Source organism: Anomalospiza imberbis, chromosome 13 (assembly GCF_031753505.1).
Source record: "Anomalospiza imberbis isolate Cuckoo-Finch-1a 21T00152 chromosome 13, ASM3175350v1, whole genome shotgun sequence".
NCBI lineage: Eukaryota > Metazoa > Chordata > Aves > Passeriformes > Viduidae > Anomalospiza > Anomalospiza imberbis.
In genome coordinates, this window is record NC_089693.1 from 8,868,168 (window position 1) to 8,940,256 (window position 72,089).

Consider the following 72,089-nt stretch of genomic DNA (forward strand, 5'->3'; position numbering starts at 1 on the left):
AAAGGATATTGACCCAGTTGATTTGTAATTAATTGCAGGCTTTTTTCCCCATTAGCTTATCGATTGAGGAGCCTGCAGTGCATTCCTGACTGCATTATAAATTACAGCTGTGCTTCCAGGGTACATTTGGTTGCAGTTAATTCCAATTGTCTACATTTTTCACGTTTTAAGAGTTACCTGCTCTACATCTTGCCAAAACATATCCCTTACAGTAGAGAACTACGGGTCCTTTGTTTTTGTAGATCTGCTTCTATTAGTAATAAATCCAATTTTCTGCTTATTCAGATTTGAGAATGCAACAGTGAAAACCAAAAATGCCTTCATTCTCGTGCTCTCAAAAAAGGCCTCAGCCAAAGCTCGTGAAACCTTCTGGAGGTTTTCCATTGATTTCAGACATCTTTGAATCAGTCTGATTCAAACCCAGCTGAGTAGGTTGTTGCAAAAGTAGGCTTGAAGACCATACTTTAAAAAAAGCCCCACACCTTCAAATCATTATTTTAAAAAAAAATCCTTTACTGGAAGCTCAATAAACCTAGCAACAGTATAAAAATTAAAACCTTAGATAAAATGAAAGCAAAACATCTAGGAAAGGGGTAAATTCCAATTGTGTTCAAAAAGATGTAGGCATTAGAAAACAGCATTTATATAAGCTTGTTTCTCAGTAAAGGTAGTTTCTCTTAAAACCCCAACTAAACAAAACTTGTGCTTAATAGCACTTACCTGAATTCACAGTAGTGGAGTTCAGTAATATGCATTACATCTCACGTAATCCACAACCTGGACCATCTTTAGTGCCTATACAAAAGAGAATCTAAACCAAAAGAGCAGAACCAGTATAAAATGAAAAGTAATTTAGTCTAGATTATGTCTAGGTTGTGGCAGGAAAAAACATTAGCACACCCTAAATTTTGTTTGACAATTGACCCCAGAACAGCTCTCATTGGAAAAAGTAGAGCCATTTCTTTTTCTGTTCCAGGAGGTGAAGTTCTGCATGTTGGTTGTAGGCACAGATGTGTGTCCTGAGCAGCACCTCTGTCAAGCTCATTCTCAGCAGTCCATAATTCCATTTTAGTCATTTAGAAATAAGCTGCTTCCCCCAAAATGCATCTTCTTGGCACTACAAACTCAACATCCTGACAATGACAGGAATTCTTAAGTGCCTAAATTAGTGACATGTTCAAGTCATTACCAAGAGGAAACATCTCTTGGAACACTGGAATTATGATCCATTCTGTCAAACACTGAAGCACTGCATTTCCACCAAAAATGGGAAGGCTTCTGAGGCCAGTCACATTTTGGAGGTCCATCTTCTCTCTCTTGATCTTCACAGCAGGATTTCTACTAAAAACCCAGCTATGGGGGAGAAACTGATATCTTGCTTTTAGAGAAAGGTTTTCCAACAAATGAGATAGAATTAAACTGGAGAGGATAAACCCATTCCAGCTGAAAAAAGCCTGCCTCAGAGAGGGTTTCTGTGCCAGCACAGGCTAAACCAGTTCCTAAAACAGAACACAGTTCAACACCAGAGAGTTGTTTTACATTTCTTTCAGAATTTTGCCAACAGAGCAGTATCAATTTAAAGGCTCAACTGCTTTGCTTCCTGAGCAGCACAGCTACATCCAGGAACACTGCTCAGCCTGGGCACTACTGCATGAGCAGGGACACGGTCCCCCATGTGCAAGTTCCTTTTGAACTGACAGAGTTGCCCTTGCACCATGAGCACAGTCAGGCCCATTCACTGCTGACTCCTGCCAAGCAAACACATGCAGCACAACCAGAAAAATTGCATCTGCTCACACAAATCTGCCGGACAGGGATCAAACTCCCCATCAAACCTGGTTTGACACAGTCCTGCCAGCAAACATCTGTAGCAGAGACATGGCCTAAAAGTCACTGCTTTAAAGGGAAAGGCCACCAGCTGAGCCTTGCTTTCTCTTTGATCTTTTTGAATGCTTATATCAAAGCAATCCAAAGGGCCTCAGCTGAAGGGGTTGTTGCTGCACTGAAAAGGCAAAAACAGAAACACAAGAGGAGGTGAGAGATGAAGTACACACACACAGAGCACCCCAAGCCCCCCAGAAATAAAAGGGGGTTTGGCAGTTTTAACTTTATTTGTGGGTGCCTGTCACTGGCTATTTAAAGACCCACCATGCTGCTTATATAAGACCCAAAATGTCTGAATGCATCTGGCCAGGGATTTCATGTCCATATGTGCAACCAAATCATTAATTAAATAACTTATTTTTTCTTCTACCTCTCATGAAATTTATTTCAGAATGGTATCAGTTAAAATGTTTGCACAGATAGCAGCTTCCAACAGCAAAGACTGAATACCACATACTGCAGACACACAATGTAAAACTACCGTGACACTGCGTTATTTCAATCTATGCACCTAATTGTTTCAAGCCCTTCAAAAATGTTACTGATCAAACCATAATTTATGAATGGTCTCAGAGTAATCTGTGGCTGCAGCCAGCACAAAGTCATTGATCAGGCTGGATCCATTCACCCTCTTTGGACAGAGGCTAACAAGCTGTGTGATGGGCTGCTGTGGACAGAGGCTAACAAGCTGTGTGATGGGCTGCTGTGCATGTTCTCTGTTCCCAAGTGGAAATTCCAGCAGCTCACATCTGCCCCTTTTCCAATGCACCAGCTGACATCAGACAAAGATATGCTGAGACATGTTCTCACACTGCCTAAAGCAACCTGAAATAAGGATTCTGGATATCTGTGAATGTACACTCATTATCACACAGCAACTTCTGTTTACCTAGAGACTCTTGTCCCTTTCTCCAAGGCAAGCCAGCCAGCCCCTACAAGGAATGGTGACCTTGACACACATTAATTTGACAGAGCTACCATGCCTGCTGTTATTCCCTGGAGGAAACAGATAGTACTGACCAGAGTTCCTCAGGGGATGGGCTGTGTCTCACAGTGTCCTTGGAAAGCAAAACATTACCACCACCACCAAAATAGTGAAAAAAGGGTGTTTTGGAAAATCAATGACCAGGCCTACTGGATGTTTTCCATTCCACAATGTGAAGAAGGATGAGACACACTCCAACTCTCTCCCAAGAGGGGTAGAAACTCATTATCCTTTAAAGCAAATACTTAGAAAACAGAAATCCCCAAAGGAGTTCTCTTATACACATTTATTAGCAAAACTAATCTTGGCTTCTTAACTCCCTAATTATGCTTTCGAGGAATAAGGAAGAGGGTTTTAGTTTTCTTGGCAGTCCCACTGAAAACTGCCAAGATGAAGAACAAGTAAGAAAGGTCAGTTCAATATCTAAGCAAATGGCAGAAGCAGACTACCAAAAAATAAGACAGACATGATCTAAAATGAAATGTGCTGGACAGAATTAATTCCACCCAGCAAACTAAAAAAGAAGGCTGGTCCATATCCAGCTCACAATCTTTTTGCTTCTGTTGCATCCCATGTTGCCTTCCATCTTTGCTCCTCAGCAGTCTCATATTGTCCCTGCCCCTGCTCTTGGCCATTCCCATTTAGTCATGCCTGCCTCTGAAGCACAGATACACACATTGACATCACCCACAAACACCTCTCAGAACACAGAGCTGAAGGTCTCCTCTGCACTGCCAGTCACTCACCTTGCTCTGATCTATTGCCTCATGTTTGCCTCCAAAACCACTTTCTTCAAAGTGACTTTGTGATGTGGACTCTTCATTACAGAAACTAAACCAGGCTTATGGAGTCCTACACACCTGAGCTTTGATAAATTCCTAGAGGCTAACTTAACTCATGCCTGAGACTGAAATATCCTTAGATAGCTCATAACTGGTCATTTTGTAATGAACTTTTTTATTTACAACATCCCTCCTGAAATCCTTGATGTTACACTCCTGTGCACAAACAGCAAATATTTTTTTTTCATTCACAGTTTTGGACAGACAAGCTGACTACCAGTTAGCAGCATTAAGCCAGGCTTCTCAGCTCTGTAACATGTATTAAGATGAAATCACAGTGGCATGGGTTTTGGTTTACAAATATCCTTCTCTGAGTGAGGGGAAGGACAAATTAGGCTTAGTCTCAACTGACATCAATTGCAAGGATTGCAAACATAGTATGTTAGGTCAAATATACAATTACTCACTAGAAAGTGCTTTTTGTGTGCTTGAAAAATCAGTCTAATGGACTGTCTCAGTGGCAATGGCCTTATTTGTGCATGCAGAGCATGACAAAGGATACAGGGAAACTGCCTGGTTTTGATGAAAGAGAACCTCAAAAAAGGCTGGAGGTGCAGACAGTTTACAGATGGATTACAGCAACATAGCTTGTGCTGGTCAATCACAAAAGCATAAACTGTATTAATTCACTTTAATGTAGTAACTGCACGATCCATCCTAAAATATTTATCAGCTGGTTTTCCCTCATCCACAAGAACAAACATTTAAGTAGATTGCATTGGTTTAACTGAACGGATTTTATGCAATATTTTAGTGAAATTCATGCTTCTGGACAAGATGCTTCTGTTTGTAACTGTGACCCAAAGACAGTACAATTCAGCATTCCCATATAAAGTTAATTAATTGGCTTTCATTCTAATTTGTCATGTTATCAGAGACAGACAAATAAAACCACAGGGTGGAAAGAAAGAAAACACAAAGGAGGGGCAAAAAAGGAAACCTCTTCCAGAGAGCAAAGCATAATTTATGTTTTGGTTTTTATTAACCAAATGTGATTAAGCTATGTCCAGCAGAGCTGGAAAGTCAATATACAGCATTCCTATCCCCAGTGACACATGCCTCACTTCTCCAAAGGATGATTAAATGGGTGTAAAAGTCTACTGGGATATTTCCAGTGTGACATTTCTGCCATTACTTTATCCAAAACACAGAGTATCAGCTCTCAGGAAACATGCCACTTCCTAACTCAAAGGCTTCAGAAAGACTCAGTGGCAGCCCAGATAGAGCAGGAATTTCAGTGGTAGTTTGACCATGTACCTTGCTCCGTGGGGTTTTCATTCCCTAGAACGTATCACAAGAGAACAGTGTCAAAGTTGCACAGGCTATAAATGCAAGAGCAGGTTTGCAAACACAGACTGCTTTGGGCCTTCCCTTGCACCTCCCTGCACTGCTGACCAAGGAAATTTTCAGTGAGAGGAAAATGCAAGTGGCTGAATCAAGTCAGATCCTTCTCACTGCAGAGGAAGGGGGAAATAGTATTACCAAGGCCAAGGCAGCTGAAGCAGGGGGATTTCAGCTCATTATACTTGTATAATAGTATTCTTAAATAATTCCCAGAGAAGTGGAAAATCAGGGGAAATTGTGACAGAGAGCCTGGCTGCTGGTCAGAAATCCAAGAGCCAGTTTAACCACATCTGACCTATCTGGCATGTTTTTTGTGGCAACTGGTATCAATAAGTCACCTTCATGTCAAGAGTGCGTATTTTTTTCAGGAGCAGTCAGGATCTGAGTTTTTGAATCAGATGATGCTTCCATTAATGAAACCTACAGTCCATAAGATGATTAATTAATGTGACTAATATCAACAAGCTTGAGAGCCTATGTGTCAAAGGCAAACCAATCATTCCTTCCTTTGCTTTTTAATGTATTTATGGTATTGTGCAGGGGAGGAAAACAGTCAATAAAGGAGAAAGCTATAAAGAGTAATGAGCAAGCAACTATAGCAATTTATTTTTGCTATGGTGAAATAAGGGTTGAAGCAATTAATACTGGAATTAGCCCATATGTTAAGAAAAACCCAACAAACCAAGCAGGGAGAAATGAAAAAAAAATTTAAAAAAAAAAAAAAAAAAAAAAAAGGCTTCTCAATCCCTACTTTATCATGAACAACCTGAACTTTGGGGAAAAAAGCCTGGGTCTCTTGGAATGGGACCAGCCTGGATTTCTATCAAAGCACTGGCAGTGGTGTTTTTGTGGGAAGCCTTTGGGATTAAAAAACCAAAGCAAAATTATATTCTCATTTCTTAATGTCAGGCCTCTGCAGAGCTCCTGTAAGAACACAGAACATGGTTGGTTGTGTAGCAGCAGCACATTAGTGGTGCGAGGCTCTTTTCACAATCCCTGTCTCATCACTTTATACATCCCTAAAAAAAAATTAACCAGCACAAGAATTTGGAAGCCTAGAGGACAAAACACCCAGCAAAACATTCAGGCAATTTAGTCAGGAAGAGTTCAGGACATTTGAATTAGAAGCATGTTGACAGAGTGGTGTCTGCAGCTGGAAACCTTACCCAAAACTCAGCACAGGAGTGCTTAGTGCACTACCCAGGGCTAAAAATTCATAATGGCATCCATCTCCAGAGCAGAATTTTTCCACAAAAATATCTGAAAATACTCCCCCAGAAGAGGCTCTAATCTGAGCCCTGACATGACAGAAATCTCACCACTACTCTAAGACAATTTGTAGTTGGCAGGACAATGCCTTTACAAGAAGCTATTAAAATAGATGCTGCTGTACTGGGTTTTGCTACAAAAGCAAGTGAACTTGATGACCAATTTAAAAGTGTATTCACAATTGCTACTTGATATTTACAGAGAACCTTTAACCAATTCAAAACAAATTAATCCTACACAGAACAAAGAGCTCCTATATAGGCTTCACAGAGGCATATGACATGTTCTCATCATGCACATGAACAAACAGGAAAGAACAGATTTATTGTGAACTGGGGTTTTTTGCTATAAATTAAAAGGCTGTTCCCTTTTATATGTCATGTGTATTTAATTTCACTCCATAGGGTAATCCACTGAGAATTCAGAGAGTGCCAAGATCTACTTTCCCCATTCCTTTTATTTCCTTAGGCAAATATCTAGAATTAGAGACAGAGAAAAGATGAAAAAAAAGGAAAGGCCAAGGGAAATACAGAGGTCCAAGAAAGAAAGTAAGACCAGTCTAAACAAGGATTTTTCCTGGTCTATGCAAGCAGCACTGATTATTTATAACAGGCAAAGGCATCTGTCTTTGATTACAATTTCATGTATACTGAGGATGGTGGTGAGCTTAGTGTGTGCCAGAAAAGACTGTCATCCTGCAGTTTGAAATTCTAGTGAGAAAAATGAATCTCTCTCTCAGGGAGAGCCTTCCACCTTTGACTAACTGAAGGACAAACGGAAAGAGCTCTTGTGCCAGGAAAAACAAAACTGCAAGCTATTACAGAATGTAAGGAAATCAGATTCAATTTGCAAGCAAAGATAGAGTCAGAGCACACAAATTTTACAGAAATATCCTTTGAAGTGTAACTGTTCAAAGGTATTTCAACCAGTTTAAGTTTAAAACTGAGGAATCCATATGATAGAAAGGATCAGATTTCCTTTCTACAAACCTTTATTTGGTAGGCTACAAACAGCCTTTGGTTTTGTGTTATTTGAGAAGCACATGCACAGTGGCCTTAGGGAATAAAAGCAGCCCAAAAAGGCACTAGGTAAGTACAGCATGAGGATACCCGGTGGATACACACAAATCTGAGAGGCACTCTCCCATCTCTCAACTCATGACAAGATGTTCCAGTCTAACAATCTATTAAACTGGCATGTAAAACATTAAACTTGCTGAATCTGTGTACTATGGTCCCTTTCAATGAAAACAGAACCAGCTGGACCTCTCCAGCCCAGCCAATCCACAAGAGGAGGGATAATAGCAGCCAGAAGCACCTTGCAAGCAGAGGCTTTTCTCAGACAGGGAAATGGGGGCTGTTTCAGTGCTGTCCCTCTTGAAAGGGTGGAAATTACACACTGCAGTGACAGCTGTAAAACCAACAAGACATGTGACACTTGGCAGCCTGAACAAGTGCTCCGAGCATTTGTTTCATTTTCTAGAGCTGAGAGAAGCAGCTTCCAATTAGTCATTCTTGTCCTTCAGGACACCCCATCCCTACCTGAGATCAGATGAGCGAAATGCCAAAGACTTCAGAGCTTCCTTCTTCCCACTGCCAGGTACATCAGCAATAAGCATCACTTGTTCCTCTCTCCTCATTTACAACTAGATCTTAGGCCTCAGTTACAATCAGAAACTCTTTCTTGCCTTTTAAAAAAGCCACCAGGCACCCTAACTGTGCTACCAATAGTGCCAAAAAGGACATCTGCTGATTTGATGGACAAGCTACGGTTAAGAGTCATCTGAAATCTGTACAGCTTGTCAAGAGGAAGGAGCTGACAGCATTTTGTTGACACATTTCCTCAAAGTAATGTGCAGTCTTGGAGGTTTGATTTTGAAATACTCTGCATTTGAAAGTTGCCAAGTGATCAAGTGATAAGATGTCATTTGCACTGAAACTCCATCTTATCAGTTTCTCATCAGCTTGAACAAACTAGAAGGAAGGAGTCTAGATAATTTTTAATTATGGTGGCAGGGTAATTATGGAAGTTTAGCCACTGGAGTAGAATGCTCTGAAACAAAAGCTGTTTTATTGATTGATTTGCTACATCTGGTAACATATATAAAAACTATAAAATCACATTAAATTATTTTTCTTTTAGTAGCTAGTCTTTTAATGCTTCTCACTTAACACACTCCATTAAAAAACAGAACATAAATCCCAGATAAAATAACAGAACTCCAGTCAGTAATCACCATTGGATTTCTTCAAATAACAGAGCTTCGGGCCTGAGCCTAGACTGTAGATGTGACTGGGATTTTTGCCATTTCAGTGCCACTGGAATGGGATCAGACTTGAGGTTGGTGAGTTACACTAATAATGATAATGAATGATAATTTCTATCAGGCAGCCTGGGTTAGCAGGGAAAGCTGTCACCTTCTTTTATGTACCTGACATTGTGCTGAGAAATTGCTATCACTGAACAAGCTGACTGAGGGCAAGTGCGATAAAAGAAAATGTCAAACTGAATCCAAACTATTTTCTTATTCTCCCACTTCACCTCCCTCTTTTAGAGCATGCTTAACCCCTTGGATTTTGTTTCCAGACCACAGCATTTCCTAGTCCAAACACCCCTGCCATTTCTCAAACCACTCCCATACTTTCTTTCAGCTCTGAAAATGGAGGAGGAAACTGCTTAGAAGATTCCCAAGGGACAGGGTGTAAATACTGAAGGCAGTATTTTTTTATTTATTCATTTATTGTCAGTGGTTTTAGTGATGGATGCAACATACCCAGTAACCCAAATGTATCAGGAAAGGCTATTCAGCATTTTAAGATTGTTGGGTGTCTCTGAGTGCCCCGAATAGGGCATTTTAAGAATAAGGCCACAAAATCCCTAAAGGCATTAAAGTATTTTAGAGAATGCCCAGTGGCAGTATGCATTGAGTTTGCTTTGCACATTTTCAAAACTTGACTTCATATTAATTTCTTTATTGATTTCTATGTGAAAGGGGAAATCAAGTGAAGCATCTAATTCCTTCTTCAGGACAAAGTCCTGGCAGGAGGAATACAGCATTCATTTTTTGGAAAGCCTTAGCTGAAGGGTTTTTATCCTTTGGGTATATAAAAAGATCATTTCTCAGAGGGCACAGGTGAAATTTCAAAACCAGCAGCACGGGCTTCTCAGACAACAGTGAACACCCTCAGATGCCCCAGGCATTCAGTGTCTCTTACAGCCTTACCTTTGCAAAGCCAGGTACAAATGGAGCTTCCAGATCCAAAACCTGCAGCTGAACAACTTAGAGGTTAAATGTCAGTGTCTAGAGAAAGCAAAAGGCTTAACAGTGGTGGAGTACCTTATTCAATGCCCAAGTACAATGATAAGGCTACAAAAAAAAAAAAAAAAAAAAAGAAAAAAAAGAAAAAAAACACCACAAAAAAAAAAAAAAGCCAAACTAACCAACATTATCAGGTGCTCTCCCATTCTCCCATTTAACAAAAAGCAGAAAGAGCAGGCAAGGAAAATTTCTCACACTTGTACAATTACCCTGCTAATTCCTTTATTTATTTTGTTCCTTTGTAAACTCTGATACTCAGAAGTATTTTAGGCTTAATAGTGTGGTGAGGCAAATATCACAAAAATTTGGAAGTAACAAGCTGATATTTGGAGGGATGGGTTAAAATGCCCACACCTTCCAGCCAAGTCTGAGAATCAGCCCTGGCCTGGGTCTCTAGAGAAAATGTATTTGTGGCTTCTGTGGACACAGATGTGTTTCAGAGTACCACACCACATGCAAATAGTTGCAGTCCTGGGAAAACAAGAGCTCCAAGAATAAACTGCCAAGAACATTCTGGGTCAGGATGGCAGCGAGAGCGAAGGAAACATGTTGAGAGTTGTAGGGGCCATCCCCAGCCATGGGCTCAGTGAGCTGCTGCTGCCCAGGTGCACAAACAGAGGCTTGTTTAGTACAGCCCGACTCCACCACTGCACTTTCTGCTTGCCCACAACTGCACATCCTTCAGTGATGTGTCAAGGGATTTGTTACCTGATGTGTGTACAAAAGCAGCACCCGGGCCCCAGAGAGCTGAAGTTCACTCCATGCTCAGCCAGCCTGTTGAGGCTGGGCTGTGACAGGAATTGCAGCCTCTGCTCCCCTTCCACCACTGCCCCAGGCTGCACCTGCTGACAGCAGTGCTCAGCACCAGTGAGCACAGGGTAAGCTTGGTGACCTGGAATAAAAAAAATAAAAATAGAAAAAGCCAGCTTCAGAGACCATGCCATGACCCCTCATTTGCTGTCCGTGTTACCTGGAGGTCCTCTGGGATGGGTGTGGCATCAGGAAAGAGTCTGACACTCATCCCATTCACTTCTTATGACACATGATCCCACTGTGGAGAGCTTGCACCTGGCAAGACAGGCATGGCTACCTCTCAATAAATTAGATGCCCCCTCCTCACTTCCCCCCCTCCAGGTTTTTCCTCTCTCTGGAGTTGCTCAAGTGAAATCTCTCACTTAAATGCTTACCTGTGTTCTTAAATGCAAACTCATGGAGATACTCTATGGGCAAATGGGAAATAAATGTGAATTCTGATTCAAAACTAATATTCATTGTTACTCATAAGAACTTACAAAAAATACCAGATATTTTATATGTTTAAATGAACAGGAATCTCATCAGACACAACTAGAATTAACTCACTGCTCTGAAGTGATGCTTTTGATCACTGTAGCTTTAAGGATAGTGTTTGCATTTCTGCTCAACTGAACACTTAAGAAACACTGAAAAAAAATGTTTCTTGCTATGCCAGTCTCACTAGAATGGGATCTTCAGTGATAAAATTTTCATTATGTTCAAAGTCATCAGCAATCAGTCAGTGGGACAGAAGAATTGGGAGCTGCACTTTTAAACAACACATCCAGGTTATTTCCTTTTTTCTTTAATGCAGACTTGGTGCAAGAGAGGTAAGAAAGGAAGTGTGGTGTCAGCATCACAGACAAACCTGGCTTGGATCTGCAGAAATAAAAAATAAACATCTGGTTAATCAATTTTAAACTAAATAACCCTATGTCTTTTAAAAATTAATGACAGCAGAAGATATAATTCAAGTTTGATTATACTGTGACATTCAAAATTGGGTGAATTTTTCTAAAATTGGGTGAATATTTGTGCATGACTCATGAAAGCCCTACAAATCACAGCCAGCTCCAGAAACGGTGACACAGCTACACCAGCATTTCGCCTCTGCCATAATGAGCTTTAATTATGTAATTATTTCACACTTCAAGTGATTTGCACATGTTGTTTGTGATCCTAGAAGCCATAAGTAGTAACATATGAGAAATTATAAGGCTCTGTCCTCAAAGCTAGATGTCTGCAAGTAGCAGGAACAACAGAAAATCCTTCGAAATCTTGTTAGAGCTGAAACATCACTTTCCTGCAAGATCATAACAACTCTTACCCGGTTCAATCTTGCACTTTTTGGATATTCTCTTTTAACAGGATGCACCCCTGCTGAGGCCTGAGCTAGATTAGCTCTCCACACTCAGATAGACTGAACTGCTCAGATTTAAATTGGTGTCACTGAAAGCTGGAAGTGTATAGACAGCAGAACATAATTTGAGGTTTAACAGCAAATAGAAAACAAGGAGATGCTTTTCATTGCATTAGGCATATTAAAGACTGAAGATTTACTGCACACACACACACACTCTCTCTGGAAATGATCAGTTATTCTACTTAGGTTAAAAAACCTGCAATTGTCTTTGCAAAACAAATCATTAGATTTGCATACAATCATACTGTGAAGCCACGTGAAAATAAATTATATTTTCTGCTTGCATTTCTATTGCAGATTTAATTGATGTAACAGTGCAGAAAACTGAGACAAAATTTTATTTCTTCTGCCTTTTAATTACCATCTGCTAACATAAGATTACATTTCTTAAAGTGACTGGGTCTACCTGCCAGCTGAATTTTTCGCCTGATTTCCTCAGGCTCTGGCAGCTGCCTTCATTATTGGTGAAAATGGCATGGCAAAGCTAGCATGAAAAATGAGGCTAAGCACCTGTCACTTCATTTTTCTGCAAAGAAACAAAGAAAACACATGAAGCTCTCTGCTCTGCACCATCTATACTCAGCAACAATTTGCTGCAAATAGAATAAAGCATCCGTTTGTTCTTACACAGAGGAAGAAGCATGACATATAAAAACACCTCTAGCAACTTACATATTTATGATAATCAGAAAAGATAAATCTTTGAATAAACAGTAAGGAAATAAAAGAAACAAAGTGTGCTTCTATAAATAGAATCATTCCCTAAATACCAACTATTTGGTGATAAGAGCTTTACTACTGAACTTCACCTAACAAGCTGCAGTCAAGCCTCTGATTATTTCCTTGTGCAGCACAAAGAGCCTCCAATTATAACATGAATCAGCCAGGTACTAAGCACATTAGGCCTCTGAGTAATCTCACTGCAATCACAAGTGTGTGGATGCTCCAATATTTTCTAGAATTGAGCCCTTGATCCCTATGAAAGATGGCTAAGAGTGGATGGGTTTCAAGCCGGTGCCTGCTGGAAAAGATAACCCTTACTTCAGAACCAGCTGTTTGAACATCCTTTGAAACCTGTCAGCTTTTATGAGTGGGAGAACTCACCTGAAAAGAACCCAAGAATGGAAACTATGGAGGAGGGCAAAGAAAAAGGCATAAAAAGCACATTATACCAGCTTGTTTCTACTGAACTTTCTGCTTCATCATAAAATGAGTGTGGCTATGTCAGCTGCTCTTTTCCAAAAGCAAAATAACCAGATCAGGATGCCTTGAGCAGTGCTAAAACCCAAACCCAGGGCTGGATCCCTTATTTCCTTCAAGCTCAGAGTGAACATTTTGGCCAATTTGTACCAGGTCTTATCTGCACCCTCTCCAAAGTACAGAGCTACAGCAGGGGCTCTGATTGCCTGAGAGGAAAAAGAGTAAATCCATGAGATAATTCCTTTAAACAAGTGCAAAACTAAGGAGTATGGGCAGATTCTGCAATGACTGAGTCAAAACCTGGTTTTTCCAACATGTGGAATATCTAGAATCACCTGCCACCTTGAAAAAACTATCTCCACTAAAATACACCAACAGTGAGCTGTGATGGCTCTTTAGAAATACACTGTACAACCAAAAGGAAGATGTAACTACAGAACGTTCTGAAGTAATGGGAATTTTCTGGCCAAGAGTTACCTCTGTGGTCTAACAATACCAGGAACTAAATTATGACAAAAGATGTTGCTGATTTTCCTTGAAGATAACTTTCTGCCAGGCAGGATGCAGAAAACAGCACTGCCTACTTTGCACAGTGACAGTTAAATCTTGCAAATGATAAAAAAGAAAAGTAAAATAAAATAAAATATATAGATTTGATGTTTCTGCAATTGTGCTTTCTAATGTGTTTTTCCCCCATCCATTGTCTTATTTTCTGCCAAATTTTGAGGGAGCATCTGCAGATGATTTTGCTGAAGTGTGGCAGTAACTATGAACAATCTTAATTTTACAAATGGTCCAGAAGCTGCCTAAAGGAACGGCCTGAAGTTATCAGATGCTCAAGTTTCTTTATACAAGGTCACCAAAAAACTGTGATACAAAAAAAAGTTAATCTTTTTATAGAATTATCAGAGCATTTTTTCCAGTCAGAAAGACCCTCGTTGCTCCCATTTTAAACTCTATTTCAGTCTCTTCATTTTTTTCCCACCCTAGCAGAAACATGTGAAATAAAGCTTTATATTATGGAGATACTTGTCTTTGCTCCATGAAGTTACTATAGTCATCTTCTAATCCAAGTGATCCATGAGAAGCCAAATCACCAACTTTAAACAAAAATTTGAAGCTATATCTAAGAGGTGTCCAAAATACTCACTCTGCGAGATTCAGTTTTTATACAAAACTGAAGCTGTCCTGTTTTCCTTTGGAAATGAATATGCACATGTCCAGAAATGGAATTTCTTTCCTTCTGCCTTGCCAAAAGAAAGATTTTTAGAAGGAAAAAACATGAAGAGATCTGAAATTTCAGTCATCCTGGAATGAATAGAAGAGTTTATGGGGTTAATATATACTTTATTTCATCCATATTTATGGAATGATAATTGAAATTTTTTGCATGACAATCTTTGATGAAATTCACTTGAGCATCTAGTGGGAAGTGTGAGGAGTCTTATTGGTTTAATTATTTTTAAAGACACTTCTAAATTTTGTGAGACTGTGACTGAAATATCACACCAATTTCCAAAGAAATCCTTAGCAGTACATTTAGCACTTACAGCAGTGAAGAGTTCAGATCAGGGTCAGATAACAGCAATGCTGTGTGGGCTCTTGTTATCTTCACTTTTATTGCCATCTCTTATAATTAATGTGTTAAAACACACATTCTAATGCTTGCGACAAAAAGAAAAATTACATCTGTTAGCAAGTGCCAGGCTGCAGTAATCTCATCCAATGCAATGACAGAGCCAGGCCATGTAGGGACCTTGACCATCACACATTCCTCACTATAAAAGCAGGATATGGTCACTGCTTGGGGTGAGAAATTGGCAAATACAGACGTTGCAGGCAACAAAATCGGGAGTTCAGTAGGTGGCAGCCTTCCCTTGGAGTTGGTGTGGAACCAAGGCACCAGGTGCTGCTGAGCCCAGAGATGTTCTGGGAGGAGGTGGATGCTAAAGAGAGAATTTTACCACATGAGGTCAAAGATCCCAAAGTATCTTTCCCGGATGATCAGGGGCAATCCAGCCCTGTTCAAGCTGCCTTTCTGGGTGTCACAGCCCAGCAGATTTCCTCCTGCCACTTCAGCAGGGTAGGGAATTGGGTGGTTTGTGCAGCCCAGTGCTGCAAATGGCCACAAGGCTGAGTTCCTGAGGCACCTGCAGCTCAGGTTGTTTAAACCAAGACAATATCAGCACATTGCTCCCAGAGCATGTCGCCACTTTCAAAACTCCAAGGCTCACTAGATTAAAGCTTTAATGAAAAGAAATATTTGTCACAGCTATTCCTCAGGACTAAATACATCCCTGGGTGGATTCTTTAACTTTGGCCTTTTGGCCTTACTCATATTAGTTTTATTTATGAAAGGAAAATAAAATCAATATATTTAAAAAAAAAACCCTACCCCAACCTCTGAAAAAACCAGTCTACATCATTTCAAAGGTACGGCAAATAAAAAGCATGCTTTTCAGAAAGAAAAACATTTGAATTTGTGCCACCACATACCAAGACTGAAGTATGCCATTAGAAATGCACATGGATTTTTAAGGTGCTCTTACACATTAAATAAGTTATGCACCACGGGCTAAGTAAACACCTATAGGCTTCTGCCTTCTTTCAGCCAATTTCAATATGGCAGCTTTTTATCTGAAGACTTCTGTTCAGAAACCCTCAGTCTTCATGTATAAAGCAATAAACTTAGTAAACAGTTATTTAAGCCTTGATTCTTAAAGAAAAGTTAATAGAAGAAAACTAATATATATATATAATGTGTATTTAACTTGAAGGAAAAATATTCACCTTTTCTTTGTTCTACCTTACTTGAAGGTAAACAACTATCCTTCTATGCATTGAGTGTGTTTAAGGATTTGATGTCAGAAGACTCCAAGTGTAGTTATCTATAAGACAAAGAAAAAAATCACCAGACTTCATCATCTTGAGGCAGATCCTTTGAAAAACAAATAGTCACATTTCTGAAGCCATAAAAGACAATTCCTATCATCTAGCTTGACTACCACATACCACAAGCCAAATATCCTCTCCCAATTATTTCTGGATCAAATCCACAATTTCAGACTGAGCTATGGTGGCTTCTTCAAGAGGATACTCAAACTTTGAGGGAAAATATTCCTCTTCCTATTTAGGACAGTCTATTGGTACCCCTGACATCAAGATTAATTCCGGTCTTAACTACACCCCTGTATGAGCCACATGCCACAGAGCCAAATCTCCAACCTCTTGTCCACATTTCCACCCTGTTCCTTTTTCTAGGCCTTCGTTTTCCACTGCTAAACCATTTATTTTAAATGAACTCTATCCTAATGCTGGCTGGGGCTTACTGCAAAACTACAGGGCTCCAAAAATAGGAGATGCACTCTTCTCAGTTACACAGAGCATTATTCCATACAACATTCTTAAACTCTCAGCAACGCGATAGAATGAGAAAAGGTGATTTTTTTTATTTTGTCCTTTGACTAGATCTGTAGTTTAATAAAAGAAAGAGCTTAAGATACATTCAGTACCGAAAGCTACTGAAGGATTGACACAACACCCTATAGTAGCTGACACTGCTCTTCCTTTCCCAGTCTTAATTTTAACCACACTTTTGGCATTCCTTGACACTTTCTTGACTATGTTCATGTTTTTCTAGAGACACAGCTGAGATTCTGGGCTAGCAATGCAAGGGAATGGAAAGCCAAGGTTTTGCTTTCCCCAGAGAATGGCCAGAGCATTCTTTGACTCACTTTCTGAAAGACAGGAAAGTCAACACTTGTTATTTTGAGGTGCATTGGAAGGTTTCCTTGTCTGAATTTCAGAGGGAACATCACCACCTTCTCTAACCAAGCCCCTAAATTGCAAAATCTGACCTAAAGCATTTCACTGAGGCACAAGGAGAATGCCGACGAGCATTGTGACAAGTATCAGGTGCAGTCATTTTGGTTAGATAGGAAATGTTCTGATATATTTGAGGAATGCGCTGAAAATGCAGTGTGAATATCAAAAAGCTGAGTAGGTCTTTCAAGTCATTTGCTGTCCATATGCAACATCATTATCTAATATCAATCCAGTCTTTCCCAGAGAAATCAATATTAGACTGTGTGCTAAGTTCATATTTTATTAACTACTCCACAGAGCAGAAAGTGCATGTGCTCAGTTAAGCTCCCCCACTGACTATCATTTAAAGGTAATGAAATCTTTTAGATCCACAACCTTTCTCAACATGCTACAATTTTACACCAACTATGACAAAGTTACTGGTGAAAAAGATAGAGGGAAGATGCAAGATAGCATCTTCTCAGATTACCTGGGCAATTTCAAACATCCCTTTTGTTTTCATAATATATATTTGGAAAGGGAGCAGAAATCAGGATTTATTTTTACACTATAGCAGTAACCTGCACTACAGCCCTGTACTTATATAGAAGAATAAACTGTTTGAGGCATCACAGTTACAAAACTTTGACTGACAAACTGCATTTAGCAGGCTGCTGGGAGGTCTGTGTAAACAATAATAATTTGTGTCAGGGCTTATGTTAAGGGTCATTGTGACTTCTTAGCACAATGATGCTAAACAGCATGAACTTCTTATTTGTATATAATATATTCACAATATTTAATAACTAGTTATATTGTGGTCCTATGACAAATTTGTCACTGGTTATGAAACACCCCACAATTGTCTACTATTTCCAGCCAGCTCATTTATATTAAAGGAACCTTGGGAACAAAACAACTTCTGTGGTAATTCAATTTTATAGCATGCTACACTGCATATTAAGGTGTATATCAAAAATTTGCAGGAAGCTGCTCATGACTCTGCAAATCAGAGTGAGGTTAGCTTCTAAACCCAGATCTTTTCAGAAGTTCAGTGAAGGTCAACAAAGACCAATCAAATTCACTTGACAATTTTGGGGCAGAACTCTTCTTGTCTCCAACAAGAAAAACCATTTACTTTTTCTTGGTATCTTCCTTATGACATTTACCTACTATCATAGCTTCATCTTTTTGCCATGCTTTTTTTCCAACTACTTCCAACCATGAACCATTCAATAATACATTGACATCTGCTTTTTATCTAAAAATCAGTTATTCACTCATGGGACACAAGAAACCTCAGACTGCAGCCTACATGTAGTCAAATAGTGATGAGTGACCAGAAGAGCACTGGTTATTTATACACTGTCCTTCCCAAACCTTTCCAACAGTCAGCTTTTGATGCTGTCCTCAAAGAGCAAAATCTATATTTGAAGCTTTTTTCTGCTTTTAGGCTTTATATACCTTTGCTATTCTTCACTGCTTAGGGCTCTGTGCTTTCAACCTCTTTTTTTCCCTCAGCTTCTCTGTTTGTGTCAGGCTGGCCCATCAATTTTATGCAATTAATGTAAATTTATTTATGGTACTTAATTCAAATCTGGTCTACATCAGGATTGTATGCATGCAACTAAGGTAGTTCAGGAATGTGGGGGAAGTGAATCTATTGGTATATTGTCTTTTTCTGTAGAGGAGTTCAAAGGTGGAATGTTCTTTCTGATTCTGCTACTTCTGTCTTCAGCTGAGAACTTGGCTCTACTATTTCACTGAACATCACAAGACTCAGATCTTACTGAGAAAATCACAAAGACTTTAACAAAGAAAATCAGGATAAAATCCCACGATGGGAAGGAAAATCTATTTTCCTTTTTCAGTGATGGATATTGCAGGTTGGGAGAAATGAGAAGATGTTCTGGGTGAATGGCATGTGAAATGATCTGGGAATGGCCACCCAACCCAAGATGCCTAATCATATCCACAGACTCCAATATATCTATCACCTCCCCTCACCCTCATTCCCTACCAGAAGATTTACCACTATTTCGATATTTTAATTATGATTATTGCTTAGACCAGAATTAATTTTGTAAAAAATTATCTTTTACCCTCCCTTTCTTGATGTTTTTCTTCCTTCACACAGTTTAATCATGTCTTGATTAAGCCCCTCAGTAGGAGCTCTATCATCAGCCAGATGCTATCAAAAGATTTTTACCTTTCCATCCTTATATTATTTCTCCAATAAGTAACAAATTTAGCAGCATAACGCAAATACCTGCAATGCAAAATATCATTTAGCACCATGTTTCCTTACTGAATAGGTAGAAGCTTTACTATTGTGCTACTCTTACAGGAAGTTAAACCTTTTCCCTATACTTTTCAGGTCTCTTCTATCAGAACTGCTCTGTATTTATACTACTCCTGCTTTTAATTTACAGCTGTCTTCTCTCACTCAAGTCCAACCTTTGCCTTGCTTGCGATCTATATGCAAGTCACTTTTCACAGTTCTGTAAAGCATTATCTCATTATTCTGTCTCTCACTGTTGAGCATTTTCAGACCCTCTGTGTGAAAGATGAGATATAAAAATAAATTGAATTGGAATACATGACTCTATGTCCTGAACTTATACAGACTACCTCCACAGTGCATATATAATTTGACAGCTACAGACTATGCTGTCGTGGCATACATCGAAAGGATTAATGCAAGGGAATTAAAGTTCTAACCATCCTGGGTAGTCTGACCTAGACATCAGACTCATGGCCACGGAACCCCAGGTTGCTATTAAACAACTTGCCAAAGAAGAACTGGGGTGATTCCAGCAATGGTTGCTGTGTGCCAGAGCCAAACTTTCAAGTTCATCTGGAAACATCCCTGTCTTCTGTTCCCCATGTCCAGGTAGCATCCAGCCTTCATTTATACAACACGAGAAAACACTTGGAAGCTCATGGATTTCTGTCAGACAAAATAAAATCAACAACAAAAACCCCACAACAAAAGCAGGATGATTTAGAACACCTCTAAAGCTGTGTACTATGGAGGTTTGGGTGTTGGCTTTGGTAAAACTGGACAAATATTTTCATTCTAAGGAGAAGCAGCAAAGTTGAAAATACTGAGGATGTAGTTGGCATAAGGAAAAGGAAAAGCTTCATCCATATGTGTGGGTCTTAAAAAAATCCAGAGCATTTTTGTTTTCCATTGGTATTTCAACTCACATAAAATAAGAAGGACAGAGATATAAGGAGCTTCATGCATCAAATCCTGTAAATATGGTTACTTGAACATGAGAAGAACAGAAAGTATTACCACCTATATTAATGTGTACAGATTTAAGATTTATAATTGTTTCACTTTGTGGCAAAAAAATAAAACAATACATCAGAAAATCAATAGAAGTCATTCCAATTGCTCTAACATCAGTTAACTCCCTCCGTACAAGAGCTGTGACTTTCAAACTTACCAACCTTCATATGGTCTTTAATCCCAAAAATAAGGTAGTACAAAAGTGATATGAAGAATAAAAAATGAATGTATTTGGAGTTTTTATTTACAAATATATATATCACTATGATCTAAATCCATCTAATAAAACTTAAATCTGAAATGATTAATGTGGCTTTTGTTTAAATTCAATAATTAAAATTATTAAAAATTATCAGATTTTAAATTGTAGACATAGATTTTAAATATAAGACACTCATATTCTAGGCCTTTCTGAAAATTAAGTTCCGCAGGACAGCTTTTCCTACACTGACTGCAATAGGATTAAACTTGCATGCCTGCTTAATAATCTGCTAAAATATCAAGCCCCAAGATAGACATTAATTTTTGAGTATAGGAAAAAATTATTTTTTACTGCAGCAAAGCTCAAAACTGTAACTATGTAAGGACTTTTTATTTTTAAACACTGAAAAAAAAAAAGTACTAAAAAAGCCTTTGCATGTTCCTTCATAGTGCTGAGGCACGCAGTGTATTTCCCAAAACCAAACATCTCTCGGAGCCTAATGGGATGTCGTATGTGATGTGGTCCTTCATCATTTCATGTAGATTAAAATGGTTGGAAGTTATTCCATTTTCAGGATATATATTGCAAAACATAGATATTTTTATGCAGAAGAAACACCTGTTTCTACCACTTTTTTTTCCTACTCAACACAACTGATGTTTATTGTGGGTTATTTTCTCCCTCTAGACAGCAGTGACGTAACATTGGTAAAGCTGCCTAATAATGTAGGAGGAATTTAGCCAAGAGCAACAGCCCTTCTGAAGTGGATTCAATCCTTTCAATGAATCTCCACTAAAAGTAATTTAACTCAGGTAAAACTTGATATTTTACCTCAAGCCTTCATTTAGAAGTTAGCTACCCACCAGTACACAGATTTTAAATCCTCATGGCATATATTGAACAAACTGAAATAGAATAAATGTTTTTTTAAGAGAAACAAAAGAAGATTATGTACAAGCTGGCAAGTAGAAATGTTATAGGAATATTTATTGTAATTATCAGCCGACTTTATATTTTAATGATCTAGGTTTAAATTAGGGAGAAGCATAAAACACGTGCTATAAAGAAGCAATTCCATTTATTCCACTAATAAGTTGCAACCTGTTTCTGTTTTATGAGCATGCACATAAATGTATTCAGTTAACATGAATTATGTATGCATGCCTGAATGTTCATGAACCATTTCTAATGGCTTCAGGTTATTGCAAATCTGATATCCTGAAAGTAACTTATCCACAAGTATGTATGGAAGTGGCAAACTCAGCCCTGTGCCCCACTTGTCTGTTTCTGCTTGAGAGTGCCAAGGAAAAGGGATCTTAAACTTCGGTTCTGGTGCTGCAGATGGGTGGCCTTTAGCTCAGGGGCTGCTGTAAGAGAGTCCTGATGGCACTGAAAAGCTGGTCCTGCCTGCTGAATTTACATAACTCCTTGACAGTTTCCTGTGGAGGGATGAAAGAATCTGGGGACATTTCGACAAGAAGGATAGATGGTCTGGGAAAGGGACATGATAAAAGAGCACTGTGCTGCTTGGAAAAATTATGTTAAATTAAGCTTGGGATTTGTAAATAATGAAGCACAACCAGAACTATTCAGCTGCTAGACAAAATCTATTATTATTACCACCATAATAATTTTAGAATTCTGGTTTGCTTATTCTGTAACCTGAGTGCTGAAAAAAGAAAATAAGAAGTTAATCACCAATATCACTCTTCAAGAAAATTTATGCATCTTCCTCTACAATGAATTGTCAGAATTGAATTTGTTTTACTTTATGCTGTGTTCACCTTTCTCTTGTCCACAGAGCTGCTCTGTTCTGCAAGCAGCAGACTGATAAAATGTGCTCACAGGTAGTACAAACCAGAGGAATACTATTTAACAATAATATTACTAACCAAAGACAAGAAAAAGAAAATAAAGAAATAAAGATTCTTGAACCAAATCTTGAATCCAATACCCAGCTTATCACCAGCCAAAGCAGGAATATAAAAGAACAGTCAGGAATTTAAGCTATGTAAAGGACTGTTTGTTTGAATGGTGTGTGGGTATGATGAAAAGGACAACAGACAAGCAGAATTTTAGAAAGAAAATCCAGATGCAGGCTGGGCAAATGTGGGATGCAGCACAAAGAAAATCTTAGAGCTTTTGAGTCTGGGTACCAGCTGAAAACAATCTCCTGTTTTTGATCCTCCTATGCTCAAGGAAAAGGTACTTGGCATGTCTTTTTAAATAAACAGGATTAGATGAAAGACATTTGTCTCCAGCATCAAATTCTCCTTCTAACTGGAACAAACTTGTGAGACTGAATGCTTGACTAACTCAAAACCAGTGACAATGTTTTTTTGAAAAGCCTTCCAATATTTTCATTAACATCATATGCACCATGGCAATGAGGTGGCCTGCATTTTAGCAGTTCAAAAAAAACTTCATATTACAGTTTTACCAATAAGCTGTAAAAACACCCATTGTGAAATTCACTGTGAAGTTTGATAAACCATTACACAAAATAACATTTCTGGGGGCTAATCTGTAGTGATGACTCAAGACATACAATCTCTTTCCTACAAACCTGATTTCTGGCACTGGAAATAACTTCACAGCTGTGAGATATGCTGACTCCAGTATTTAACATCAAGAACTTGGAACACAAGATCTCAGTTCTAATCAAGCAGCTATATATGTTTAATGTAATTCTGTCACTGTAAAGCACAAGCTCTCCTTTCTTTGCAGAACTCAGATGAAGGACAGATCCAGAGCTGTATTCTAAGGAACAGCCTGTGATACTTCTGCGTAAAATGAGCAAAACTCTGAATTCATGGATCACAGAACATGAATAAAAGGACACGTACTTAACATCAGACTTTCCTGAGAGGTCAACAAACTACCAAAATATGCTGGTGGGTCCATTTTACAACACAGAGTATTTCTCTGACCATTCAGTTGTTATTTTCAACCACTGCAACATGCCTGCAAATGAAGTAGAAGAATTCATGCCAAGAATAGTCGTGGCCTCAAAGATTTAGGTCTAGGCATTCTCAGACAAAACACATGACTAAGTCATCACTATCAGCAATACTAAATTTTATCAGCTTATGAGGGCAAGAGAGAAACTGCCTGGCTGAGTAATAGCAAAGGTTCACTTAATATTTTTCCAATCTCCAACTAGGCCCATGATCAGATACTCTGGAGGAAAGGGTGACTATCCTGGCAAATTTACTGTCATGTTAAACCTCATCTATGTGTCAAGTCACAGCCCAGGGAGTGTCCATGCCCACACAGAATCCACCTCCCCTGTTGGTCAGCCCAGGTCCTCGTTACACTTCCCAGTGGCTGAGCTGGACTGGACTCCCAGCAGCTGCACACATTCCTTCCTTTTCCTCAGCTTCATGTTTCTGTTCGATTTTGTTGACTCTATGGAAATGGAGCCAACTTTTCTGCCAGTTTTAATGGATTTCGCCTTGAAATAAACAGAAAAATGCCCATCTATAATAGCTGCTAATTTAGTTCCTAATCTGTGTTATGCCAGACAGGAAGTTTCTTTGGCTGACTTTGAGGGAAACAGTAAGAAACACAGAAATGAGAAAGGGCAAGATTTATCTAGGAGGTGGCAGCAGCTAAACTCTTCAGCTAATGCAGCTGCTGACATTTCCAGCCATTCGGTGCATTCCTCCCTAGGGAGAATAAAGCTAAAAGAAACTACTTAGTATGAAACTACTGGATGTCCATTAGAAGTCATTCTAGTGGTGAAGATGAAGAGGCTCATTGGCAAAATACTTTTTTGTATAAATCTAAAAACAACATTAAAAGCCATCCAAAAAGCAGGCAGTTAAATAGATTCTTTCACACTGAGAACCAGCAGTACAGGAGACTAAAATGGATTCTAGGAAAAAAAAATTACTTTTGATTCAAACCACTGATAAAGAGGTTTCCCAGTCAATGTCTGTGTAATGCTAAAGAGAATGATTTTTTGCACAAGGCCCTAAGAGGTCCTAGAAAATATGATTCAAAGAACAGTTTTAGAAGCAAAATTCTAAGAAATTTTTAGGGATGGCAGATTACTTTCTTATAGTAATACATCTTATACAGAATAACAGAAATAAAAAATAGCTCTATTCTAATGAAGTATGGGACTTAAAGGGACTTATCTGTTCAAACACTATGGAAATTATGGAATCTGGGATAATAGTAACATCTGATGCTAATGAACTTTAAAAATGAATGGAGCCTTGATGATTTAAACTAGTTCAGAATGAAATTTCCTCAAAATATCTTTAAAATAACCAGCCTGTGAAAGAGGATAGGCAGTTTTGGGAAACGAATCTTTGTAAGGTACATGCCAATGATGGTATCCAACTCCAGGAAATGAGAATATACCAATCATCTCTCTGGACATGACTCTCCCATGGGACATTCAATAGTAATTCCATAGCCTGATTCCCTTAGGCACAAACTATTTCTGCACAGTAACCCTTCAGGATACAAATCAAAGCCAACACTTCAGTGCCCCAGGCTTTTTACAAAATAGCAACAATTCCTGCTCCCAGAACCCCAAACTTGCCAGCTTACCTATATATTAGCCCTGTTTCCAGCAGATAGCTCTGGGTATGGGCAAAGACTGCATGAAATAGGAATGGAAAACGGCTCCACAGAAGTACTGTTTTACCTCCATAAGCAGATATTTTGGTCAAGTCTATAATTTATGTTCCCTCTAGACACTACAGTCACAAGCAAGGCAATGCATTCCCTGTTTTAACCAGATTTTCTAAGGGCATGGGTTTAAGTGCTGCACACTGACCTCCCTCTCCATTTGAGTTCACTGGCCATAATGAGGTGTTGTGAACTCCACTGTTAGATTTACACTCTTGTTTCACATTCATCTTATCTGCTCACCACCTCCACAGCTGGACAGACAGTCAAGACATTTAGCCCTTTATTAAAGCTGGCAAGATTGATAAATCTTTTACCTTGTTATATAAGCCTGAAATGAAAAGCTAAAAGAGACAAAAAAACTTAAGTGGGAATTTTTGTCAACTTCTGTGAATGCCATTTAAGAAAACTGAACAGAAAATAGATGTACATGAAGAAGGCGGTTAAGGAAAACATTTCAATTCATTTTCAGCAAATCTGGTTTTCTACTTTGCTGTTGAAATGAAAGCACAAGTGGCAACAACTCCATGCCTACGCTTGTTATTGCCTACTCAAGAATCAAGTGCTCTTTCACTCAAGACTTGATTGTTGGAAAGAAAATAAACTGTCAACCGGTGAGACTTGTTATCAAGCTGGAAAGTGAGAAAGGCTTGCTTGCTGCTGCTAGTCTTGGGATTTCATCAAAAATGGCTTTTAGAAGCACATTCTTTGGCTGTAATCCTTGAAGGAGTTCTCTTAGAGGATTAGCATGCAAGGAGATCAGAGGGAAAGAGCCCCCCACCCAGGCCTGTTTTCCTTAGTGTCCTTGCCCCTGTAATTGAGACAATATGGTTCAACAGAGGAAAAAAAAATGGGATTCCAGAGGCTTCAGTTCTTCTCTTAGTTCTATAAGTGCCCTGTTTTTACACATAGGAAAGCCATTTAATCTTTCTCTACTTCAGTTTTCCCATCTGTAAGACATGACCGATATTCAGCTTTTAATGACACACTAGGAGGTCTCAGATGATGTCTATTTACTCAAGCTAACTTGCAACCAATTAATTTGGCATTTGATCAAACCTTATGTTCTCTGTTCTCTGACAAACAGCCTCCTCTGGGCCGTAACCCCCTTCCATTCTCTGGGCAGCAGTTGCTCTCTTTGTGCTGTTCACCACCCAAACTTCAAGCTAAAGATCTCTTTGCATGAAAAATGTTAAACAAAAGTTTCTTGGCCTGCTACTGACTGTCACACAGGTGTGAAAGTCTTCTGGGAGTAAACCCTAGGAACAGCTCCAGAATGCATACAGCATCCCACTGTGCTCACCACTCACTTCTGGCTCTCTAAGCAGCACTTCAGCGGGAGATTGCAAATATTGCTAATCCAAAGGAGACAAAGCAATGAGGATTGGAGCAGAAACTATTTTAAGTGATATGACTAATAAGTCCAAAGAGAAAGTAGCAGTTTCATTAGATTTCATTTATTAGTTGCTTGTGGAACAGCTTTCAATGAGACCTATACACCAGGGTCTACGTATTAGTTAATAATATTTCAAGGTTATACTTATCCTAAAAAGATGTCTTCTAGATAATTAAAGGTAATTGACCTAGGCCAGTAATCTTATTAAACAGCAACAGTGAAGTACCAAAATATGATTTTCATAGACCGGATTAAAATACACATAATATGGGCCAGTGTAAATATAACCTGATAGTGAAAAGACAATGCAGGACAGCACCCTGGGAAAAAGAAGAGTCATAATTTTACTACTAAATTTAGCCCAAAAGACTGGTGTTTATCACATCATTAAATAATACTGTAGATGAAAGAGTAATATATGCAGAAGTTAGAATTTTTAGTGCTAAGTTGCTTCTGGTTCACACAGTAGACAGTGCAGGCCTTTACTGAATGGTTTAGCAAGAAGGAGCCCACATGGCAGGTTAACCAAAGATTCATTGAGCCCATTTAGCCCCAGTGTCCTGGCTTTGGTCACAACCAAAGCAGATGCTTAAAGAAAGGTTATGAACACAGGACAAGCATAGCATATGCCCTGCCAATTCTCAGCAAACCTGCAGTTTGGAAATTTCCTGAGCTGGAGCCTGGCCATACATCAGTATCTTTAATGGCTCTCTATAAACTAATTTTTCCATGAGTTTATCTAATCACTTTAAGAAACCATTTCTACTTTGGCATCTTCAGCATCCTGTAGCAACAACTTCCAGAATTTAATTAGGTGTTGCCTGATCACTTCACTTGGTTCTTTTTTAAATGAGAATAAATAATCACTATCTCTTCACTCACTTCATGCCCCTCCTAACCTTAATGTAGCTCCAGCATATTTTGCCTCCCCCTTCTTAGTCACCTTTTCTCAAAACTGGAGAAACCCAGGTCACTGAATCCTCCCTTTCACAGGAGCCATGACATCTCCCTGATCATATTGTTTGCTTTTGTACCTCCACAACTTGCATCATATTATTGAGATGGGACAGCTGGAATTGCACAAAGTATTCAAAAATTAGGTTGCACCCTGTATTTTATTCTAAATGTGGAAAATATTAAGAACATAATTTGCAACCCTCAATGCATTTATAGCATGCCCCAATTCCCCCTATTCAGCTGTCACAGTATGTCTCTGTTCTTCATGTTTTGTCCTCAACCCAGCTCTGTTCCATCATCCCTTCACCTATGCTCTGTCAGCACCACATCTTTCTTCCTCTCCTCAATTTCTTCTGACCTCAAATACAAGACAGCAAGTTCCCTGACCCATATTCCTGAAAATCTGGAGGACTTTTGGTGCCTCTCCCTGTATCCAAGCTTTGGGCACTACCAGACTTACATGCTGCATAATATCTATTACTACACTCTTTTAGCCTGTCCCCCTTCCTCAGCAGCTGAAGTCAGAATTCTGGCTTCAGAAAGATTCCCTGCACACTTATCAGACATTTTAAGGTGAGTTTTTATATATAAAAACACCACAGGACATCTTAAACACCACAAGGCACTTTTCCTAAAGAAGTAAAGCTAAGACATACTTGCTCATGTACAATCCCAAACATAGTTAAATAAATCGGGCATCACAAATTGGGGGTCTGGTCATATGCATTTCTCACAAGCATATGGACAAAGAAAAGTTACCTTGGGCAGGCTCAGCTCATGCAGGGGGCAAATTACCCTTCAGAGATGCTTGTATCTCATTGACTATATTGAGAATCTAGGACATGTGTGATCCTAAAATTAACATCTCAGTTAAGTGAGATGACTGTGGAATTTTGTATTTCTAGGACAAAACAACCTGGGGTTATATGAAAACAGAGCAGCAGTTAAGAACCCAACCTAGACTGCCTTCATCCCAATATCCTAAACCTTGCAAGCAATATCTTAAGATTTAAACCCACTTTTTCCTAGGTAGATTTTGTATAGTTAAAGGCAGACCATCCAACAATTGTTGTGGACTGTGCCAAGCAAAATATCCAGGGTGTTTGCTTCTGTTGGGAATAATTGCCAAAGGGGACAATTCATTGAAACTTCAGCTATCCCTATTCTGCTTTCCCTATAAACTTTTACAGACTGGGCATTTCAAAATGGTCTAGTTCATATCCAAATGTTTCTTCGTGGCAAGGATTTCTTTCCAGCAACACACAGCTGGAGGTCCAAGAATAAGCAGCAAAACCACAGCATCTGCAAACTCTCGCCTCCTTCTTCTGAATGCTGTGCAGTTCCTACATTTGAATTGCATTTCTTGTCTTGGTTTCTCAGCCTTCTAGTATAACTTTAATGCAATTTCCTAGTTAGCAGAACACTTCTTGCCATCCCTTTCCTTGAAGCAGCCTCATGCTTCAGATTGACACAATAAAACCAAACCTCAAGAATCTCTCACACAAATGGCACACAGATCAATTGGCTTTGTGTACTGCTTGTTTCATTTTTATTTTTCATTTTATTTTTTCATCATGACTGCAAACCAAAATGAACTGAAGGGAGTGAAACCACAGACACCAATGTACATGTAAGACTTCAGCTGAAGTCTCCAAAAAGGCAGAAGTACCCACTTCCAAAGGGGAACCTAATCTTTTACCCACATCTCCATAATCCCATGACAGCAGAGAATGCATTTGCTTGCAGAATTTTGTCTATGGATCTACAGAATTAGTTCTTGTATGAGGCTGAGACTCCACAGAAAAATTAGGACAAACTGTTTATATCCCACTTGTAAACAGGGAATGACAGGAAAAGAATTAAAAATACCCACCTAAACTAGTAAAAGCAGGAGTCAAGGAGCTTAGTATCACAATACTCCATTTTTGAGCACAACAGCATTCAATTTAAAATCAAAAATATTGAGTCAAACTGTATTGATAATCCAGAATGTTTTCAGGCAAATGCTACAAGAGAATGTTTCTATTTCCTGTATTTCAGATAAGGATGAACAACTTTCTTTTTCCCCTTGCTACTCTAGGACTATTTTATCTATCTGCTACTTGTTTATATTTCTCGCAATTATCATGGGCTACACTTGGTTTACTCAAGGATAACTACCACACATCCCAAAACTTAATTAACTGAAAAAAAAAAAACCCTAACCATTTATCCAGATTAATCTCCCAAATGCATTTAGGTAATTTTTATTCTACTATCACTTCTTGACAAGGAAAAATTGTACTAGAAAGATGCATAAAAAAGTGGCTGAGTTATTCACTTTACACATGGAGTGAGTGATTGCAGCACAAACTCATACATTACACCTGTCCTATGCAAACACTTCCCTTCAGTGCTTCTCCCACTGTCCTCATTGCTGTGACAGCAAATGGTGGCTCTTCCAACAGGTGCAAGTGTTTACAAGAATTTAATTCAAACACATCATATAACATTGCAGATTAAAAAGCAAGAACGGCAACACTGCTGGAAAGCACCACCCAAAACTATTATATATGTGTGTGTGTGTGTATATATATATATATATATATATATAATGTTGCCATGCCATCAGACATAAAAGAAGATACATTTTTTAATAATTAGAACAGACATTATTTGCTTTGCTAGCTAAGCCACTGCCACAGTGGTATTCCTTTAGAATAACAAATATGATCAGAAGAGAGACAGGAAAGTGTGACTCCAGGTTTTCTCTGCATTAGTCGGAATGAACACAGAGACCAAATGCCAGAGAAAAAAAACACTACAAGCTCACAATAAAGGCTGAGTGTAGGATGCTTCTGAACGGGCAAGCACTGCTTTGTTGTAGGGCTTGTGTGAAGCAATCAGATCTGTGGGTTTTACCATCGGGCCAGAAGTGCCTCAGTGTGTTGGACAGGGAGCCCTGAATGCTGTATTTAGAAACGCAGGCAAGGAAAACTTCTTGAAGGAATTGAGATGCAAGATCCCCATAAGTTAATGTATGAGCCCCACAAGTAACAGAAAAGAAACCAAAATTGTCTCTAGTCAAGAGTATTGCCTGAAGTGGCCCTACTGCAAATGGCAGAAAAAGAATAATTTCACTGAATAATTGTCAGCACATATTTTTCCCCATGTGCTCTGACCTCTTGGACTCTGGCCTTCACACTGAGCAAGATGATGCTGAGACTGAGCAAAAAAAAAAAAAAAAAAAAGGAATGATTTGCCCTTTTGTGAAGTTGGTGGGGTTTTGCTTTTTTTTCTCATTCTTGACAAGTAATAACAAATAATAACAGAAGCAAAACCAAAATCTCTTTCATTCCAGTTTGGGCAATTCAGATGAGACAGTTGCAGAGCAGGCTATTTTATGGATCTTTCTTCCTATACTATGCCATCATTGATAGTCTAATTTTTTTTTTTTTTCACTTAGTTTTTCAAAGACAAGAGAAGTCTCTTTACTATTTTGCAAGTCTCCACATCCCATTACACCAAAATCTTGGGAAGACAGTTTGGCAGCATTTTTGCCAGTTTAGCTTTTTGACAAAAAAAATATTTTCTTCCTGTTTGACTCTTTGGAAAGGGGTGTTTGTTTGAAAGAATAGAGCCAGGGATGGTACTTTGTGAAAGGGCTGCTCACCTGGCTGTCATGGAACGGTTCCTTCCTTTGCTCATGGGCCTGCCCCAGTCCCAGGGTAAGTGGCCAGGTTTGGACATGCCTTGACAGGTCTCTGCCTTAGTGCTGCTCAGCATTACGAGTCTCACTCCTCCCAAAACAGGGCAAGCAAGCTCATTGCCCCATCGTCGCAGGCCCTTCTGGGAGGAGGATAAAGATCTGGGCTGAAACACAAACCCTGACACAGAGCCTGATGTGCTGCCCTCACAAACTCAGCCCTCTCTTATCACCCACCACACGTGGCTGGATTCTTCTTGACTGAAAGCAAAACCACATTTTCTACTCCTTTCCCCATCAATACTGAATCCAATATCTAAATTTAGATTTGAAAAAGCTTCTCAAAGAGAGCTAATGAAAATTATATGACTTTTTAAACAATCTATTAATTTTCTCTCTTTGTATTGAGTCTGTTTCAAAAATGGTTATGGCTGAATTCCAAAATCCTGCACTAGAAGATATGCGAGGAGAGCACAAAATATCTTCTATAAAAAGATTTTTCAACTGGGAAGGTAAATGTGTCCATTTACCAAACAGGCTAAGCGTGCAGATGCAAGAGGCTTTGCTAAAAGAATTGAAAAGGTAGGCTGCATGACAGAGCTGGGAGCAGAGCTCTGCACACACGCTCTGGGCAGTGATTCCAGCCGTGGAGCTGTGCCCACCCCAGCAGTAACTGGAGTCAGAGGAGGGGTTCATGCAGACAGGGCTGCTCCGCAGTCTGGCTCTCGCAGCCTGTGCTAGATATTCATCCTGATCTCAGCAGGAAAGCATGTGTTTGCAGAGCTGGCTTGGGCTGCACAAAGTTAAACTCTTTATTAAATTTTCTAGTTGGCAGTAGTCAGCAACAACTTTTGAGCATGCTAAAAAAGCTTATTTTTGAGATCCAGATTTATATAATGGAGTGCAGCACATGTTTTCTGAATCAATGTTTTTCCCCTCCTTCCCTGTGGAGATCAGGGCTGCAATTTTTCCAGAGATGTTTAAGATTAAGAGTCTAGCCCCCCTTTTCAGAAATTCCAAATTGTAACTGGCCATGATCCCTGAAGTGTAGCCATTCAGTACTACTGGCACTGTTTTAAATCTTAATTTTTGGTTTAGATCGGTTCATGATCAAGTGAGAGGTGCCACTTGAGAAAGGAAGGTACAAGCAAAGATTTGAGGTTAAAGATACCTAAATGCAGGCTGCTATAAATAATAAATTTTGCCTTGTTTTTTTATTTTTTTCTAATCATGCAAATTTGATCTTATTTGGAAATAACCAGAACTTTTACAATGTTTTTTCCTATCTTCAAAGCAGCTCTTTTCCAAACACCTGAAACCCCCAAATTTTTAAACTATCAAAATCACCAAAAAACTCTAAGTGGGTAGTTACCTTACTAACTGTGTTAATTGCTAAAAGCCTAAGCTAGCTCTTAGCAACATATAAAACCCATGGAATGCATAGCTTTATAAAATACAGATTGAACTTTTGAAAGCTCCCATTTAACTAGCTATTGGCTGACTGTAACACACTGATTATCAATAAAGCCATTTTGTGTCACAAAATTGATGGTATACACGTACAAGTTAACACAAAATCTGGCAACAGTGTATTTTAAAAAACACTGCCATGCAATTTTTAAACAAGCTGAATTAAAATTAAATCTCAGAAAACCTGTCAGCACATATAAACATAGACAAATTGACCTCTCCACCACCCCTTGCACTCATTCTTGCCAAAAGAAAATTACACACCAAAAATGAAATCACTCTCAAACGTATCTGCCAAGCCCACAAGGGGAATTCAGATCACATTTTCTATCTATAATATGTCCATTTTAGCCACTAAAGCAGGAGCTACAAATATAGAACATTCAATGCCAGTGTCAACTGTTAAAATCAACTCCATAATTTAAAACCTCTGTCCCTCCTCTGCTCAATTACATATTGCAACCAAATCCACTTTCAGCTGAAACCTTGTGCATCAGTGACTCCCTTTTTTAGGCTGGGGCATAGAGACTTCCTACTAAAGAAACAGGGAGAGCCATTGCTGGAGGAGAATGAAGCACCTACAGCAAGCTGCAGGTTTAATTCTACACCAATTTTGCAAGACAAAAGTGTTGTCTTAAAACACACAGCTTATGTTTGCAGTTCAATCAATCCTGACGTGACAAAATATATTGACAAGAGTTCCAAGAGAACAATTTCCATAGCTGTGCCCTACTGGGTTACGTAACAGTGACACCGTGTGAAGAGCTATGAACTTTACAACCTTTGAATGCTTTTCTGCCCAGCACAACAGCAGCAGCACCAATATTCCAGGGAACAGGGAGAATTATCCCTGCTGCTTGCACAGTGCTGGGGTCTCTGGAACAGCGAATCTCCGCCATCTCCCCTCCTTTCCGTCACCAGGAATGTGGTTAGTGGGATGTGCAATCCTGTACCTGACAGCTTAAATCTCACATTCATTGTGCTCCAGCCCCTTAGGGTGAGTTTATGGTTAACCTGTGTAAGGGAAAGCTCCCCTCTCATAGGAAAATTACTTGATGCAATACTCAGACGTTACTGATGCACTGAGAAATAACTGAAGAGCAAGACCCCTGAGAAGACACTTCATCAACCTCCCAAGCACCATGGAAAGAACAATTTACTGGTTTCTTGAGCAGTGCTGATACATTTTCTGCTCAGAATAAAACAAAACAGAGGCCCAGCAGTTTCTTTTCAATCAGGACATCATTTAGGTTGAATTAAAAAAAAAATTTAAAAACAGAAGTTCAGATGTAAATTATTATCCACATTAAATCAGTTCAATGGTAGAAATTAGTTTATGATTGCATAATAGGTACAAATAAGGGACACTACCAAACTTCTGAGAGAGCAATTCAAGAGTCTTCCATCTGAAGCAACAAATTACAGATTTTCAACCCCCCTCCACATTATTTCAGCTGCACTTATTTAAACATTGTTAACTTGGTGGTGTTATAATTCCAGAGAAATTATTTCAAAGAAGAGAAAATGAAGTACAATTAATTTTCTACTGAATTAGGTGGAATTGTAACAACAAATTGTGGGAAAGGAGAGCAATAGGGTTTATATAGCAAGATTTTCTTTTTTTAAAACAATGCAACACTTGTGTAGCTACAATGGAATGCAACTCCCACTAGATTTCAACTGCACTTCTGCAAACTAGCACATGTAGATAGACAAAATAGGAAGTGTTCTCGGATAGAAAGTACAGCTTTTCAGTCGAAGAAACTGTGGTGGTTCAATAAAACTAACCTTCAATGTTAAAAAGTTTATACGGTACAAGCACATGCAGCTGAACTTACTGTGCTCAATTTTCAGTCTTACATACACAAAAAAGGGAGAATCAAGTAAATTAGGACATTTTTATGAAAAGAGAAGTATTAGTGCTACATATAACAACTAGCATCTGGAATTAACCTAAATATGCCAAAGTGTCAATGATAGTGGAACCAGTGACAGAAAATCTCATTTGCTTATAAGGAAATATAAGGGGTTCCTAGCATCTAATTTGCAGGGTAAGATGATTTCAGAATATTCCAATTTAGAAAAATAATCCATTATGAGAAACTGCTACATTAACATTTAATTTTCTCTTTTGTGTCTTTATCACTTCCTAAAAATTAAGTGAAGACACATGAAATGAATTTCAAGAATGAATATAATGAAACTGGTGCATGACATGGCATCCCCTGCTACACAAAAAATGCTTGGAAGTTCTTTTATGTGCAAAACATCCTTATAATGGAAGGGGAACTACCTGGGAAGCTCATACACCTACAAAGGAATTGCAAGATTCTGGATTTGTTGCCAGTCCAGGCACAACTGGGTATCCTGGTATTCTCACTGCCACCAGGGCTTTACTGGTCTTGTAGCATAGACCCCAACTTAACCAAATTCAGACCCTCCCTCTTGCTCTAGTTCTCAGTAGAGGCACAAGTCAAAAAAGCAAAAGAGGCCTATCAAAATTTTTCATGGAGCATGTATTCCCTGATTAAAGCAAAGTAATTTACATTACAGGTAAGATTTAGGATTTAGGTCTTACCAAGGACCGTCAGCACCTCAAAATCAGAAGAGATAATTATCTAGCAGAAACAATATATTGAAAAACTTAAATCTATATATAAAAAAATTAAATCTATATTAAAAAAATATATTGAAAAATTTAAATCTGAGGACCAATGCAGCCAGGAATATCACAAGGAATACCAAACAAGAAAAGAACAATAAAATGGAAAATGGAAAGTCCTTCAAAATTATTGACACCATTATCTTAAAACCTTCTTTGCTGCTTGGGAGTTGACTGTGGATTGAACTATGAGGAACACCCTGGGATTCACAGCTCTTTCAGCTTTTGCTGCCCTGCACTGTACCTGAGAACCAGGAACGCTTTATCTGCAATGCCTTTGCTTGAGACCATCCATCTGCATGCGCTGCTGCCACACAGCTGTTTCCAGGAGCTGCCAGCACTGTCCAACTCTCCAGACTAGGTAGGTTTTCCCATGCAGTACATCTCCTTTTTACCAATAATTCCTCAAAATTTATATTTAAAAGCATACACCATGCACCAAGCAGACAGATTGCAATTAAGCTAGTGGCTACAGATAAGGGCAATGACAAACAATGATAGAAAGTATCTAGGCACCAGGTTTCATGTTTTCCCCCAAAATAAGAAGGGGATGTGTTAAAAACAAAACACATAAACCATTAGTGAAATAAGTGCCCACTTATGTCTTTATGAGTAACTGTTTGAGGAGACACAAATACCACAATATTTAGGCACATTTTCCTCCTTGGCACAGGTGGCTACTGGAAAATAATCAAGTCATGAACTGGTCCAAGTTCTGCTTTCTGGTGGTTTAATCCTTTAAATTTTCCCTTACTCTTTATATAGGCTTTAAAAACAAATTAATCCAACAATTTTGAACTAACACACATCTATGAAATAAACTGCAGATTTGGCTCAAATAAACCTCTCCAATGATCCCTATGAAATTAATTGTTGAATTTCTCATAATCTTTAAAATGCATTTTTCTTTGAAAAGATGCAGCTCCCTAATTAAAGGCAGGAAGGCAGTTCTTGGAAACTGATTTTTTTGGTATACACACAGGCAAACCCAGCAGGACCCCCTAAGCCTGGGAATCTATCTGCTACTTTCAGAGCAATTTTGGGATGAGGACAAACAGTGGGAAAGGCAGATGGCAAAAGTGTAGCTATCAGCAAAGGTACAGCTGAGCAGTGGCACATACCTCAGCAGAGACACAACAAACAATCAGAACCTTGAGCCTTGTCACAAATAGATGTAACCTAAGCATTTCATAATCAGAGGTGGGACAGTGCTGTTCTGGAAGCTCACAACTTCCGAAAAGGGAATTGTAGAGTTCAGGCCCAAGTGTAGAACTATTGCTTGGAAAACAAGTGATAAACTTCCTTCACATTGTTTAAGCTTCTTCCAACTGCCAAATTCAACTGAAAGTTTTACAAGGAGATACTTTCCAATGTTGTCACTATCAGAGACCAACTTCCTTAATGCTTAAATAGAGTGATGATGAGCAGGCTACAAAATCTGAAAAAGGATTAGATGGGCCAGTCTTGCACAACTAGTCACAAAATTTCCTTTAATTCAGTGCCAAAACCAAGAGAATCTGAGGACCAATGCAGCCAGGAATATCACAAGAAATACACATTTCCAGAAGGAAAATAGACATACTACTTCTCATTAAAAACGAACATACACAAAAAAGTATTGCAGCAATATTTCCTAAAAGAGTACCTAAGACTGCAGACCCATTTGCTTTTAATGATTTCATCTCTTTGGTCCTCTGGGACTTCCAGACATATTGACAAACTAAACTGGTCTAACTACTCTGGCATCTTGGCATGCAATCATTTAAAACAGAGACACTTCCTAACTTGTGCAAAATTGAAACATTTGTTTGAGAATAATTAGTGCCTTACCCAACAACGCTTGGCAGATTTTTCTCATTAGTTGAGAAAAATGATTGAGGCAGGCAGACAAGCAAGCAGACTTTGTCAGGCATTCTGTGAAAATAATTTGGACCACACACTTGACTGCAGAGCCAGATAACGTATGTCATTCTTTGCTATTTTAACAGGTAGGATTAAAAAAAAAAACCACAAGAAGAAACAACCATCTGGCACATGAAAACTGAATTGAGAGGACTTTTCACATCTTCTAGTGCAGCTCTTCCGTGTTCTCTGTGCAAGCCACAATGATCAAGTCATCCAGTGTTAGGCCCCCACTTATATTCTTTCCTATTTTCTATTGTACAGTCAGAACCAGAGCTGAAAATATTCATTGTGAGTCACAGGCTGTGCAGGTCCCAGAACAATATTTGCAGAGTATTCATGCTGGGATAGCCAACTGTGCTTTCCTTCTCCAGGGATGTTTTAACGTGCAGAGCATGTTCAAGGCAAACTGGGATCAAGGAAATATCAAATCACAACATGTTTTAGTAGGCTGTACAACTTCCAGACATGTTTCCTTTCTGAGGTCCTTCCAGAGATCAGACTACTGCAAACAAAGACAAAGCTCAGGCTGCCAGGTAACTTAACTGTACCAAACCAAATTTCACAGGATTCATTCTCTAAATGTAACTATTTGCTATTTCAAGTTAAACATTCATATGAATGCAACTAAATTATATATTCATTCATATCAATGCAACTAAATTAGGCACAGGATAGATAAAAGCTTTTTGTCATCCAGATATATCAAGAACTTCTGAGTGAATTTTATACTATTCTAGTGAGAAAGCAAATTTCAGGTTTTAACATGAATTTATAAAACAAATCAGCTGGTCAAACCATTAGATGTAAATTGATATGGTACAATTTATAAATGTCAAATTCTGAAATAATTACATTTGCTAGCAATATTTACATATTTCCCATGTCTGCCTGCAGCCTTTAAGTAGCCATTTGGCCTATTATGCTTAGATAACCACCTGGAACTCCTCCCTGGGAAAGTTCCCAAGTCTAGACACTAAAAATCACATATGTTTCCAATTATAAGAAACTATTACTATAAGGCCGACATAAATCTCCTACATCAACAATCAGTTGCCAATTATATCACATTCCACAATATGCCTTCTTACTACAACTAATTTATGGAATGCTTAGCCTAGAAAAATCAATAAAATTAGGAGAAAAGGAGAAGTAAAAATATCAGACCTTGACATCAGGGTGAACATTTGAACCCAAGCGTTAGTTTTGTACAGAAGAAAAGCTGCAATGAACTGGATCAACAGAACTATAAATTGTACAATATAAAAACCTTCATTGTGCAAACAGTGTTGGCTGTTATCCACAGTATCCATCACACTCATTCCTGCATCATGCAACAAGATTCTTTAAAAAGCATTTAATAAGAGATTGGTGAGTTTTGTCTTTCTGTGTTACACATCCACTACATAAGAGCCCAGAATTGCAGTAAGGCTTTTTTGAACAATGTAACAAAATCTAGTGAGATCTGTTCCACTTCCTGTCAATCACTTTGAAATGCTTTTACCATGGTTGTAAACAGCAAGTATCAAAAATCAGCTGATTTTTAGGAAACTCTAGAAAACAAACATGATTCAAAATGAGATTAGTGGGAAAACAGCCCTTACCAAAAGCAAGCTGCATACAGGAAGAATGACATTTTATACATTATATATATATATATATATAGTGAGAGAGATCACATTTTACAGGACTAGTAAAAATACTTGTAATTCACCTAAAGGATTAGAGCATTTCCCTTTGTGTTTCCCACTGAGTGGATTGATTCATCTGCTTTCTATAACCCAACAGTATCACCTTAATGTTTATAGATATCACTATATTAATTTAAGCATCATTGAATTCCTTATGAAAAAAATGTGGGTTTTTTCAGTAGAAACAGTGTAGTTTCAGTTTTAAATTGTGAATTTGTTCTGAAAACGATCATTTTACCAATAGGGAAGGGCATCCAGAAATAAAAGGATTGAAATCTTTGTTTCCAGGACTAAGGATTCCTGACGATTTCCCCTCTTCCCAGGCAAATCAATCAACCTTTTCAGACTATATGTTATCAAATATATTAATTTGTTTGGTTGGCAGTATCTTATATAGAAAGCATTAAATGCAAGCAACAAGAAACTCTACTCTTTTTCTACTTGTCCTTGTTTTGTTCTGATTAGCATGTAAACTTGATCAAGATTTTTTTGTAGTCTATCAATTTTGAAAGGAAAATCTCAGGTCCTGCCCAGATTTTGTCACAACAATATTAATCTCATCACAAAGTTCAACCTAGATTTGGTCTAAACAGGAGCAAGAGTGTCCCTCCTTTGCTATATTCAGACTATTTTAGTCCAGACTTCTGTAATATATTCTACTGGAATGTTCCCCTTTGCACAAATAATCAATATGCAGTAATGGAAAAATAGGTCTAACTACATAAACCATGGAAGACAATCTTTTGACATCTAAATCAGACTAATCCCATGTTCCTTTAGACCCCTGCTGCTGGAATACCTCAGCATCTCCTGTTGTCAGCACTTGCATAAAAATAAGAGAACAAGGAAAGCAAAACTCTACAAAGCTGTCTTCTGAAATTACCAGAGAAAAGTTTAGTAAGTGATTGCATTCATTTAAGTTCAACAAATTCCTGACATTATGATGACTGTAAAACATTCTAGGGCAAATTATGCTTGTCAAATTGCTGAAATTATTTCTTTTCCTAAATACCATAAATTGCAAAGAAAGTTGGTCAGAATCTTAATTTCAGGAACAGCTGAGAATCAGAAATAGGTCTAATAGATGGAAAATATATAACATTAAGGCTGAAGTTTTTCTCCTTCACACTGATTAGTGGTTCCTTGGAACACAGGAGTCACCTCAAAAACATTTCACTAGGAATTATCTGGCATGAGACTTAAATTTATAATAACACAAGGACTATTATCTTTCTTTATAGGATTTTCCACAAGGTAATATATTCAGCAAAGCAATAGTGCAAAAAAAAAAAAAGGGAATTTTGGAGTTTTCAAGGTCAGTCTTTTTTTCCTCAGTATTTGAGGTCTTTAAATCTTCAAAGCGTGGAGATGTCAGCGCACACATCTCATTTGAGAGGTCCATCAGTGGTAAAATATGGAGAGGAGTTATCACCTTTCACACCTCAGAAGTGATCTACATTCCAAAGAATTCTGAGCAGCTCACATGTTGATGAGACTACAACAACAAAGCACTTGGGTACATTGTGCAACCATTAACTTAGGAACAGTGCACATTCAATTTTGTCCTTCATTCTTCCTCTTGAAATGGAATTATCCTCTAGGTTAATGTATCTGGTTGTATAAACAGCTCATTCAAGGTTTAGCAAAAAAAACCAAGAAACTTAGAAAAGCATAGATGCAATTGAATTATTTTAAACAAATTAAAGTTTTCCCCCAAACAAAGGATGGTTCTAAAACCCACAATTTCTTAGTATTATTGTCAGATTAAACTCAATAGAATTACAAACCAAACAATTATCAGAATGCTAATTTACTGGACAGCACATTAATTCATCTTTTTCTTATTTCTTAATTATTCACCTTATAACACCAAGTTACATTACTGCTTACCTTCAAGCAATTCCTGAAAACAACATTGTGTGAGGCAAGGAACTTTGAGGTGTTTTTAATGATATCTTCAAAGAGTAAAAACTTGGCACGGTACTGAAAAAGAAAATTTGTGCTTAACCTGAAAAAAAAAACTTGGATTAAGATTAATCACTCAAAAGCAAAACACACTTGCTTTTTATGTTTTAAGAACTTCATATACTGGATACTTTTTTGCATTAATGGCCTCACTTGTGTGAACAACTTAAAACTTTGTATATTTTCATTCAGTCCAACTGACCTTTTTCACATTTGTGTTCTAAGGGAAATCCCCTATACATCCAAGGAAGTCCCTCTTTTCTGACAAGTGGCCTCATATTTCAGAATTTTTTTTTTCCGATACATATATAGGGCTTAGTACTAATACAAAACTACTAATGGCTAAATCCCATTGACTTCCAGTTAAATACAGACTCCCCACATACCAGGGTTACTTTTGAAAGTAACCAGAAATACAGATCAGTAAGTGCATTTTCAAGAGTACATAATGGTTTAGACCATATTTCATACATTCCTATGGAAACTACATACCTTACCTGGTTAGATCCTTCTGAAAATCCTAGAAGGTACCTGTAAGTGGGAATTTTAATCCTGATCCTTCTATCCATGAGTGCTTGACTTTACATGTGTTACTCTTTGAGCACCATTACTCATTTTTTATCATTTAAATTTTTAAGTCTGCAGTAGAGATATCTGCATATACTGTATTACAGCTGTACTGGCTAGGTGCAGTTGATTATTTTTTAATAATATGAAGAATTAGGTTATGACATACAAATAAAGCAGCAAAATCTGAAAAACTTTCATTGACTTGACAGAAAGAGCTGCAGTTGGGAGACTGTGAGAAGGTGGTTGTTTTGATTTTCCAAACCCACAGAAATGCAATATTTAGTAGCAGCATGTGACAACTGCATTGGCAGCATTTCCAGAAACCACAGACTTGCCCATGCCCCACCCACTGTGCCAAACAAGACACTCAGCACTCCAACACCAGGTGGGGAAAAAGGACATCAAGACAGGGAGAAATAAGGATTAATCCTCTGCCCACTGCAGGCAGTGAGGATTTTATCACTGCATTACAAGTAGTAGAACCATTAATTGGGTTACCTGCAAGTCAGAGCATGAGAGCTCTTAAAAAGAAAGGTAGGATAAAATAAAAAACAGCACTGATGTGTCAGTAACCATAATACAATCAGGGATAATTTGTGACCTAATTGAGAAACAGAGGCAGGGACATAATTTTCCCCAGTGCTGTGTGAAACATTAGATGCGTGCCCTAATAAAGATGATGAGATTTGTGTCTCTAATTTGGCCTGAAGTGCACAAACTGTCCTATCCTCAAATATTTCTGCAAATACATTTTTCAAGTTCTCAGCAAAGGAAGGAGTGTAGATTATGTGGCTTGGAATGAAAAGAGCCGTTCATCAATAAATTCAGCAGCAGTAATAAGCAATGAAATTAGCTGAGATAAGGCACAACTAGCAAAGGAAAAAAGAGAAAAAGGCAGAAGAGGTGATGCTGAGGATACACAGTTACCATGAGGAAAAATGAATGATAAACAGGGAGAGACACAGGCTGCGAAAAAGGAAAGTGCCATTCACCAGTAGTGACACACTAACACACATTGCCAGGATGGATGGACTCGGGGATCAGACAAGGCACAAGCAGCAGCTGCGTGTGTATGTTACTGACAAACAGACCTGGGAGAGATCAAATGCTTATTACACAGCCCAGTGTGAACACAGGTGGACAGATGACTGATTCCTAAAACAGGGCTGTGGTCTACTAAGAGAAGAAACTGAAATGCTGTAGGAACTTTTACTCATAGAGCTGCAGATGCTGTTTTAATCTAAGAGAAAATACAACATCCTAAATTCTGAATGAGAAGGAAATTACCTTCCAAGCTTCTCAGAAATTAAGCTGGGGAAGCAAGCAGGTATTTACATCACACTGATCCCTCAAGATGAGAGTGGTAGTGAAACAGGGAGAAGCTCTAGTTTTCCAGAGTCTCAAGTAAACCTCCACACCCTAGCTACTAAAACTCACCTGAGGCAAGCCTGTATCCCTTCTGCAATGCTCAGCAAGCCAGTGGAACACTTAATGAAATACAGGATGTGAGTGTTTGTAGGGCACTCTAAGGAATATTGAAAAACGAAAAGGCAAAATCACAGAGAAAATTTGATTTTGCTAAGTTTAACTTTGCTATCCAAACAGAAACATACTTTTTAATTACCAATGAGAAGTACAAATCTGAGAGAACAGCAAGCAAATTATTTTTACAGCATAGTGCTCCTTACAATGTCCTTTTCCATTGTTTTCATTGCAGTAGGCAAAATCCCACAGGCTCCAGTGGAGGACAGGTTCACCTCTCAGGTTTACTATAAATAGGAAAAAAAAAATCATCTGTTACAAACACCCAATAGCCTGAGAAAGAAGACAAAGAGCAGGAGCACAAACAGATGAGCCAAGCTGAAAAAGCTCCCAGAACAACGCACCAGGTTTCACCTCTCCTCTTCCGGAGAATGTCTAAGTCATCCTACCTTCCACTCAGGAACCTGCCACTTCCACCAACCCAAAGAGACATTGAGGACGTGCTTTGTATTATTCACAGTTCTCAGATTAGAAAGCTCCTGGGAGGAGACATGCACACCAGTGTCTGAGAGATCCCTGGGAGCCTTGGGTGCTGACTGGAGGATATCCCTGCACAGAACACTCAGCACATAAGCTAAATCGGGCGGAAAAGCAAATTACATGAAGCAAAGGACCCCTCTCAGATGTGCTTTGTCAGGAGAAGGCTCAGATGTGAGCTCGTGCAGCTCTGAGGCAGGACTGCAAACATCTGTTAGGCACAACGGGCTCCACTCACTGCTGGGAGGCAGTTTCTTTAAACTGTTCCAACAGCAAAAAATAGTTTCCAGACCAGCTTTGACTTTCTAGGAGAATTCCCCGAGGGTGGAGATGTCACCACATGATCTTTCATGGAATTTGATCAGCAATTTGCTAGTTCTTGTCTGGTAATTGGTACAGCAAGGTATGGAAAGAGCAAACACTTCAGTATGTGGACAATACCTCAAACAGCTAGAAATACATTAAAATAGCTTTTACTTAGCTCTATTCTTACACCAAGATGAGTCTTGGCCTGTATTTAGTTGAGTACAAGGTAGTTTACACAATTTTTTTCTTTCTAAACTTGTATGGGATAGGGAGTCTGAACTGGAGATAGACCAGATATTAAAGCAGCACCCTTTAGGTAGGATGCACCATTATTCACAAGAATTTGTGAACATTTTGAAGCTCAGGATGTGCTTGGTAAGGATTCTCGACATCTGGTTATGTCTGAGTCCAACATCACCGAGGTCTGAGCCACTGGGATTTTCACAAGGCAGCTGCAAAATATTGCCTGGCTGCCCTCCAGCTACTGGGACTCCGAGGACTCTGTCTGGCAGGACAGAGCAGGCAATGTATCTTCACAAAAATGTGCTGTAATTATGAGAAATCACTCACAAGGTAACAGCATAAGAGAAACAGGGGCAGACATGCAGGACAGTGAGTTTCAGGACCATATGAAGACATTAATCAATGTAAGGAATGAGCTCCAGGGTCAGTACAGACAAAATACCAAAGCAGCCGGATCATAGCAGGAAGAGAATAACTTCAGCTGATATAATGAACTGGGGAACAGCTCTCAGGGGGTTGTAATCACTGAGGATGGGTGAACAGCTTTTGATATCAGCCATTACACACATCCTTCCAGACGAAGAGTTCCTCATCTCACATGTTCCTGTTTTAGGAATGCATGAGAATAAACTGTGACAAACATTATAGCAATCCATCTCGCTTTTGAGCACACTTGAAAGGACAGGAAAGCTAAAATTAAACATAAATAATACAGAAAAGCCATCCTAATTTTAAATTTTACCTGCCAAACCTTTGTCAAAACCTAATATATCCACCAACATCTGTTTAATCTTTGGCATTAAAAATGCTTCTGCAATTTTAATTACTAACATTTGAAAAATCAATGACAAGGAACCAGACAATTTAATTTACCCATGAATGCAAGTAGTGGGCAGCAACATGAAGGAATTTATCTCAAGCTTAATCCTAGGGGAAACATTTATATAAAAAAAAAAATCATAAATCTTAAATTACTGATATTTACTAGTGAGGCAAATCAATTTAAAAATGGTTAAAGAAATGCTGAAAAATATTTTGACTATCATGAGGAATTCAAAGCAGCTTTTTCAAAGATAAGCTCAATTATAAATTTCAATTTTAAAAAATGGCTGAAAAACTACATTAGAAAAATACATGAAAGATAAACTGCTTTATCAATCAGCCATGATCTGAAACTAAAGCATGAATCCTGGTTTGATCTAACGGGGAAGGTCAGAAAACTGATACCCAGGTGTCACAGACTGCCCCAGCAGGGACAGCTGGGGCACAAGCCCCCACTCGTCTGTTGAAGGCAGGACTGCCAGGAGAGACAAAAGCCTTGGGCACCAAAGTCCCCACACCCTCATAGAGCCAATCTGCCACAGACGTGGGATCTTTGAAAACAGAGGCAAGAGTATTTGCTGTGAGGACCAGCAGATAAACATAAAATTAAGATTTAAGCTAATACTGCCCACTCACATTTGTTTTAAAAAATCACTGAGTGACCCACTGCAAGAGCAGGTTTGCATACTTAGCTCAATTTCATTTCATGTTTCCATGTCTGTTCTTTTGTCACTGTTGCTAATTACATCCTTGAGCATATTCCTGCCAGCAGAATGTTTCTGCTCATCTCCTTTTGGCCAGGGACTGATGCAGCAAATTCCACTGCTTTTCTTGGGGATTCCTCCATTACCCAAAGATTCCTTCTGTCTCATCCTGGACAGACTTCCTCCAGACCATGGGACAAAAAGACATAGTGGGATAGGGAAAAAAACACTTGGAAGGACCACTTGCAACAGAAGCAGAATAAAACTTTTTGACAAGGATCTCACTTCATTCAGGAGGAAAACATTCCTAAAAAACAGGAAACCAATTTCTGCTTAAATGTTCCTGACATGAGAGATGTCTGGAATTACAGACCCTCTGAAAGGTGAGCACTGCACTCACCAGGGTCTATTGATTTCTTGCTAGAGCCTCAGTTCTGCAGAAACTAACATTTCCTTGAAATACCAATGCTAAAAAATAGATCATTTTGTGGAGGATTTGGACTTGGCCAAACCCTGCAACACCTGGCTGGCTCAAATACTGAATGTTTATTGTTTGGGGTTTTTGCCAATGAGATGCAATGCAAGCATTTTCTCAGCATATCTAATATGTGCTATTTCCATTTGTGACCCTTTGTTTCAATGAAAATACAAAATAGATTAAAATAAAGCAGAAAATTAATTTCCTATGCCATTTGGAAATTATTCTGATATTTGCTACTTACTGCAACAGTAAGGACAGATGTTTCAATTGTCTGGGGGGAACTTTTCTTTGTGTATGTGTGTTTTATTTTGTATGAGGTTTTAGTTTCTGAGGGCTTTGTTTGTTTGTTCTTAAACAATTTTTGCCTAAAAGCTGATCTGGCTGGTTGCCTGTGGTAGCAGGGTACAGCACAAGATAGAACTACCTCTGTTAATCACATATTTCTATTGCAGTTCAATCACAAGAATTGTCATAACAATCCTCAGAGCCAGTGTATCAAAGCACTTAATCTAACATACATTAAACATCAGCTACTGAACATAAGCTCATACTAATTTCAACCCCATTGGAATCACAGTGCAAATCCTCTACCTTGTTACAGGCTGCAGAGAAGTAGGTTTCATTAGCCAAGTACACCAAAGAAGAAGACAAAAATGGGTCCTGCTCTGCCCGAGCTCTATGTGGGCAACTCCCTGCTGAAGATACCAAGTGCTGTAATTACCTGGCAGACAAAAAAGATTTGACTCAATGGACCATCCCTCCAAGTTTTTACATGTAACTGGGTAGACAGTTTCCAGGTAACTGGAATCAGGATTAAAGTAGACTAGAATATCTTCATCTGATATGGTCATATTGCAGTTTTTTTGGTTTTGGGAGATTTTTTCCTGATTTATTATGGATCAAGGACAGTGTACATCAAGGTCAGTTCACACATCTGGAATTCAAAGGAAAATATTCTAAAATGTTGTAGTGGTAATAAAAATGGAACACGGATCCATAATTCACTTAGGTAAAAGTTATTTCAGAAATAAAACCATATTTAACATCTCAACCTAACTACAAAATTAATGAATTAAATGTATGAAATATGTTTGGAATTTCTGTGGGATTTAATATTTCCTAGACTCTATGTGACCAACCTCATTGGAAAATATTGCATATAATGGGTTAAAAGTGGCTGAAAAATCAGTCAAATATTTTTAATTACAGAATAACATCAAACTCAATTTACCCTTTATGCAAATAAGTATAAAGGAAAAGACACCTGAACGGTATCCCTGAACATTGGGATCTATTGCAATATTGTGGTCTATAAAATCAGACCTACATTAATTAACAGTTAATAATAATGGGCAGGAGCTGGCATATCAGGATTCACCTTAGAAAAACCCACATCAGCCTAAGCCAGAGCATTCTCAGTTCCTTCTCCTGTACTGAGGTGTGAGCTCTGGGACCCAGCCCTGCAGACACGGAGACCTGCAACAGCAGCAGCACCCTCCTGCCACCCTCCACGGCTGACAAAACCTCCTGAAGGACAAGATTCCAACAATAATTAGGAATTTCCAGGCACATGTTCAAAAGCTTCCATGCTAGTGGTGTTGATTTGTGATTTTCATGCCTGAGAGTTATTGCAAATCATTGCATTTCTGACTTGTGCTTATTTATGGCCAACTTCAAATCAATTAAAATCTTAGAGAGTTACACTGGCTGCTGTCTGAAAGAGTAGAAATAAAGTACATTTTATGGTGTATTAATAACTTTGATCCAGTGGTTAATCCCTTACAACACAATCACAAGTGCAGCCACTGCTTTCCAGTATACTTGCCAAAGAAACAAAGTGTTAATCATAGCCTATTTCACTATTGCCTCTGGTTTAAATCATTGCTGCAAGGCAGAAGGAAGCTTTTTTTTATTTTCACAAATTATAAAATCTGCAAATTATTAGAGTACGAATTAACAAGTTTCTACTGTGTCTAGTTTATGTATATTTAAATCCTACTTTATTGGCTCTTAATTAAATACTTGTAAGGAACCTCAGTTTGAAATACCACCACACTCTCCTAATCCCTTCATCATTTTCTCTACAGTCCCTTTCTGATTTCCCGTTTCAAATTGTTTTCTTTGTAAGCATTTTAAAACTAGCATTTACTATTTCACTTTCTAATTGCAAGCACTCTAAGATATTAATTTATCCTAATACAGCCTCCTTCTTTGCAAGTAGTGTTTCTAAACACATGAGAACTAAGGTAAAAGGCATAAAGATCTTATGAGAAACCATGAAAGTGAGTTGCCTCAGAAGCAGAAAAGAGATCAGATGAGAAGGGAGTTGATGGACTCTCTTTGGACAAGGAAATGAGTTTCTTAGGCATGAAACTGATTTTCAAAAGAGTGATAAACTATATGTATAATTTAGTTCAAATTCATCAGATACCTTTGGCTGAAGAAAAACAGTGAAGTGAAAGGCTCAGAAATGTCATAGTCATTATTTCTGAAGCACCTGCATTATTTCAGGCTAGACTGACAAACAAATGTTGGTCTTTCTACACTCTGCCCTGGTTGCCCAGGTACTTCAAGGCAGCTCTAAGCAGGGCTATAGTTTGTGCCAGGATGCACATCCTGCTGTTTCTCCTCTTACTGATGATTTACATGGAATGGCAACACTTAAATTACCAGGCCAGAGGCAGAACCAGGGGATGGACACAGATCATTGCCTTAGTCCAGTTGTAACTGTCCCTTCAGATCTTCTAGGAGCTGTTCATGGACATCATCTCCTAAACAAATAACATGATTTTTCCAATCCATTTGCTTTGTCAAAAATGGAGTTCCTCCAGGGACATTAAAAGGAGTTTAATGTCCAGGCTGGGGAAAGGAGTAGCAGGAAACAATAATATTTTCACTCAGCTGAGCTGCAACTGCAGGAGGATGTTTGAGGATATTCGAGGATGCTCACCTGCAGCTTAGGTGCCAGTGCAGAAATCAGCATCTAAGGGAGTGTGCTGAGATAAACTCTCCATTTGCAGGCCTTGTTCTTATGGATGCACACTTTTATCTTCTGAAATGACAACAGCTAAGTTTGGCAAATCTGTACATCACAACTCTTCTCGCATTTCATGGAACTGTTTGTTAAGCTGGAGAAGATAAGTCATTTCATGAATAAAAGCATTCTTCTATTCCTAAATTATCTATAAACAGACTGATTTTTATAAACTCATGGATTATTCATGCATAAAAATCCAGTATTCAAATATATTACTGCCTACAGTCTGTTTGTTTACTACATGCTGCTCTTACAGCTCCAACTATTTATGTCACACTCAATTGTAAATCACATGGTATTGTTTCTGATCCAGAGCTGGATGAATGAAAATGTTATAAAGGAGAAGAAAAATGAGAGACTTTACAATGAAGATGAAGCATTTTTGGAAGCCACTTTCCAGAGAAACCATACATTTAGAGTCTCATATGTGTAAATATAACTCAAGAGAAAGTCTAAGGTAGGGTAAAAAATCCTCAATCATTCAGGCAGCATAATATTCAAATTTTTGCAGTATTCATATAAGTCCAACTATTTTGCTTCTATATCACAGGGAGCACATATGTTGAAGGAAATACGGTAAAATCGAGGTCCTTGGAGCTCAAATTTAAATCCTTTACACACAACAAAAGTAAAATGGAGACTGAAATGGGGAAACTGCAATCTGTTCTTGGTTTGCAGAAGCTTCGATTCATTTACTGAACAGCAAATCTTCTGCACTACAGCATTAATGAGAATAGATACAAAAAGCTTTCAAACTTAAACAAAGAAATGGCTGCTACTTTAGGGTATTTTCAAGCATTTCCCAGAGATTAACGTATGAGGCAGATGCTCGAATACCAGCACACAATACTTTAATTTAGTTCAGCATCTCTGCAGGCAGTGGCTTCTCCATTACTGCTGGTTCCCAGAACACAAGAGAATGTTATTGCAGGGCACTTTTAAATTAAAATCCCCAAATAAGCTGTTAGACTTTACACACATCAATCTTTTGTAAATACAATAAGGCAGATTTAATTGGTTTTGCTTTCATTTTATAACAAATGTTACTATCTATTATATAAGAAAGCAATTTTTAAAAAGACCCATAAAAAGGATTAGAAAGCAATTCTATAACTGATAAAATAGGGGCAGAGAGTTATTATGGAGGAATGTCAGCAAGTGCATAGCTAAGGTTGTTTACTCAATGCCAAATAATCATCTTTGGAAGTTGAAATAATAAACTTAAATAGCTTCAAATTAAGTCTTGCAAGAAATGGAGGAGTTATTGAAGCAGTAGAGGAATCTGGAAAAAAAACCCACCACATAAAATGAGCCCACATAACAAATATTAACATGATGACAATGAATGTTTTATCTAAAAGAATGAGGATGAATGATGCTGGGCTAATAATGACTGGCCTGATCTGCAAAGCTCAGAATGGAAAGCAGCTTCATGGAAATGGAGGTATTTGAACACAGAGTCTCAGTTTGAACCCCAGTTAAACCTAAAAATAACATTTACAAGCTGGTCTTCTGTTGATTTGCTGTGAACAACACTTCAGTTATGAATTTCTAGAAAGGATGTCTGACAATGCAGAAGAGTGAACATGGAGAACATTAAATCTTATTTACAGCTGTGCAATTATTCAAGTCTATTTTCCAGTTTTATCCTGTTGCACTGCCAATGCTAAATGCAGTACCTATTTGTAACAATACCCACACATCCACACATAAAAATACTTCAGTTCAAAGCCTCAAGCACTTCAGCTAAGGAAGAAGGTCTGTACCTCTGAATGACCTGTCCTTTTCCCCAGAGGACCAAACAACACACAGGCAGATATATGTGCTCAGCTGCTGGGCTGCATTTTTGTCAGAAAAGTTTTAACCTTTGCTGGACAAAATAATTGACAGTGAAGTCAGCTACAATTTCTGAGAACATTATCAAGAAAGAAGGTATTAATTAAAAAAAAAAAAAAAACAAACAAACCCAAAGAGTCAACTAAAAAAACCAAAAACCTGTGTTTAAAAACAAAACCATATTAAAATTGTATATATTTATACATGTATTTATTTATTAGCATATTTTTAGCAGAAGGTTTTTAAGCTCTCTGGGAAGACTGCTACTCAGGTCTAGAAAGGACATGTAAATGACAGGACCTGAAAATCTGAGCTTTTACTTCAGTAAAGAAGTTTCCATAAAGCCCTGTTTCACCTAATTATAGACTTCAGGCCCAAGGTGGAACAAATTAACGTTGCCCTGTAACTTGTTGGACAGCTGACCTTCCACTGACCTAGCAGAGTATCAGAGTTCCAAGAGTGAAGTTTTCTGCACTCAGATATCCACAAAAAGGAGTTACGTTCAGATTGTTTCATTTATCTGTGTCTATTCCATATCTGAAATCTTGACATTATTTTTTTTATTGCTCAGCTCCTGAGGGGCAACATAACTCCTGCTCTCTGACTTCTGTGTTTCTGGCACGTTCCTCTCCCCATCCAAATGAGTTTCTTTCTCCTCCTGTTTCTTGTAGAGCTTACAGAGATGTCTGTGCACACTCTTCCTCCCTCCTTGGCAGTTCTGCTGGCTCTAATTTCCATAGCAGGAAACTCACCTTGCTAATAAATCAAGAGCAATGGAAGAGGTGACTCATCACCTTCCTGCAAGTGGTTAAAATAAAAATGGACTATGGTCATTTCTGTGGTTTCTACTCTTCTTTTCCTTAAGTTCTACTCCCCTGCACCCCCCTGCTGGAGATTTTATCGTCTCTCTGAGTTATTTTCAGCTTTTAGTGCAACATATTAAATCTTCTCTGCTTGACTTTGTCACATCATTTGATCCTGCTTTCCCTTCTTATGTGCAGTCCTCATTGGTCTTCTGTGTCATTAAAGTCCCTTCCTTTATTACTCTCTCACCAGGGCTCATATCATGGAAGGGAATATCACCTGGAATATTCCTCTTTTTTCTGATTACCAGATGTGGAAGTTTTATGCAGTAAAACCCAAGCATCCCCAATACATAGTGAATTTTCTGCCAGCCTTATGACAGGACTGCATGTCTCCAAATGTGAGCTACCCTCTCCAAAATGCACTTTGATCACAAGAATCCATAGCCAGCAATGCATTACCTGTGGGTACATATAGAGGCTATGACCAAACTCTCCCACAGCTCCAAGGAGGAGAACTGGCTTTGGTTCCATGACATGTTAAAGGTGTAGGATGGCAGCATCCAGCCCTTGAGGGCATCCAGAAGAGGTTGAACAGCAAAACAGCTCTGTAAATAGAGATGTATTCAGGAAAAAAAAAAACTTCAAGCTTTAAAACAGAAAGCAATTATTTTCTCTCTTTCCACTACCATGAACCAGCAGATTTCACAAACCTTCATCATCCTGTACAGACAAAACAGACCCCTGAGCTGCTTCACTCTTTAATGGCTCCAAATCCTCTCAGAGTTAAGCTTTGCTGCTACAATACCATCAGCTAGTGCAGATATGACACACAGATTCCTCAGGAAATTAGCAGAGCTGCTTCCAAGCACAAAGCTCTGTGCTGGAGGATTCCCATGCAGAGTGCTCTGAACTGAGCTGCCCAATGCAATTTCTCATGGTCAGGCTCTGAGAAGGAACTTCATCAGTTCCTTCCAGAATCGAGGCCCTGTGTTAAAGCATAACAAAACAAACCTCCAGCATATAAAAGAAAGTTTACAAAAGCACAGTGAAGATTTTCTGCTTGTTTGCTTTTACTGAGCTGAGATCAGTATTTTGAATTTGAAGCATGATGTGCACAAAAGCCAAGCCAGGAGAAGAGATATTCTTAACAATAGAAGGAATGGGCCAATCCTTAATTCTTCTTGGCTCTGACTTCCAGGAAAGTGAAATGCATCTGTCCAGCCAAGGTTTCAGCCTCTCCATGCTCAGTTTATCCAGGACACTGCTGCCCATAGCTGTCTGTTTCCAAACCGAGTACAACTGCGTTGCACATCGAGGTCTCAGATGACAGAGGACAACACAAAGCTCAGCCCTGGAACTGAGCCAGCTGCCATGGGACTGACTTCTGTCCCCAAAGCCAAAGACACATAAAACAACATGAAAATGTCCTTGTGCCCTTCCTCACACAGTGCCAACTCCCTTCAGCCATGGACCTGTCTCTCTTGCTCCATCCAGGTTCTCTTTGCTTTGGAGATTTAGCCAGCCCTCTAAAATTTCTTTGATTTGGGTGTCTAAAAGAATAATTTAATTTTCTTTTCCATCTTCCTAGATTTGCATAGTTTATATTATTTATCTTTTCCACTTGATTAACCATCTGAAAAATCAATAACAGTGTATTTTATCATAGTTGCAGAGGCGTCCTCTGTTGTGCTAGGCTGCTATTTTAGGAACTAGAGCAGTTTGTGAATCTATATAAGTAGTTTGGCAAGCTGCTCTTTTTGCCTTTGCCCTCCCTTTTGCTTTGGACACCACACAGAAATCTTTCTGTGCCTCTGCATAGTGAAAATTGATATAAAACAGCTTTGGTCATTTTTATATACTTTTTTTTCCTGCTAAGAAAGTTAATACCACGGAAAAAACTGGTCAGGAGGATCAAATGTTTATGCAGGACGTCATGCTGCTTTGGTGTGCCAGCTCTCCAAGAGTCTATAAGGAAGCCAGCCAGACAGGCTCTGAAGCCTGCACCCTGACCCCAGTGACCTTTTAATTTTTCAAAGTTTATCTAGCCCCATCCCAGCACAACTTGCATTGAAACCAATCCCTCTGCTCCTGGATTTTTGGCAGAAGGTAACTTCCTTCATATGGAAAAGTGTTTAATACCAATTTAATGGTCTGTCTAGCCACTGTAAGCCCCCAACCCCCTCCCTGAGTCTCCCACTGGCAAGAAACTGTGAAATAATATGCTTGAAATAGCCCTAATTCTTTTCCTCAGTGTGGTAGTTGTTTTTCTAATAAGCAATTTTTTGAAAAAGCCATAGAGGAGAAACTATTAGCTACAGAGTTGAATGACATCTTAAACAAATTCCTTTGCATAGATATATTTTTTTTCATGTAAAAATTTGGTTTTTTCATTATTTCTTCTCTTGTACATTTGCACAGTCAGGAAAGGGTCTCAGCAGAACCCAAAAGGTTTCCATTAAGACTTGCTGGCACTGGAATAGCAAATCACATTTATGCAAATCCACTTCATTGCCAAAAAAAAAAAAAAAAAAAAAAATAAAATTCTAAGTAACAACTTTATCTTGGTTGTAAAAAGAAAGACCTTGGCACAATGCCAACAAAAAATCCTAAGAGAGAGGGAAATGAAAAGGAAATTGGGAGATGCCTAGTTTTCCTTGTTGCTGCAAGAAATGTCTTGGTTCAAAGGAAGCTGCAATTGTCCTTTGAGATAAGGAAAGTCTGAAATTTTACAGCAGGGTTGCTGTGTCAGGGGACAAAGTGCAGTCTCACACCTCCCCCAGGCAGGGTCAGGATGGGGAGAGTAAAGCAGTAAAGCCCAGAACTGGGATAGATGCAATGAGTTGGCTTGGGGTGAGCTTCAGCCTCCTTTTAGTCAAAGCCTTACACTGGAACAGCCCATCCTTCTGCACTTTGGGGATGCAGGAGCCCAAGCTGTTCTAACAGTGATTTCAATTGCTTTCTAGCCTTAAAAAAGTAATCCAGCTGTACACCCCCTTCAGAGGAGATGGCTGTGAATGTCAGCTGCATGCTGTGCCTTAAGAAACCTCAGAGAAGTCCATCTGAGGAAATATGAAGGTGCTGCCTGCAGCCTACACAAACTCCCACTTGGACTTAAACCATTTAATTTTCCAGGAAGAGGGAGGTACATTTAGACAGGAACAACAAACAAATCCCCATAGTTTAATGGCAATAAGCTGCCCTGTGTTATGCTGAAATGCTGCAGGGCAACATTTTGGCTGTGGCTGTGAGGGATTCGATGGTTTGTGCTGCTGCAAAGAGTCATCTCCCTTCTCTCTTTGAAGAAACACAACACATAGGAAACTATGGAAGGAAACATGAAAACATTCATATGGATTCTGTTTATAACATTTTTCAAGTTAGAATTTTCTTGAGTGAATAAAAAACCTAACTGAAAATCTAGAGTGACTGCTGTTTTTTCTATTTTTAGAAATACAAGTATGTTTTAATAACTTCAAAAGCCAGAGAATCTGGCACTGCCAATCACATAGGGGAAGTACTAAGCAGGATAAGACACAAAGGTTTGCAATTCCCATCACCTCCAATATTGACACTCCACAAACATCTATGGCATCATCCAGCAGCTGAAAAAATCCCATCTCATTAACAAGATAAAAGAGCTGCACTCCGAAACATTACGATTTTATGTCATTTTTTTCACCTCTTTGGGAATGGTCAAGAAGGAGAAGAACCATATCAGCTGTTACACAGCAGCCTCAGGACTGGACTTCATCTGAACCCCAATCTCACACTGAGGCCCAGTGATCAAAATAATTTTTGTTTTCTTTCATGTGCTGCCAGAGATGAGCATTTTCAGAAGAGGTGAAATGAGAGGATAAGAAAGCAAGGAGAGCATGGAGAACCACAAAGTCCACATGGAGACTTCCTGGACTTTTTGATGTCTCCATGGGACATGTTCTGCACAGAACTGGTGGTCTTCACTCTAAGATCTACTGCTCTGTCTCATGGTCTAGAGCTTTCAAGCAGTGCCATCACCTACCTTTCAGGAAGGAGTTCAGACTTGATTTCCTTGGCAACAAACAATATGGTCATCCCTAATTCCTTTTCTAAATACCACATGGTGGCACAGCCTTGGAATTATGTCAGTCTCAATACAACATTTGTGCCGTTAAACTGAGCAGAGCTCACACGCTCCGCAACCACAAAGAATCTAAAGAGATGAGCAAGGGTCCTTTTCTGGAAAATGGCTCCAAATGACCAAAGAAAATAAAAGTTTTTTCAGAAAAATGCAGGTTATGATACACCATGGTGATGCAAGTTTGGATAGCGAAGATTATGAAAGCACCGAATCAACTCCAGTTGTGCAATTGTGTTTTCTTGCAATTTCTCTAAATCAGTCACATTGGGTAACTAACGAAATAGGAGGAAGGTGGTAAAACATTATGCTTAGGAAGTGTATAGAGAATCTGTGTAGTGAGGTATTCTGTGTTTGTTCAATGCTTCTGAGCTGGGGTTAAGGTATTATGCAATCATAACTACTCTGCTTGCTTCTTAGGGGTCCTACAGTGTAGCTTCAAATAGTTCAACAGTACAGCTTCCCCCACTCCCATCCTTTCACTGTTAAGTGTTTTTTTCTTACCCCCAGAGATCAAAGAGATGTTTTTGTGGTTCGCTGTTCCATCCACATTCCCGCTCCCTCCTCTCTTCCTTCCTTCCTCTGCCCTCACTGCAGCACATCAGCCAGCAGCCCCAGGCATTAATCACTCACACCAGCCACGTTCAGATGAACTCATGGAGCCAATATCCTGCCCTGGACATCACCCTGTGCTTCAACAGCCCCCTGGCTCTCATTTGCAGTGCACTGAATTCACTACTAGCTTCACAGTTCCTGTCTGGCTGCTTGTCTAATTTTAAGGTCTGATTTGGATTCTGAGTCAAATCAAGTACATTTGAGTGTTTGATAGAGACTATGAGTCTAGTAGGTAAATGATAATTTAGGAAAAATCTCCTGATTGCTGTTTTCCTGGACTTTGCTGCCACCTCATTCCCACAGTGCCTTGACAGGGCTAAAGTTACACATTCAATTGGAACAGGGCAACAGCTTTATTTTCCAAACCAGAGAATCTGGGTCAGCTGAGGAATAAGAGGACAGACTTCATTTTACAGGACATCAAATATAAAAACCACTTCTCAGAGCAGACTATCCTCCCATTAGGCTAATTTAGGTTAAGTTTTACCAAAAACTAAAATAAATGAGCTACAGCTCTTTTTCCTGGCATGATACTGGGGAATGGTCAACTGAGACCTTGGATCAATACCAGCTACAGCAGACCATGACAGATCTCACCTATTGCTTATTTCTTTCTATCCCATCACACCAAGCACACTTGCACATTATTAGAAGTTTCCAATAAAACAGGCATGCACTTAGAGGTTTCCTCACAAGCATTTGGTTTCCATGCATTAATATACAGACACCTTCTGCACTGTTTTGCCTATGAGGTCATACAGTCAAGAAGTAACTCATAGTCAAAGCAAAACCTGCACTGATATTTTTCTTCCTTTTCAGGCAAGTGGAATGATTTTTTTCAAAGGCATCATTAAATATTACTTGTGAACCATTCCATAAATAATCCTTGCACATGGTGCATTGCAGCATTTAATATTCAAATTCCCAGCAATTCTGGCTGGACTCTCAGGTGCGTGGTGGGTTATGGGCTTCCCCAGAGGATAAGCAGAACTTTAATCTCCATTGTGATTATTCACAACTATATATTTCAAATTTACTGTCACAAATACATCTGTTATATACTGTTGAAATTGTTGTCAAAGTAAACAGCCCTGTCAAGACCTTCCCTTGCATTCATTTATACAAAATAAATTTGAAGAAAGGAAAAAAAGGAACAGAGTTAAACAGAGTTAACAGTTAAAAACACATATTGTAAATCTCAGAATATTATTTTTCTGCTTTGCAATAAAAATACCAAAAAATATAGTGTGTATGAAGCCAAGGATAAATAACTCAAAATATTATGAATAAATCAGCAACTGAGTGTGAATAAACATCACCTCTCAATCCGTGTGGAGAATACATGAGGCATATTGAGAATGCACAGTCACTTCCATAGGAAGTCCCTCAATTCCTGCTTCAGGATTTTTCATTCTACAGCACATGTGGATGGCATTGTCCTGCTCTTCAGCTTGCTTGAAATTGTTTACAGTATATTATTACTTCACTGCTAATTAAAGGACACAGTGCAAGAACTCTGCCAAACAGCACTTTTGGTAAGGCAGAACAGGCCTTAATTCCAAGCACATAAACAAAAGAAAAAAAAATTACTGTCAAGGGACAGGGTTATTTTCCCAAAGGAACATCTGTTCCTAACACATCTCATGAAAATACATACAATAAACCACAAGTTCAAAACAGAAACTGTACTCAAACACTGCCCAACAGAAGTCCACAATCCCTGGAAAACTTCTTTTTAATCCCCAGCAACCCGTAGGCTCGAAGAGAACCATTTCCTCTGTGTACACTGCAGCTCTTCAGAACTGCAGCCATTTGGCAGTGAGTTTGCAAAGCCACAAAAGGATGGGAATTAGCCTTGTCAGCATCTTCCCTAGCTGCAGAATGTAGCTCAATCCTTCACCCTGCCAAAAATCAGTTGTAAAGCCAGCATGACAGCCGAGAGGAAGGTAATCCTCACCAGCTGTTCCCAGCTGAAGCCAACAACATCAGCAGCACGCAGCAAGCACCAACATGCAGCAGCTGAAAAGCTACCTGAGAAGTGGGGATGATGAAGTCTGATTCCAGGATCAATGATGTGCCTTGAGGATGCTGACAATGTTTAGCTCACCTCAGCCAGCTGATCCAACAGAGGCTGCAGCAATGTGCTGGCACGCATGGCTGCAGGACCTCAGCACCAGGAATGGGAAATTCGCATCAATCCACCGCCTTTGGACACTGCAGAACAATTCTAACTTTTTGCAGAACTGCTAACCAGAGTATCAGAGACTAAGCACATCTCAAACCTTGGTTAAAAACCAAATTTTATTATTAGGTAGGGAAAAAAGCAGGTTTTTCCCCTTCTATTCAGTGTCTGCTCACACGTGCTCTGAGGCACGGGAGAGAAGTACTGACTGAGGCACAACATTTCACCAATAATTCACACCATGTTCAATTAAACTTGGGGGAAGGCTGAGACCAAAGAACCTGTCTTGTCTTTCCACTGCTTTTGCTGATAGTAACTTTAGGGATGTCAGATCTGTTCTTACTTGTTCATCTTAACTTCCTCCTTCACACATACTGAAACAACAAAAGAGTTCTCTAACATATGTGCAGAAATTATGAAGGCTTACAGTTGTCATCTAAATATTTGTATTGATGTGATAATTAACTGTTTCTAAGAGCTTGGCTTTACTACAAAGATAGCAAGTCAGAATAAGGGTATTAAGTTTCCTCTGTTATCAATCAGTACTTTCTGTTCTAATGCTGCAAAATGTGCCTTTGAGGCACCCTCTCCTCCTGCTGTTCTGCTCAAGGGAAAAAGTGATGACTTTTTTTATGCTATACTTCATTACACCACACAGCTTAAGCTACATGCTCCTGCTACACTAAATGCACCATTCTGCTCATCTACACAGATAACTAAATTTAATTACATTAATAATTGTTGTGGTTTAGTACATTGCCAAAATTTACCTCCTAGCTTGTTAGACCTACGATTTAATTAGCAGCAATGAATTTTAAATGAACGATATTATCTAAACAATTATTTAAGGGGGTTTGCTGTTTGCTGTTGCTGTTTCTGCACCACCTAAACAAAATAAACAAAATTATCTATTTTCCTCACTGCACTAGACAGAAGTGAACCTGTAACCCAGACACTTGTGGCATAAGGAAAAGATTCCTTTGGATCCACTGACATCAGTTTTGAGGGTCAGCTACAATATAGTAATTTCTCTAAAGTGCCAGCATTCCTCCAAGTTGAGTTTTATCTGATTTGCAGTAAATCCACAATGGTCCTTATACCTCTGATAAGGTCCTGGGCTCAACCTATATTTCCAATATTCGCACTCACCTTGAGCTTTTTGTTTCTGATACACAACAAACAGAAGCCTCTGTCAGGTACTTTCCTCCCTGACACAAGCAACTCCAAATCCTCATTCATTTGAATCTAAACTAAATCCTCTTTATCTCAGACATGAAGATGATAATGCATACTTGTCATTCTCTTGTAATCAACACAACCTTAAACTTAAGCAAACTCTGATTTTAGCCAGCTGGTAATCACTATTCATTCCCCTACATTTATTTTAATTATATTAGCCATATTCCATGAATGTCACTCAAATTTCAACTACTAGAAATAAAAAAGTCACCATAAAACCCCTAAAAAAAACCACACCAAACCCACAATATTTCCTAATCTCATCAGTCCCTCAGGTGAATATTTTGTTGCTGTTGCTCACAAGGTGGATTATTTGTGGGGGGTTTTGGGTGATTGGCTGGTTTTGGGCTGGTTTTTTTGTTTGGTTTTTTTCAGGGTTTTTTTTTTTTGAGGGGGTGGGAGAGGAGTGCCTCTTTTGCAGCTTCAGGTCTATGAATTACTTACATCACCTTTCAGGTTAAAAGATAGCTCTTCAAGATGTTTACTAATCACCCTTATGGTACTAAAGCATGCTTATGAATGTTTTCAGTTTTGCAGAGTGAATGGTCTGTAGAATCAATAAAGCAATCCACCAGAAAGCCTAATTAACTCTTTCTCATAACTGCACTTAGAACACAAAACAAATCAGCCTCAAACATTTACACCAAAATACAGAGGAGCAGTGAGCTACAGTAAAGCGCAGAAAGAGACTTCTGGATACAGAAAATAATCAGATTACAAATTGTTCAGTACACTTAGAAAGGAAGCATATTGGAAAGCACACAAATATTACAAAAGCAGCTATGAAGCTCTCCACCAGTGTGTGCAGGTGACGTATGCCTGAACCAGAGAGGTGATGTCTCTCCTCTAACTGAGTTTGTTTGATTCCTGCAGTGATAACTCAGTTTGCTTCCCAAAGTGAGACTTCAGGAGTAATAAAAGGAAGCAAAATAAATGTCCTTTGCCAGCAGAACAGTGGTGATTTCTCTCTCTGCCAACATCACATTAGCTAATATTACTGCAAGTGGCTTTTCAGTTCTTCATTGGCATTACTGTATGCCTGACAATAGAAAAAGAGCAGAGAACAAAGCCTGAAGCTGATATATGTTTGCCAAGTCATCTTGCTCAAGCCAAAAGGAGGAATACTCACCAAATTAACATTTTGCTTCATCTAACCTCAGCTTCAAGTGGTCTGTCATTTCTGGGGGCATTCTAAGGAATATATGCAGCCCGCACAATGGCTGCTGGAGAGCATTGCTCCTGTGCTTTTTGCAGGCTCTCTCACTGTAACCATACAACAAAGCTGTCTGGATTGCTAAATTAAACAATGACAAAGATATTGAACATCTGGAAGGCTGCAGCCTGGCAGAGGGTTGACATCTTTTACACTTCAAGATAATGACCTGCAGTTTTATGTGCTTTCTGATGGCCACGACCTGATTGCTGAAGACAGAAATACACCATCACCCACCATGCCTCATCAGTTGTGATTACAAGAGGATTACTCAAGGAGAATTTCCTCAGATCAAGGACATGATTTATTGATCAATTACAAGAGAAAATTGTCTCCCCATTTTTACATTTGAATTCAACCATTCATTTATTACTAGTGAACATTTAATAATAATGATGAACATCTGAGGTTCCACAGAAATCCCATTTTCAGGAACAAATCTCAACTGGCTTAGAAATCAGTCTTTCAAAATCACAAAATTTCTATCTCAACCACCAAATACTACTAGATTTTTCTGAAATGTTTTTTTCTGTTTTGGGATCACGTTGATAAATTATTGCATCTCATTGATCTCACAGTGTAAACAAAAGTTCAGTAGTAAAACAAGTGTCAAATCAAAACACATCAGGAGTATCCTCCTTATAAGTTTAAAACAACACATCAGACTATGCCTTTCTACTGGTTATGAAAAAAATGGTAACCGAGTAACAAAAAAAAAGGCTGAAATCAAATATGTCTGAATAATTTACATGTTAGATTCTGGGAATTTATTTTAACTGGAGCTTGCATAAAAAACTGAAGGAATCCAAAAACCACTTAGGCACCAACTGCAGGGTGAGATTCAAACAGGTGTCTGAAAAATAGAATGAATCACTGCCTCAAGCATACCACTGAAGACAGAGAAAAGGTAACCCACAAATCACTAAATCTCCCTTGAATGCCAGTTCCATGTTCTATGTCCAACTCCTACATAGTTCTTGAGAAGGAAGGCAGGTTTATTTGTAACCACACTCCCTACACAGTGTCTCACCAGCCAATCCCAAGAAATGTGCTCCAAGAAGATCAGCCTCACTCAATGAATGTACAATTTTGGCTACTAAGCCCATCCTTTACCATAAAAGCTCATCTCAAACAAAATACATTGAAAGGAACTATAAATTTAAATCCAGATACACCCCAAAATTTAATTTTACTTTTCTTTCTAGTGTACTTAAAAACTGTATGTTGGAATCCAAACCTTGCATCTTTGCACAGTCATAAGTTCTTTTACTAAGATATAAAATTATACAAAGGTTCTTCTCTGTGCTGCACCACACTGCATCATCAACTCCTGAAATATTTAGGAAAATATTCCATATAAAATTCAGGTTAAACAGCTACAACTCTCATCCAATTATAGGAATTTCTTCTGTTGCCAAAATTAAGGTCTGTGTTGTTTGGATAGATTTTCCATATGCCCATTGGAAAAACTCTCACTATTTTAAGCGTGCCATTTACCTCATGAGGTTAAAAAAATTACCAGCACACTATTTAATTAACAAATTCTCATTATTTGTGCCTTGTCTAAATTGAAAGTAAAGCCAATGTAATGAGATTCAGCTACTTTTCACTCCACTTTGCTGATTTTGTGGAAACCATTTTTATACTCATTCCTACATCCCATGGTAACAGTGCAGAGCTCAGAGATGCACAGGTGAGGTGTCACTGCCAATGTCCTCAGCAGTGATTCCGTGCCAAAACTGGTATTCAAGTGTTTCTCTGTAAAAGCAGAACAAAGAGATGATTTTGTCTGTATACTGCTTAATTAGAATTGGCTCTCCCGAGCGAAAGTACAATCTTTGACACTTCACCTGAAGGCAAATTCCAGGATCCTGTACAGAAAAGCTCATCAGGGGAAATGAGGCACATCCTGTTTACTTTTCAGCTCACTTAGCTCATTAACATCCACATACACAGACACCTCACCAAATCTGGGGTATTTTATGCAACACAGGTTTGTAGCCATATTAGTTAATGACTTCGGGGTGATTTGTTTATTTGGTTGTTATTTGGTGTTGGGTGGTTTGGGTTTCTTCTTTGACATACTTGGTTGGGTGGTTGGAAAGATTTTTTGCAATTTAATGCCTATGCTTTTTAAGTAAGTCACTGTCTCAAAAGAATATCTGTTACTCACACAGATTCAGTAAGGAACTCAGAGGAGTGAAGCCCATGTTATGATGCAGTCCTTTTTCTAACATCACTCTAGAAACCACAGACTATAAATGCCCTGCTTGCAGCATGAATTCTGGCTTTGTTGTTTTTAAATAATGATCACACATCTTTTCCTCCCACCATTTACCAGAGAGGAACGAGCAATTTAACATTGCATTTTTTCAGTGCAACAAATCTTGGTTATGTTCCACTTCAAAGTCAATGTGTAGCCCAAGACCTGACACACACACACACAAAAAAAAAAAAAAAAAAAAAAAAAAAAAAGATGGTTTATTGTGTCTTTTCTCCAAAAGCAGTAGTCTCTTTTGCAAGCCCTTCTAGATACAAATGCAGGCAAAAACCCCAAAGAAAAACTCCTTTCAAATTGAAAATACAGAAAATTAGGCAGAATTTAATTAGTACTACAGAACTAATGCTCATTATTTGAGCACCAGCAATTTAGAGTGTGACTATATCACAATCCCCTATCTTTTCCCTTCTTGTAGCCGTGGTGCTTCAATGGAACACACGCGGCTACAATTACAGAGCTGACCAGAGCCACCATTCTGTTTTATCCAACAGAAAGGAATTATGCAACCAGAATCACTGCCCTGCTCCCTGAGCCCCGGTGACACATCTGCTGCACTGAAGCCAGCCTGGCCTGGGAGCCCTGGGGAATGCACTGCCTGCTCCAGGGTCACTGACAGCTGCCAGCAGCGTGCAGAGCACTGCTGTGAGTAACACATCCCACAGACTGCTGAATAAATCCATCCAATAATCTGGGACCATGTACATTTTTCCTCAAAGCTGAATGAAAAGATGCTTTGCTTTCCCTTCCTATTAAGGTTTAGTTTGCTGAGGCCCACAGCACATGCACCACAGTCTCGTCAACAGCTGTTTTTCCTTCTAAGCTTGCCCTGTCACTTAGGGATTTGAATTTTTGCTGATAAAGTGTAATAGAAGCTGCTTCCTGCTACACCACAGTGAAACAGATGTTTTAAAAATTGTGGTAGCCCTAAAGCTGGTCTCTATAGCAAAATCTGTCTCCAGCTAGCTTTCCTTCTGTCACAAAACCAGACATTACATTTGTTTTCCTGCTGGTTGATTGAAGTAGGTATCAAACAAACATTTTAAATAAGATTTTTTTTGGATAAGTGAGGTGTCACAGAAAACAGCAGTGTGAGAAGAAAAATACAAAGATGCATATCAAAGAAACTAGGAGATGGTGCTCAAGTAGTCCCTGAGCTCACCTTGCTGCTCTCAGGCATCAGCACCTTTGGCACTCCTAGCAGATGTCTGTCAAGCCTGATCTCACCAAGTTGAAGTGATTCCACAGCAGCCTTAAGCAATCCATTCCAGTGACAAATTATCCTGAACAATTGCAAAGCTTCTTCTCCTATCTAACTCCTAATCTCTTTTGCTTTCATTTAAGCTCATCAGTTCTTGTCCTGTCCCAAGAAGACATGAAAAACCAGATTATTCTCTTCCTCCAAACAGCAGCTTTTTGCATACATCTCCTCAGCCTTCTTCAGCTCCAGCCTACAAAACCCAAATGTTTTCAGTGTGGTTTCATAGCTGGCATTTTCTTTTATTATCTTTATTACTTGTCTCTGATCCCTGTCCATGTGCTGTGTATCTGCTTTGCTCTGTGGCATCCAGGGCTGGACAGGCAGTCCAGCTGACAAGGAGCCACCAAGCAGAGTGAGAGGCTTTTCTCCTGTATTTAGCACACAATACTTTTGAAACTTATGTCTATACAGATGACACTCTTAGGGGTTTTTCCTCATAGTTTCCATTTTGACACAGAGTTCTGGATGGGATGTGCAGCTGAGTTAGAGCCTCACTGAATATTCCTGCTCTCACTGCAGATCCAGGTAAATTGTGGGCCACACTGTTAATGTTCAAAGTTTTAGGATCCAAGAAATTTCCAGGAATGCTGGAGAGTAGTGAAATCTACACTCTAAACACACATGCTTCTATTTATATATAACTCAATTCTCTTTAATACCTTTTGTGCTGTTTGGTCCTGGCACTGGCAATTGCCTTAGTGCACTCTTTACAATCTGCAAAAATAACCATAATTTCTCTATTCCCAAGGCCTGGTGTTGAAAGGAGCTCAGCAATTGCAGCTTCTTCCTATGCAAACACACAGTCATGCCCATATGGGCATAAAACGTTTTGCCTGTGGCTTTAGATAGGCACACACCCTCTCACACGTTGAGGAGTTGTGTTTACTAGCACACATTATTTGTCCCAGCTCCCTCACATTTGGATGATTCCTAAATAATTCCCCAAGATGTTGTTTGGTGAGCTGATACCACCAAGCTTTGCTTGCAAATGTTTTTCCTCATCTGCTGCCCTGCATTTACAGTACTCTTGAGTTTCCTACTCCTACTTGCAATCACTTTATCTTCCCACACAGTATTCCAAAACCATCAGAGGTCAGACTGCCAAGGCTTGATATTTCCTTATCTTTGTCCTACTCTCTAAATTTTTGTCTAAAATAAAAGCTTTGGAGAGGCTATCACATGCCAGGCTGCACATTCTTGCCCCCTTCATGTCCTGTGCTTCCACTTTTTTCACTGTTACAGTGGGGTTTGTCTGTATCAAATGTGCTATTTGGACACATACCCACAGCAGAACTTTTGGGCTGAGTTTGAGAAATCTTCCAAGTCCTGCATGGAAAAAAAAGAAAGGATGCCACAGCCACATCTTTCCTTACAAAAATAAATAAACAAATAAATTAATAAAAATAGCTGCTAGACCCAGGGTAGCCATCCATTTAGAGTAACCAGATCTCCTTACCCAAACAAGGGCACACCAAACACCAGCCAGAAGTGGATGCCTGCCTGACTCACTAAAACTAAGGGAACTATTGAGCAGTATGGTAATAATTCATTCAGCTGGGATAAACCGACATCTGGATCTGAATATTACTGGGAATACTCCATTTCTCAAAGCTATCTTAGTAGCTTCAGGAAGAAGCCTCAACTTGGCTTGCAGCGGCACACAAGAGTAGAGGACACCAACAGGTACATGGCACACTTGGTGTTTTTGTGTCACTACAGATGTCCCTGCAGAGCAAGGTGAATTTTGTATGCTCTAAGTCATGCACCAGGAAGGAAACAATTGCATCATTCTATCCTGAGACAGAAATAGAAAGTAGACTAGTCAACGAGAAGGAATTCCCAAATTATAAGAGCTGGGAATGACATCTTAATGTCTCATTGGAAAGATGAGAAAGGGGAAAAAAATTCAGCTTAAACTAGACATGGGAGAATCAGTCAAGGCAGACATCTTCAAAAGATCCTCAAGGATGATCTGTTCTCCTGTTTTATGCTTCATCCATTTTCCCCTCTCTTTTCATGTTCACTGTTCTTGTACTGGAATCGTACAGGTGAACCCCTAAACCCACATATGCTGCAGCACTCAAAGCAAGGCTGCAATTCCATCACTGGTGTTTTCCATGTACTTTCTCAAACCACAGCACGAATAAGCTTCTTGCAGTCATTTATTGGTAAGATAATTCATTTCCCTTTATAACCAACGAAACAAAACAAGAATTCTCCATCTGCTTTCACATGTGAGAAAAATGTTTGACTGAAATACCCATCCACGGGATTCAGATAAGGAAACTCTTTGAAGCCTTACTATAAAATCTGTATCACATCATCACACCTCAGCTAAGTGCAAAGCCTGTAAGACATTGTTACCACTTTTGAAAAGGTGTTTCTGTTACAAAAAGTCAGTTATCCAATACAATGTTTCTACCCAAGAGTCCTTGTGAAACAGCCTCTCTTACAGAAAAATAAACAATTTCATAAACCTTAGAATAAAGCAAAAAAGTCATTAGTCTAGTCCATGGAAATAGTAATGTGAACAAAAATTACAATACTTGTAGTTCATAACTCAACAGACATTTCTGTAAAACACCAGGTATGTCTATACAGAGAGTCTGCAATCCCCCTCCCTGGGAAGTCATCAAGAGTTTCCATTGACTTTTGCTGCCTCAAAAGTTCACTTAATGAAACAAATGAAACGTCATAAAAGCAGGACCCCAAACAAGTGCTGAAGAAACTGAGAGCAGACCAGAGGCAAAACTGAGAAAGTAGCAGCATATTAGAAGGCAGTTCATGATACAGAAAGGAAAATGCAGGCGGAGGAGGGACCCCTTAGTCCTGCAGGCAACCCTGACAGAAAACTTGAATGGAAAAAGAAAGCATAATAAAAAAAAAAAAAAAAAAAAAAAAAAAAGCACAGAGGTTTACTAATCTGTCTTAAAACATATCCTTTTTGTGTAGCCAACACAGAAAGCAGCTGGATTTTTAACCCTAAAAACTCGGGGAATCTGAATTTTAAACTCACAGCTCCCCTGCCCAAGTGCATCTTTTTCCAGCCTGAGATAGCAGAGGCTGGAGATCGGTGCTGTCTCAAGAAGATTCTGGCAGCTGAGCCGAGGCCCCGTTTCTGTGTAAATGATCAGGCAGCCTGTGACCCCTGAGCACAGCAGAGGAACTGCAGAGCCTGTCTTCCCTGCTTCTCAGCAGGAACCACAAACACCCAGAGGCTGTGTGGCAGGAGGTAACCAGAGCAGCCTGGTGAGCGTCCAGCTGGGGGGAGTATTCCCCCAGCTGTGTGACAATGTGGCTTTACAAATTACAGCCTCTCGTGCAGTAATTATAGCTAACATCTTCTAGTCTTGCTGGAGCACTGCAGTAATTCCCAAGTACAATAAGGAGCAGTAACTCTGCTGATCACCAGCCTTAAAACCCTGGTCCAATTAGAGCAGAGGGACTAACACAGATTAACACAATTGGATCAAACTGATCCTGTGGAAAGCAAGGCCTTTTAGAGGGAGCATGAGGTTCATTCCAGAGAACAGCATCGAGCATAGCACACAAAAACTGCTCACTTTTTTCATCAAAAGAGAGCTCTGGATTGAGCACGATGCAGTTCTGATGTACACAGGGGAAAAAATTAAACAAGGAGGGGTTCTAAGGATATTAATTATTTTAATTTGTGCACATAATTTCTGAGTTCAGAAGTTTTGGACAATGCTCTGAGGCACGTGGTGGGAATGTCCTGTGCAGGCCATGAGCTGGACTCAATGATCCTAATGGGTGCCTTCCAACTCAGCATATTCTATGATACTATTCTATTCTGTGATTCTCTCTAGCCCCTAGTCTCTTTAAATATAAGTCTATGTTTCAAGAAAGTTTCAAATGAGGCTGCCGTAAAAACCAAAATTTCCTCTCTGAAATGGATCGTGTTTCTTTTTCTTAATATACACTAAAACTGCTTACAGATTGTACACATACTGAAAAATAAGAATATCCAATCTATTTTGTCAGACTTAGCAACTGTAGATTTGCTGAGAGATGCAAAGCCTTGAAGAATTAAAGGATTGCAATTTCCATGCAACAAAACCTACACACAGGTTGGTAAGAGATTTTGCTGGTACAATAATCAATATTGGCTGCAGGCTTCTCCATTTCTAAGGTATTCTACACTTGTTTAATGCACTTCTCCAAAGCTGAGCTTAATATTTTTGCCAGTGAACATGTTACCATCAGTGCCAACAAGAGGAATTCCTGGAGCTTTTCTAGCTCTCCAGAAGGTGAAGCACACCAGTGTGTCAGAGAGAGCATATGTATAAAAGGATACTCTCAGCTATCTCATCAATTATCCAGGCAACATTTAATGATAGATTAATGTTCCAGGAAAAAAAGAAATCACTAGGTAAAACCTGATTCTTTCCTACATTCTCTTCTCTGCCACTGACAACACAATTTTAGATATTTCAGATGAAGGATAAATATCACAGTGTCTTCATGTTGCACAGAGAGCCTCTTCCTTCAGGGTCTCACAAAAAGGAACTGGCACTGAAGATTTCTTTCATGAGGATACAAAGATCTGTCACCCAGCACTGACCAGGTGACCTTGAGAGGATTTACGATCATCCTGACCTACTTTCCAATTTTTACTTTTAATTGACAATTCACATTTCTTCCTGACAGCAGACAGTTCACTTGAAAGTCATTTGGATCACCATCAAACAGGAACTTGGGCAAGCAGAAGTAGAGGCTGATTAACAAATATTCCAGTTTTTAAAATCTGAGTAAGATATGAGTTGTTAAATTCCAAGATCTCCACACCCACACGGTGACCTGTCAACCTTAACTCAGATTTTTCAGTTGGGAAAGAGGAAGTGGTGCTCTGCTTGGCACAACTAATTCCAGGCTTGTGTCCCAAGAAATTACAAGATTCTGAAAACAGTGATTCTGCTTCAACCTGCTGTTCTTTTCTGTCTTCTCACTCACTTTAAATTTTACTTAAAATTTTAGCTCAGATTAAACAACAAAACCCAGTATTTTTCCTAAATAATGTGGACAATTCCAGTCTTTATAAGTGTAATAGTGTAATACAGGCTATGGCAGCCAGGCAGAGCACAAACAGGCAGGTGCTGAACAAGTTTTCTACCACAGACAGCTCTGCCAGCAAATATCTGGCCTGCAGTACCCTTGCTATTTCTGTCCTGGATGTCTCTGGAGGAATGACTGCCAAACGAAAAGTACCGTACCAATTTGTGCGGTGGTTTTGTGATGCGCATAAATGAGTTCTTGGATAGGCTTAAATTCATCCTGACTCGTGATTTAAGTGCAAATTTAAATTCTGGTGTGTCTAAAGGGGAAAGGTTTGCACATTGCTATGCAAGTCTGCCAGCTGGCCCCCATTGCCACTTTGTTCCTTTGCTTTTAAAACTAAAACATGAAGCTTAAAACAGTTGTTTTAATATTTAGCGTTGTAGAAGGTCATGTTCATATGAGGGCCCTGGAGAGAAAAGCTTCTGAGCAACTGGGGGAGCCACTAAAAGCCAGTATATATAGGACACATCAGCTGCACTACTTTTAAATCTCATCCCTCCTGACAATGAACTGGGAACTGTCAGGCTTGGCCAAGGACTGATAGAGAACAACTGATACTGAAAATGAAGTTAAACATTAGATGTTAGGCTGAATATATCAGTGTTCTTTGATTTTAAAAAGGCATGAACAAGACTATAGAGGTCTTTTCTAGCTTTAAAACACTTCTTAGGTGGATTTTGAGGTGGAAAATTCAGCCCCACATGCTAAACACCTGAATCTTATAACTGCCATTCCAGGGGCTTGTTAGAGATAACTAGTCCAGCCTCTAGCTACTGAGTAACACATACCTTGCACTTATTATATTGGATACTTATGTCCTCTTACAAATTTTTTCCTTCTTTAATGGTCTGTAATCTACTCCTTAAAACTGCCCTTTCTTTGGCAGAATTACCCCTCAGTTACTATATTTATTCTAATGTGGCTTTATGACCACTGAAACGAGATGGAAAATTCTCTCACTGCCCTGTGAACACCCATCACCCTACTTACCAGGTTAGCATAATGCCCCAGATGATTATGCTGCAGAAATACAGATATTAGCCCTGGTTTCCCTATAAAGCTGATTTAACACCCACTTGTAAAGCAACCAAACAGACACCCAACAGGATAAAATAGAAGCCAGCTGAGCTTTCACTCAGTACTTTTCAAGATGAGTAAAGCACACAGGAATCATTATCCTGTCCAACTATTGTATAAGATGTTAAAAGGCTTTAAAATCATAGGCACTGCTTTTAAAGCATATTTAAATATTTACTGTATGCATTGTGACCTCTCAACTTGACTTTCAGCTCCTGTAACAGATACAGACCTCATGCTCTTGGTACCTCTGCCAAACAGAGATTCTCCACTCCTATTGAAAGGAGAGGAAGTTAGAAACCAATCACTCCTCTTGGATCCCCTTCAGAGTCCTTCAGTCAGCCTATTCTATAAACTTCCTTTAACTATGAGGAACAAGAAACAAATAACTATTCCCCACTAATGGGGATTTTTATTTATTAATTCATTTTGTAATTATAGTCTCATTTTCTCTCTCGATAGACCAGGAGCAGGTTAAATTTCTTTCACTAAATTTCTTCCACTACTTTCACCTACATTAATGTAGGCACTTTCCTGGTACTAAATTAGCATGACAAGCTACCTTGTTATGGGCATGTTAACAGAAATGTCTATATGCTTTCTTAGTAATGAAAACCTGCTCTTACTGTTATTCTAATAATCAGAAATTCCATCTTTTCCTAGCCAGCTGCCAAATTTCTTCTTTCCTGAAAGTAAATAATGTCTATTCTGTACTTGTATATTATACTTCTGGATCCAAGCCAAAGTTCATGTCATGAAGACCTTGTGATTTAAATGCATCACATGAGACACAGGACAGCAACAAATCAAACAGAGCAGGATAATAGGTTTGAACAGGATAATGTAACAAGCAGTTGTCTAAGGTTTGGAAAAGGACTAGGAAACACTGTTGCTAGAAAAAGATCCTCTGCTGCCTTCAGCTTCAGTGGCTATTTCTGATTTGTTCCACTGTGCAAAGAAACACTGGAAAAAAGCAATGTTATTAAAACACAGATGTGTGGAGATAGCTTAATTCCTTCTAAATATGTCAACATAGCCTGAGCTATGCCATCTTTCTCACAGCCATCCAGGCAGCTGTCTGCACAACAGCCACACAGAAATAACTCCTACCCTAGCTATGGAGGAGAAGCATTACAATTTTACTCAGCTGAAGATAACTTGCATTTATCCAGAAACTTGATAAATGTAACTGATCACTTGAAAATGTGAAAAACATAAATTTGGCAAAGATTTATTTTCCCCTACCAATCCCACTGGTAAGAGGTACAGGAGGAAATCCTTCTCATTTGATCATAAATATGTAGCAGACTTCTAAGAAAACAATCCTGTGAGCACAATTGTTCCAGCTGACAGAGTGGCTGGTGATAGATAACAGGAATATTAGTGAACAAGGAGCAGTTATTTCTGCACTCACTCAGCAAATCCAGAACACAGGCACTTTGTCTCTGCAGAGTTTCACTGTGCCACACGAGC

General features: G+C 38.9%; 1 long non-coding RNA gene across 5 annotated transcripts; it reads right to left on the bottom strand.

Annotated features, from left to right (window-relative positions):
* Positions 1 to 720: 720 nt before the first annotated feature.
* LOC137481852 (uncharacterized) lies at positions 721 to 45,589 on the bottom strand. 5 transcript variants are annotated; one of them, XR_011003723.1, is made up of 11 exons: positions 45,386 to 45,589; positions 42,911 to 43,076; positions 42,741 to 42,832; positions 42,300 to 42,398; positions 40,663 to 40,780; positions 15,852 to 15,949; positions 12,268 to 12,387; positions 11,766 to 11,894; positions 9,548 to 9,691; positions 901 to 1,133; positions 721 to 795 (listed from the first exon to the last, which is right to left on the bottom strand). It is a non-coding gene; the product is annotated as an uncharacterized lncRNA (long non-coding RNA). The 5 variants fall into 5 exon arrangements; XR_011003720.1 differs by lacking the exons at positions 721 to 795; positions 901 to 1,133; positions 9,548 to 9,691 and adding exons at positions 9,855 to 10,060; positions 11,002 to 11,317 and having other exon boundaries at positions 11,766 to 11,887; XR_011003719.1 differs by lacking the exons at positions 721 to 795; positions 901 to 1,133; positions 9,548 to 9,691 and adding exons at positions 9,855 to 10,060; positions 11,002 to 11,317.
* Between the last annotated feature and the right edge of the window lie 26,500 nt (positions 45,590 to 72,089).